The following is a 72089-nucleotide window of genomic DNA, read 5'->3' as shown; positions in this document are numbered from 1 at the left end:
TTGGCAATGTGTGTCGTGATCTTGTCACGAGTTGGTCCTTAGAGACCAGATGTTCATGGTATTTGGAGGAAGCTCAAAGGTTCGGCTTCTAGTGTTTGTTGCTCTAGTTACATTAGTACAGCTAAGGTAAGAATTAGTATGTCTGACTAAAGCTAATCCCGCAGTTTCACCACCATCCCGAGAGAGTCATTTCTGGCAAATGGGTGAAAATAAGCGTATGCTCTTTCTCAGTCTAGTAATAGATGAACATAAATCTACAATTCGATTTTTCATAATCAATTTTAGATCACAACACAACACAAAAATATCTACCGATGTTCTAAAGATGGAGACGAAAATAACAAGTCATTTATTTACTCTCTTCCGAACAACACTACAGAATCCCTCAACAATTTAACAAAACCTTCGTTCATTTATTACTCAACTATTAATTATGAAAACAATTATTACTTACAAACCACGAACTTAATTACATCATGAGTCGTCCGTTCGGAGCGAACTCCACCAGCTTTGTGAAAAGCTTCAATGAAAAGAAATTGTTTTATGAAAATATTTCGAAGCAAAACTTTGGTAATTACTGGGAACATTGCAGGAACTATTTAATGGGTCGATGTTAATTTTATATTGTCCTACTAAGCTGGTTGTTTTTCTTGAGGTTTGTAGAACAAAATGTAGCTATATTTCCTGTTAACATTTTCTTTAACACTGGTTTTTGGGTTTTCAAATTGTTATAATTGACATTATACACCGTGACTTTTTAGTCGTCTTACAACGGCAGCCCACTTCATGTATCCAATGACTAGTAAACGTTCATATAAAAAAATAAAAAATATGAGATTTGAAAAAATTAAAAATAAAAATTAATTCATTATTATGATGCATGACGTAGATTATAAGAACACCCTGTTGTGAGCGCTGCCCGAATCTTGTATCAATGGAGTGCGGCGCGTTGGGAAGGTACCTACTTTCTACCGTTTGATATTTTTTTCAGTATTTTTCTTTGCACCTATTATCTTAATTAAGTAAGGCTATAAAATTAATAATCGTATCTAGTGGTATTTTATGTCGGATAGATTGAGTGGACCACCTTTGTAAGACGACTAAAAAGTCACAGTGTATAAAAAAGTTTTGTATGTTGCTTACTTACGTACTATGCTTGTCAAGCACTCACTTATAAAAAGTATGCCAAAGGTATTACTGGTCAACATATAAATATTTGATAACATGTATACCACCAACACGGTGCATTGTTATAACCGCCAACACGCGGTCTTAATTAAAAAGTATTACCAAAATAGCTTCAAAAATATGAAGCTGTAAATCTCCTACGAAAACCATAAAAATCATATAAAATGCGTTAGGGGATGATCGACCTCATAAACTTATGACACGGGGGAAGGTATTCCGTAGTAATGAAAAATCATGTTACAATTGGGAAGGATAGTTGTAAACACATTAAATTGTTTTTCACATTTATTTTTGTGGTACAAGTTATGAAATAGTAGAGATAAAACAAAAAAAAAATCAATCATGGGAGTTGGGTAATAGCGGTACAGGTAGGTAATACACAAGTAGGATAATTATGTAGCTAGGTCATGGATATTTCTTTCCTATGTTTTTCATGTAGGTTTACCGTCACCGATACAGCGGGAGAAAATTTATATTACAGCTTACTTTCTAGGCTATCTAAAGCTAAGTAAATTCTCTAAACCTGCCTGTTTGTGGGAAATTAAAAAGTTACTGTACGAATTTTCATGCGGTTTCCCCAAAACTGATTAATGTGGTTCAAGTGCGAGGTCACGAATAAAAATAAATAATTATACTAATAAATAATTATACTAATTTGGTATATATAAATATTACCAAAATCGCCAATCGCTGATACCTTATGCTTCACCATCGTTTGATAGCGGGACACTCGCTACGAGAATATATGGCGTCGTAAACTACCGCCGCTAAGCTTCATTGTTTGTGTATTATTGCTTTCGGATAAAACAAACGGCGTCACATATTTATATGGCACAAGAAAATATTATACGGATTAAATGGTGTCAAATTGATCAACATTACAACGGTACTAAAAGTTGTGCGTACTTCCTGGTCAGTCTGTGGGTCAGAAAAAAAACAGTGCTTTAGTTAGAGATAGACATATCGCTTCAAGATATTTCGCTATAGGGTTAAGACCCTACTTATTTACGAGAATTCCTTAAATATTATTACCTAGAGCTTATATAGATTTGATTATCTCAACAACATTGTGTTACTTCTTTTAATTCTTTCGCTAACCGTGCCGTACACTAATTTAGTCAGATTTAATTTTACTTTAACCGAAACAGCTTACTCAACACATTACCTACCACACAAAAACTCATCAATTCAATACACTCAATAAAATATCGATTCCTAACTTCAGTCCATACAAACTGAAACTCTGGCGAAAGTGTGTTCGACAGGCGAATCTCACCATTAACGTCACTACAGAAGTTGTAAGTTATTTGTGTGCCCTTCCACGTTATCGCATCGGAAACTTTTGTTTTACGAACAATTAAGTGTAACGTTAACCGCCCCTAAAGTTTGTGTTTGGAGTTCTCGGCCGGTGACACAATGAGTTCGAATTAGGAATTACAATTTTTTTGTGGTATTTCCGTGTTTCGAAAAGCACGAGTAACTGTGGGTCCCGGCTGTCATTTGACACTTTCGCAGGCGAAAACGCGTATTTACAGTGTGTACATAACCAAAACGCATCCATAGGAAACTGCTCGCTGATACTTTGTAATGCTGTTTTTAAATTTGTGATTTCAAAGTATACACGAATTTTGTGTACTGCTCGCGTATAATTCGTAGCTTAGACGTGCACATGCATCTTTCCAATTTATACACGGCCAAAAACTATACAAAATTAATATTAGGCATTAAATAAAAATGGCTTTTGAATCTGAGTTTGTTTATTAAAAATCAACTTGTTTAAAAAATATACAAAAAAATTTGAATTTACGAGCATTATTCATATTTATATTAACATTAAATGCTAGGTTGTGTTTTCTTTTTTTCCCTCTCGATGTACTTGAGGGGCGACCCGCTTGTAGAGTTTGTTCCTGGTTCCCGTTTTTTTTATGGTTCGTCTGGATATACTTGTCGGTTGTACATGTATTTTACGGGTCATGCTTTTTTTGAAATTATTGAATAAAACATACCCGTAGAATACATGTAAATAATATAATAATGCTCGTTAATTCATTAGAATAGATATACAGATACGATTATCAGTATAATAGAAAGAGAGGTCAACAAATCAAAATGGCGAGCATGCAACTGCTCGCGGATAGATTGGAATCGTAGTTTTTCGCGCCTATTCCAATGTATACACGATTAGTTTGCATGCGGACTAGAACTGTATATTATGGAACAAAGCAAGTTACTTTGGCCACTACAAAATATATGTGAGTATTTGCGTACCTACTGCTGCTGTATACATCGGAAGACTTGGTATAAAAAGTGGATTCCATTCTATTCGCGACTAGTTTCACACGCTTGCGTACTAGCCATGTACATACTGTCAATACGCGGCAAAAACCAGTCTTAGCAAGGGGTGCTGGGTTGAAGAAATCAAATAGGCTCATTGTAGTTGGGAAAAAGGCTAGGCAGATGATGTATTTGTGAGTTGTAATTTGACTGAAATAAATCTGTCGATTTTTAAATAAAGGTAGCGTTATTTATTTTATTCGTGTGTGTTATATTTTTTTTACTCCTAGGAGTAATCGAATATAAATGTGATATGAGAATAACAAGCACGCAAAACATAAAAATAACCATGTACCTGAATAAAAATAAAGTTACAATAATATTGGAGCCGTGGGAAATTATAAAAAGTTGTTACGAGATATGATAACGAGCTTCTCTGAAGTTTGAAATCACAATAAAATTGCAGATTTTAATTTATGTCTATTGGAAAACATTTCTAGTGGATTAATTGTATGACAGTGTTGTTATTTTAGGTTTCATTTTAATTTGTGTCATATTTTTTTCTGTTGTTGTTACAGCCTTTTTATCGTCCCACTGCTGGGCACAGGCCTCCTCTCACAAGGAGACGGATTGAGCATTAATCACCACGCTTGCTCAATGCGGGTTGGTGATTTCAGACTATAGTCCAGGTTTCCTGAAGATGTTTTCCTTCACCTTTTTTATCAGCCGTTGGTGTCCAAGATATACTTAGAAAGTACATACAAACTTAGAAAAGTTGCAATGGTACTTGCCTGACCTGGAATCGAACCCACACCCACATACTCGAGAGGTTGGTTCTTTACCCACTAGGCCACCACGACTTTCTGTAAAATTAAAAAAAATATATGTAATCTACCTGTGTCAATTTAGTTGAGATTTTAATGTTTTAAGTCAAAATATTGGACAGGTTATTTTAAAATCTAAATTTTTGAGCGATTAAATTTTTTTAAAAATAAGTCTATCAAGTAAACCGCCCACTGTGTCACCGTCTTAATCGACAACACGAAAATTTAGGATGGCGCTGGTTACATGATACTTTACATTGATAACATTGTTCAACACTCAGAGATTTTATGAGCCCTTTATTATGTGGTGTTACCCTATAACGACCCTACGTACTCGTACGAGGGGTAAAGATAACTAAACGCTTTAATTTTATGATTTTCTTTCGATGAAGTATGATTTATGTCATAGGTGATGCTATTATAAAAAATAGACACTGATTGAATAGTAGCAAATAGCGCAGAGACTATTTACCCGAATGTAGGGGAGATAGTAAAGCTTGATGTAACTGAGAATCTATCAATATTAGTGTTGATGATTTTCCTTCCATAACAAGTAACTCACTTGCTGGGCAACTTAGAATACATGGCATTTGCGCACGTGATCACCATTTACTCATATCGCCACGGTTTATGGCATATTGCTGCCTACGTTTTTTACGTTTATCATAACATTAAATAAAATGATTATTCAGGCTACTACTCAACAAATAGTTTATGCAATACCAGACCCTCAGCATTGCATCCAGAAATACATTCAGTATTGTTATAACTCACGTTTGCTAACTTCGGTCATAAACCTTGGCGAGTGACGCTACTGTTGGCCCTACTGGGAGTTACTTGACTCATGTGCTTAAGCAACGGTCTGACATAGTTTGCACACCATAGTTTAAGAAAATACGCCGTTTACCAAGTTTGAATGGCCCTCAAACTGGGGTTTGGACCCCGGAATGGCTACATTGTGTCAAGGTTATTTTCTGTTAATTTGTGACAGGCAACTACAACAACTTGGTAACTATTCTGGTAAAAAGTACTGAGAAAATATAGACTACTTTAGTGATTTTGTTCTTTAATTAGCTTTTGCACGACCGAAGTTTGGTATACCTACGTGGTCTTTAAGTAGTATTAGATGCCATCCAAATCATTTCACCTGTGTTAACGTGATTTGATAACTTAATAAAATAAATAATGAAACTTCATTTTTCTTTATCTATTCATTTACATTTTAAATATTCATATAAAAGAGTCACTTTATAATTACTACTGTTCTAGACCGCAATACTTTGTTTTTCTCGGTCGTAGAAAAGACTAGCTTCATCAAGGCAGAAATAGTCCGCCATTATACTTTCAACTAGAACTTGTTATGCAAACTGTTATGATGGCTGTTGCCTACATTTTCTGAAAGTTAATTAAATTTTTTCGACTCCACCTAACTGTTGTACGGCCGTATCGACAAGCTGGCGTTTGTTTTTATTCTAGAACTAACGTAACACCATTGATTGTTTCGAGAAATGGATATTAGATACGAAAATTGCTTTGCATTTTCTAGTCAATTTCCTCACTTGTTTGCTAAAAAAGAAAGACAATAAAAATATTGGTATTAACAAAGACGTCACCAAAAATTGTATCTATATCCGAACCAAACTAAATCAATTTAAATTTAAAGAAAATACCAGGTATTATTTTTCTTTATACAAGCTGTTGATTTGTATCCGTGCTATATTAAGGGACGTAATTATACTAATGATTCTCGAACCAAATCAACAAAAAAAATGGTACGTAATTTTTTTTTTTCGGAATTCCTTCAATTTCATACAGCCGTATTTAAACTTGGCGCGTGTGTTACTGACCTTAAAACCGTGCTGCGCCCTCAAACAAACGCAAACACAAAGCATACGCAACGATCATTCATAATTTTCATTCATAAAATTGGATTACTTCTGAAATGCTACGACATTACCATGACAAAAAAAACCAGTGCATATTAGCTATTTCCCGTCTACTGTAATTCCAATCGATTATTTACGTATTTTATGACCTCCTACTGAACTATGGCACAAATGCAATTCAACACCTTGTAGAATATAGGTACCGCAAACTAACAAAATCATGTGAAATCGACCGAAAATTCAACAATTACCTTTGTGAAGCCAGAATTACTTTAATCAAGTTATTTTCTCTTTCAAAGTTTACGTCTACTATTTTTCTAGCTTTATTATAGTAATGGGAGTGAGGATTCCGTTTTCTGAATCATAAACAGCACATAGTCTGTGATCACCTTATTTCAATTCTGACTACGTACTAGACCAATTTGTTGTATTTCAACTCGATTTCAATTCGAAAGAATGGGTTAATCCATTTTTCGGGGCTCAAAGGAACCTTAAATTCGATTATTTGTTTCAAATTATCGAAAGCAATTTCATGTCCCTTTAAAACGTAACAATAATATCGGTTTTGTGTTCTTTGTATTCCCAAATCGTGCCCATTAGATTACAATACAAAAGTTCTAAGCGTAATATTGCCATCTAATGGACATAAATTATAACTATTTTTAGAAAACCTACCATCGCTTTATAGAATATAGTATCTTACTGTCAAGCGGATTCATAGAAGAGAGAAAAAATAATTTGCAACAATTTTCTTTGATACCCAATAGGGCGCATATTCATAGCCGATCAAAGTTATGTACTTCGCAGAAGTAAAACTTGAACCCATGATCGATATTTTCAATGCAATTAAAACCCCGATCCCATACACTTGACTTGTAGCATTCCCTGCTTGTATTTCCTCGAACATAGTGACACTAGAGCGCCTGAATAATACCCTCTCGATAAAGCCATCGATGTAGGTATCCTTAATTAATTGAACTTATCTAGACCCTTCGTTGGGAAATCAAGCTTTTTATTTTATCTTCCTCATCTCTTGCCAAGCAAAAAACAACCTTAAGTATGTTTTCTAAAGTTGTTATTCCTTTGGCAGTGACCTGCTTTTAATTTGCAATTTTCTGCCTTACTATTACGTAGGGATTCAGGTTTAGCTACGGATAGAATCTTTAATTTCCTCAGGGCGTCACGAATAGATGATATTCTGTGTGGATTCTCTAAAGGCGTAAGATTGAACATTACGTATAGTTTTTATTGCTTTGATTGCGTCGCGAAGATCTTCTCTTATATATTTGGTGCTGAAATGTCCCATTATTGTATACGTGATGCGAATCGCTTGATGGCACCGATTTAGCTAAGCGTGCGTAGATATTGTACGTGAATTATTTTGTCTGCTATATGTGGGGCTGTTGGAGAAAGTATTTCTAAATCCAATACACTTTCATTTACAGATTTGCAAAAAAACAATAAGTATTGTACTCGTACTTAAGTAAAATTAAGAAACCTCTGTTTAAACTTAAGTACAATTAAGTTATGTTCCTAGAACTCAGAGTACAAGATAATGATTTTTGGCTTTTATCTTTAACCTAAAGGCTTTTTCATTGGAGCTTTTTTCAGCTATCGCCCTAATCCCTGTTTACTTAGGGTCGGCGGAGCATATTGTCATCTTTTATATGATTCTATCAGCTGTCATCTCGTGCATAGATACATACATATTTGTCTCAATAATATAAATCAGACTAGTAACTCCACAAAGGGTGTTTACTTCGTTAATACCCCGCGGAGCTGGTCATAAAGTTCAGGTAGCGTGTGCTATAAATCGTGGCACCATAGGTGAGCCGACGCCCCCTATCGACTGCTACAATTTATTGCAGTTAGACATTGTCCTACTTAGGTATTATTCTAGTCTGTGGCTTTATGAGATCATTTGTCATAGTTTAAAATATGTCTGGGATTGTGGTTGGCCATATTATTTAGAGGAAGCCAGAGGATTTTCTTAAAGAGTCTGGCTTATATCTATTTATAGTACACCCTGAAATGTTCAGGCATAATGCACTCGTACATTACTAACAACTATCTTTAATTGGAAAAATCTAATTACCTTTTGCCCGAAGAATTTCTCGAAACCCCAGACCAATTCCCAGCCCACGTTCTATGACTTTGGAATAAATTATTAAGATACAAATAATTAGTGGCAAAAAAGAACAGTGACAGCAACGGGAACATGTAAACACACGTTCCTACCTAAAACAAAAAAAGTTTACAAACAATTCTAAACTAAAAAAATAAAAAACTGTCCCCAAATAGACACGTAACCCCTGTATCGTGTCAAAACAAATTGCACGCAAATAACTAACATTGTAATACACAAACGCTTGTTTACATAAACTTTTACACAATTTACAGGGGGAACTACTGACTATAAATTTTCATAAAAACCGTACCGTTTCCCTGGGTTTTCAAACAAATGTTTACACACCATTGATCACGCACCCCTTCAAAAGTCGATGTGGGAAAATTTTACCCTATAAAGTCATTTTTTAGGGAAACAAAACAAATTGTAAATATTTTTGTTACTTTGGTGTAGGTGAATTGTTTTTTGGATCCTTTTCTTTACATTGCGACTAATGTAATAAAGAGAAACATTTTTTTGTTTCTTTGCACTTTGTAATTCTTTCAATGTTACACTCTACCCTAGTAATATAGGCTGTATTTTACGTGGTACCGGCTGTAGTCCCATGAGACGCGGGTAAAACCATGGGAAAACAGCTAATATACACTAATTATAAAGAAAAGAACATTGTAACTTAGTTCCCCTTGCAAATAGATGCGTCATTAACATTTCTTCTCAACAGTTTACAAGAACCAATAAATAATTCCATTCGCAATTCAAACCAGGTAACCAATCCCAAAGAGCCAACATTCGAAACGAACCAATCAAAACGTTCCGCGCGCTAATCCTTCTCAATTCAAATCATAAATTTTGCCAAAGCGAAAAAATATTTTAGCGGCCATTTTCACTGTCAGCTTCACGTCTGTTCGAAGAAAGATGGTGATGTATATCTTTCCAATAATCAGAGGGTAGCGTTCTCGACGGAAATTGGATCAGAGGGGCAAATTAAGTTTAACTCTGGCGCGAGAAATGTCGATTTTTAAGAATATACGTCGACTGATATTTTACACTGGTGACGCTTTTTTTTAGTGTTCCGTAACGTATAGGTGAACGGAGATGAGATGGTTTATGCGAAGAATGAAAAATGTATAAGCCTTTTATGGCTCATCCCGTGTTTGGAGATTTTAGTAGGGGTTAGAAAATGTTCAGAAAGCAGTTTACGTATTTTTGCACAATATACAATGGCGTTAAAAATCGACATAAAATCTTTTTCTGATTCAGGAAATAGGTCGCTCAAAAAATAATGCAGGATATGCGTAGGGACATATACGTTTCCTTAAACTTTGCCCTTGAATACACACATAGACAGATTTACACGGTCATGATTGATAACGAAGAAAACTTATACGTGTACGAAATGCTACATTTCCGCTAAATTACGACTAAACTAACTACTAAACGTCAAATATAACGCACTCATAATATTACGAATGTCACCCTCTATCTGCATTGTACGTGTCCTGCCCAACAGGTGACAGCTGACACTTCAGATAGGGACATTATTACGAGTACTGGGGACGTGTCAGATCATGTTCTGATAACACTATGACGTTTGTTTGTTTACCTTTTTCACTGGAAATTGACGTAATCTCGACCTTTCCGTCTGTTTGTCCGGAGAAGTCAATTGTTAAGCCTTGTACAGTCTAGACGTTGTTTGCGTAGGCACCTACGTAGGAATACTACTACTACTACTGCTCTACGTTTAAAATCTACAGTCTCTTGATACAATTTGAAGACGTGTGCCGACTCCTACCTTTGCGGAGTATTCAATACCGGTTTCAGCTAACGATTGCACCCGCTTCTTGGAGGAACTACTTCTTACATCAGGATAATAAGTAGCTTATACATTGTTTGGATGTAAAGCTGTATTGCTACCAAGGTTCACAATAATAAAGACATTAATTTTAACGTGAAAGAGTTACAGACAACCATACATCCAGACGTTCACGTATTGGTATTTACACTGCCTAGTATAGCACTAAGTACCTACTAATGCATTCCATGAACAGTAACAAATAGATTTGTAGTTAACTTCCAGGACGTCAGATTGTAATGCACAGTTTAGGTAATTAAAACATGACTGTTTTAATAAATAATGTAATCATTGACTAAATAAACGTTAATATATGTAATTAACAGCCAAATGGATTACCAATAATGTATATGTTATGGACCAAGTGATAAATTGAGCAGTATACATAATGCCCGGTCATTATGAAAAATGCCCAATATGAGAGCGCAATTTGATAATAATTATTCAAATAATCAAATTGACCGGGCACTATACATATTGCCCGTGACCTTTTGGGCAAAGTAATACAAGCAAAGTAATAACATATTTATATTCATTTTTTTATTGTTATTGCCATTTAATTTAAAATAAACTAAATATTAAACCACTTAAATAATCAGCCTCATGATTTGGATTAATTATGAAGGACTTCTGCCTTAAAAATCCACTAGTTTTTGCATTTAAAAGTTAAGGAAAGTCATATTTAAAGGGTGCTTATTAAACAGGCTCCTTTTTAATATAATTATTCGCCCCGAATAATGTATGTTGCCTTCTAAATTACTAAGTCAGCCACAATTAACGAGCATCTAAATAATACTATCTCAGCCACTCGTTATCTTCTAAGTAAACCGCTCTAAATACAACTCCGCATGATGGTTATTTTTTAGCATCTAAATTTGTAGCATGCATTCTAACAGTAAACTTCTAAAATACTATTAAATGACATCATAAAATTTATTTATTTAGCTTCTAATTTTTTAACTCAGTACGTTTAAAATGTAAGCAAGCAACATGCAGCAAGCATGGCTTCTGTCACGGCTCCGGTGTGCGGGGCTCCGGCGGTCCCATGCGAGCTTATCGTCGCAGATGGTTTTCACGCTCACCGCCGCAGCTTCGGCTTGCTGGCCGGCTCAGCCGGCCAGCCTCAGCCGCGTCGGCGAGCGTTAAAACTACCTGCGCCTCAGCTCGCAGGCCGCCTCGCCCCTCCACACTTACGCGGTTTTGAATTGTACTCTAGGGGTAGGACAGACAAGACTACGTGGAGTCGGTTTTGCAGCGATACGTTTTCGTCACATCATCCTCCGAGCCTTTTTCCCAAACTATGTTGGGGTCGGCTTCCAGTCTAACCGGATGTAGCTGAGTACCAGTGCTTTACAAGGAGCGACTGCCCTATCTGACCTCCTCAACCCAGTTACCCGGGCAACTGTTACGTGGGATACGTTTTCGTCACTAACTTCAATTTTTTGCTTTATTATCAAATTGCCCAACTGTCATGTAGCAATATAATAATGCCCGTGCAATGTGATAAATAATGAAGTTAAGATAGTTATTAATCACTTGGCCCGATAAAGCTAGACATTATTCATAATGCTCGGGCATTATTAATAATGCCCGAATTAATCACATGGTCCATAACATATATATAGCGAAAAACATCCTATAACAGGTCATCTGGAATTTTTCCATTCGATGTAAATAATACTTACACGGCGAAGTTGATTGAAGTGGTTCGATCTTTTGATTGTAATTTAAAAGTACAGAATTTTCCATGTATCGATTGGTTTTGATCATGTTTGGCCAACAGTGTTTATGTAAACATTTGATTATATGCTAGGTATGCATAATAGGTTTAAAGAAACATCTTAATAAATGTAGGTTTCCTTGTGATTTAGCACCTTATTTTTTTGTGACGAAGACACAAAAGGATATACATTTTTTACTATTTCCTAACACAAGTGACAGCTTGGCCACTAACAAATGTGACGGTTATTTAATTAGGTATAAGACTGAAAATAACATTGGAAGAATTTTTAGAATTGGCCTTGTAGTTCCTAAGATTAGCGTGTTGAAACAAACAAACTTTTCAGCTTTACTATATTAATTACTATAGTTAGCGACGTTTCTTAATCAAATGAAGCTTTGCAAACCTTGTTTATTTCTACCACATAAAATAATATTAAAAGAAATATTATTTCACGCCGCAGAAGATACTAAGACCACAAAATACAAGACATAAAACTCAATAAATCTCTAGAAAACTTCAACACTAGTATCTAAGAAGAAACTCAGTCTTTACGACGCAGTTCATCATAAGAATTAACTTAGTTACGACTATTTTTACGACGTTACCTACAATGGAGTAGTTTATCAACGCTTAGGGAGTTACTATAATATTCCTTTCGTATTCCACATCTATTATTGTTCTCAGACAAAATATTCGAGAGAGAATTTTACGATAGTCGTAAAGAAAAGCTATTACCACGAGTAGTATGTAGTTGTGGGCAGAAGTTCCAGTGTGGCTTGTCTACGAATATTAGTTCAAAATCTATGTTGATTACTGCAAGAAAGTAGTTTGGGAATTTAACTGTATGCTCGTTATTATATTTATAACGGGTATGACTTAATGTTTGATAAATAAAAGAAAACTATGGCATCTGTTCTATATACCTACATTATTTAATTGGTTGACAATATTTTTTTTATAAACCTCCTTAGTTTTTCCTCTTTTGTGCCCTTTTTTCTTAAGTTTTGTATTTTTCTTAACTAAATAAACTCTTTTGATTATAAACAGAGCAGAATAATTAGGTATATTAATTATCAGTAAGGCACAATTATGTACTTTTTGTATTCTTTACTTAGAAATATTTTTGCTTCATAAAATTTTGAACTAATTCTAGATCTTCTGTACCAACCTGTTTGATGTCAGTAGAGTAATCGAGTTCATACTGTAACTACCATTAGGCTCTTGTTTTAGGAGTATTTCCGAACTGCCACTTCTAAATATAGAGGGCTGTTAGTCCCTCATAATAAGATTAATAGAAAATGGCCTCTGTAATGGCACATCTATACTATGTGTACTATATTATGTGTATATATTTTGTTCTGTGAGATGTTGATGAGTAGATATTGGCTGTATTACTTGTCATTCCAGTTACATTCCAGTTACAGTACTATTTCTAGACATGTCGAAGGCATTTGATTATGTTAACCATTCAGTCCTATTAAACAAATGTCAACGCTATGGTATAAGAGGACCTGCCCTGGACTGGATACAAAGTTACCTCTCAGACAGAACCCAATGTGTTGAAATAAACCACCTCAACACTAATCTAGTATCCGTACCTTGTAAATCCACTTACCGGCATAACAGATCAGGAGTTCCACAAGGTAGTGTTATGGGACCGCTTTTATTCTTATTATACATAAATGACCTTCCCAATATAACACCCCACCAATGTATCTTATTTGCAGATGACATATGTATTATTATCCCTAACACTGACCGAGCTAACAACCACCACCAAGAAGAGGTTAATAAAACCCTAGGACATGTAATACAATGGCTAACACACAACGACTTACAGGCTAACTTAACTGAAACTAAATATATACAATTTTCTAACTATCAAACCGTGACCAAAAAAATTACCGTGCAATATAATAATACAGTAATCAGTCCAACTACTGACATTAAATTCTTAGGTATAACTGTAGACAATTACTGCAATTGGAAATCACATATTAATTACGTATGTTCAAAAATAAACAAATTCGTTTACGCACTAAGACAGCTTATATAACAAAACTGCTACACAATCCACAGCTATTGCTGCTTACCATGGTTATATAGGATCAGTTCTGCGATATGGTTTATTATTATGGGGCAATTCAACTTTAATAAACGAAGTTTTCTTGGCACAGAAACGTTGCTTAAGAGCAATATGTAATGCTGGTCCCCTTGATTCGTGTAAACCCCTATTTCAGGAAACTAAAATACTTACAATTTTTTCCCTATATATTATCGAGATTGGTCTTTTCGTTAGAAAGCACCCACAATTATTTCAAAAAGTCTCAGAAAACAGTATATTTAGCAAAAGAGATCCTAGTAAGATTCTTGTACCTAAATGCAGAACTACTCTGTACCACAGAAATTGTATGTTCATGTGTGTAAAAATATATAATAAAATACCCCGAACTATTAGAGAACTTCCATTAAGATTATTTAAAGTAAAAATGAAGCAATGGTTGGCACAAAAATGTTATTATACTATTAAGGATTTTTTAGAAAATAAGTAATTAGTTTGTAATTTATATAATTTTGTAATAAATAATAATGTACCTGCCCGAATGGGCCTTAATTATTGTATGCCCAAACGGGCTGATTGTTGTACTGTATGTATATCATTATATCTAACACCTGTAACCAACACAATCAACACAATAAAGATTACTTTACTTTTTACTTTTTACTTTTTTTTACATTACGATTTATCTTATTCTTATAGATTATCGAAGTTATAAGAAGAGATTTAACTATTTTAAAAAGCAGAGCACTGATACATTAATAATTTGCAGCCAATGCGACCGACGCTGGTTAATACGGATGCAAGAGCATACTTACATATTATAGGGACGTGCCTTTTGACATGACACCATTTGGACATTACATGTGAGGTAAGTATGGTTAGGAACTGGCATAAGATAATTTGACTACGTAATTCCGGATTACAATTGCAACCTTTGGTTATGCTATGTTGAAAATGAGAAAACTGAAGAGTTCGTTTGTTTCGACACACAACTGAGGAACTTGAGAAATTCTTTCAGTGTTATATAGCTCATTTATCGGGGAAGTCAATAAGCTACTTGTTATCTGTGGGGTAAGCATTTCACCCAGAACTTTGGATGAAAAAGCGAAGAATCGCCAGAAGTTTATAAAAACACACATAAAAAATAATACATACCCCAAAAAACAGACACACAAACATTACGATAACATTTCCGATGCATCAATACATGACGAGCGAAGTGAAGGGGGAACAAAACACTTCTCTAGATTATACTGTTATTTATCACTTGTTGAGCTGTGATCGATATGCTTTGAATAAGTTCATTGGCGCTGTGTGTCTGTTTGTGTGATAATGCTATTGTGGGGATGGTTTGTATGTAGATACTTGGGGATGTTTGATGGGTGTTTTTATATGATGACGAGCAATTGAATGGTTTTATGTCCATGGATAACCATTACAGTGACATCTTCAAAGGTTGAAGTTAAGAGTAGTTCACTCCAGAAAAGTAAAGTATGCCTCGTGGTACCACCAACTTGTCCCATCAGTATAACAAGAAGACACATTTTGTATTCGTGTCTTGTGAAATATGGATACTTTACTTTCCTTTTCTTCTATTGTTGAAAAGGATTTGATTGGAATGTAATACAAAAGAGTTATCGAGGAAAACTTTCAAATAAAATCTCACTTTTCTTTCAGTTCAAAACAAACTTTATACACCATAAGGTATACGCAGGTAACACAACCAGTAACTAACAACATCAGAACAAAGAGAACAGCTGTATAAAATACAGCATGAGTTATTACAACCCATTCCCGCCATAACACTATACGGCTAGGCAAACCGAACACAAAACATTTCAGCATAGGTACGAGTATACACGGGAATAAAATGCCTTTTCCTTAAATAGTAAAGAATAACGTTCGAACATAAGGGCGGTCAACAGTCACCTTCCAAGCCTGAGGAAGTAATTTGCTGTACCTTCAACCAAGTTACATTGACCACCAATAGACCTCCTCTCTTAGAATCATCAACCTTATTTCGTAGATCATAGAGGGTAATTTTAGGAGGGTTTTCTTGATGAAGTGCTAGTGATAAGTTTGTAAGTATCCAGTCCAAACGTTATGGAGTGTTACCGAGTGGTATAAAACATAACTGAAAGTGGATTTTCGTTATTACACACACGTATTTGGTTGGAAACGTGCCAGGCGATTTTGAGTTTTATGACCGCGTAACCTTTATGTGATAGCTATAAATATCCTTTGGAGATAACTGTGGTTTATTAAAACTTATGGTCCTGAACATTTTTGTTTATAGTTCTTGAGATGGAAGTAAATAACAGCCAGTGAATAATACAGCGAGGAAATAAATTGCAAAGCAATTTTGTTGGTCTATCATACTTTTACTTATCGGAATGTTGGAGAAACTTTCAAAAAGGATAGATATGATTTAGAAATCGGTCTGTGGCGTAAAAAGCAATATAACGACAACTTGAATGGACATTAAAAAGGCAACAGTTCAACACGAACAATACAATTAGAACAATAACTGCTTCAAGAACTAATTTTCCAAACTAATAATTTAACTTTCCAACTACAACTTGCTACAAAGAGGAAATCGTTAGAAAATTGTTAAGACGTCCATAGTGGCCCACTTTCAAGAGTCTTTCTATACACCTGGGCACACCGGTGTTAACCGGTTCGAGGCGGTCCGAGGTGGTTCGAAGCGGTCTAATCCGGTAAACAAGCTAACACCTAACTGGATCGATCTCGTTTGAACTGGATTACCACGAAGGCCTCGCTGTTGCTACGACAAATTGACTTACATAGCACCTACAATCACGATAAAATGAATGGAGTTGTGAAAGTTCAGAAGTCTATGGTTGAAAAAAAAAACAACGAATGCTCAGTTGTTCCATAGGAATCCAAAATTATACTTGTCCTTTGGCCTTTAGGCACAGTGTGGTTTATAAATGTTATTGGAATTTGAGTGATACCTACATTTGAGAACCAATGCCTACTGAATATGAATAGCACTTGTATGAGAATAGACACTTCCCAGGGTCCATTAAAATAACCTCCACGTGTATTGAACTATATTTATTCAACAGGGTCAACCCTATATCCAGCCTGCCGAATGATGAATATTATTATATCGTCCGTATTTAAGAACCCGTAGGCAAGTGGTAATTGTACTGTCTGCTTAGACGACAGACCCGTGTCGACGGCGCGCGTTGTTCCACGCGCTCCTCAAAGAGATGTCAGCAACCCCAGCGGGGCCCAGCAGGGCCAAGGCCTGCCGGGGCTGCGGGTTGTTCGAAAGAGATACCGCGGCCCTGGTACATAAAAGGCCTATGACGGAACACGACGTTTTTTAGTCGGTAAGAGTCTGACACTCCCTCACCGCTGCTAACCCACAGCGGGAGGGGTCATTTGATGATTTTTGACGTCGTTAAAAAAAAGTGGTAATTGTACTAAGCCATAAATAGTAAAAAAAAAAAAATCATTTAATTAATTTCCAATTTTAGCATTATTGTTTGCCTAGAATAACATAAAGGCAAAATTAATTTTTATATTTTGCATTAACAGCAGAGCCGCATCCGATTAGACTAGAAGTCGGCCCCAACATAGTTGCGAAAAGTTTAGAGTTTAGGCAGATGATGCGGTGAGAAGAATACCTATATTTTTATCATTTCATGCCGCCTCTACCACAGTCTACAAAACATTTCAATAGTCCGCTACATGTTCGTGTATGTACCAGTGTCCATACAATTTGTAGCGTGGTACAGGTAATATTATCGCCCCTCCTATATCTACAGTCGCACGTGTTTGCAATAGCTAAGAACTTACATTATTTTAACCTATTTCAAGAAATAAGGAGCACTCTTATTGTAAGTCAGAATTCTCTGACGTACTCTAAAAAAATCAACAGCTGGTTAGACTGGTGCAAAAAAACGGAAAACGGCTTCATTCTGCAACTAAAAAAGAAATGCAATACTAGACTGTGGCAATACCAAGAAAAAGCCTCGAACAGAAAAACACTTAAATATTCAAACGCGAAGCAGATATGACTCGCGTAACATCAAACTTGTTGACTACTCAATGAGGTGGAAGAGAGATGCTTGCTGCAAAGCGTACCTACCAGCAATTTACATCACTGTGTTCTATGCTGCGAATTCGCATTCATTTTTTCGCAGTTATGAACAACTTTATAGCAAAGCAAATGGTAAAGGATGTGTGCATTGTGTGACAGTCCATATGGTTTGAAAGAATGTTAGTTTTAAGATGTGGGCAGATAGAAGAATATGACCCCAAATGAAATTGGGATAAGGACAGGAGGATGATGAAGATGAGAACAAATTATTTTGTTGTTTGTTAATACAATTATTTGTCCTATGAAAACTTTACATTGTTTCAAATGGTTTAAATGTAACAATATCTCCAAGAAGCCGTCTAAGGCTCAAGTTTTCAATATTCGAGATCTAATCAAAGTTAGCCTTAATGAAACCATCTTCAATAGCCTTAAAGTCTATCAAGTTTCTAGTAACAAAGGGTATCGTAACTTTATTTGGACAACGAAGCCTATTTGTATAATTTATTAATTTAATTGTTTAGGAATATCTTGCAGTATTTCAGATTATTTATTCATAGGTTTGATAAAAAATTTAGAACTTCTAACTTTGGAATTAATCTTTCGGTTTGCTTCCCACTTCAATGTTTGACTTATTTTAAACCTCTTTTCCAAGCTCCAAAAATACCTTCAACCTCCACGGAAACTTTGCACAATACACCTCCCATTTATAACCCACCACTGCACCCGCGGCGCCCAGACATCTAAATCACAGCCAGTCATAAAATATGCACTTTAACCAAACAGCCCTTTATGAACTTCCCACATTCACCTGAATACACTCTCTGAATAGATTCTAGAACCTTTTGTATGACCTTGGCCACATCAAACTGTGCTGCAGGCAATCTGTGTGATGGAATTTTTAATAACAACCGCCCGTTTCGCGTTATGACCGTTTTCGTGTATGGCCATTGTACACATTGCCCGGGTAATGTGGTCTTTTAATTGGCTGTGAATGTTTAATTTTATTGCAGTTTTAAATTTTTGTTTTGTTGTTGTTTGTTGTTAATTAGTTCTTTTGTGCTGGAAATTATATTTTTAATTAACTTTTTATTGCAAATAATTAAGTGTATGCATATGTAGTTTATTTTAATATAATTTGTAGTGGTTAACATGATATATTTAGCTACTGAAATATTTTGAGCATATAGCTTATCAAATCTGTCCAAAGGCTACACTTAATTGAAGAAAAGTATACGTAGAGTCGATGTTATACATACAGTGCTTACTGTTTAAATACTCTAATGGCTTAAACAAAATGTGCAATTAATACTAAAAACCAGTTTACCTATAAATTAAAATTGTAAATAATAAATGCTCCGAAAGCTTTAAAATTAACCGTTCCATTAATTGACTGATCGGGATTATTTTCCATTAAAACAAATACACTCGCAATGACTCATTTAAAAAGTCATTATCGTTTATACATTTAAAAATCGAACGTGAATCTGGCTGGCTATAATAATTAAGTAGAATAGGTTTGATTATAGGTCGGTAGGCAATTACTCGTAAATGATAAATTTATGTTTCGACGTTCCTTTTTAAATAGGAATAGTAGACAAGTTGTGGACCAGAATAATTAGTTACAGAATTGGGTATTTGTAAGTTCCTGAAATAGGTTAGGCATTCAAAATATGATACGGTGAACAGAAAAATACGGTAATAGGACACTTGATATATGTTATGTATGGCATGTAAAGTTCACGTCTAAAAAACACTATAACGATTGGCTCACCAGAGAGTGGAAAAATAGACCCCTTGGTTGAGATCGGAAAAGTATCTGATAAAATAAAATAAATAAAACAAAATCGAAAATGATGTATCAAAATACTTTTCATCATTTCCATACTAATTCAATGATACCATTACCAAAATCGTCAAACAATTCACCTCAAGGTTTTTTATGTGTACTGCATACTCAGGATAATGCTATATGGACTTCAAAAACAAAACAAAAGATAAGCACCTCTTATTCCTTTGTTGTAGTAATGGCGAATCTGTTGTTACTTTTTAACGTCGCGTATCTGACTGAGCTGCGGTGGAGTATCTACCTATTTTATTCTCCTTACAGAAAAATATTCCAGAAATTAGTAAAGACACACAGTGATTTTTGTTCCAATGTGTAATTATTTGAAATCGTTGAACTACAATAAAAATGTCTGCGTGGCTTATGCTTAAATAGTCTCTAGATAAGTACGTACACATCGACATGTACTATTATTTTCAAGTTAAACAGTTTGTCCATTTCCTTCAATGTAAGATAGCCCATTTATCGAAGGAGTCTGTAGATTTATTCCGGCCCGGTTGCGTGAAGTAGCACAGGATATGGTGAAGCCGGTAGTTTCATTTTACAATTCTAGGAAAGCCTAATTTCAATGAACTTACGTTCAACACTAAAAGTTCTTCTTAACCAAAAATGTACCCAGTACGCCCCTTACCCACCAGCGTCGTATTACCTCGTAATACCAAAACATTTTTGTTTGATGTTTGTTATACTTAATGTTGATTCCTCTTCCCCGTCTGTCCGTTTATTTGATATATAGAGGTTTTATTAATATTTTCCTTTCATTCCCTTTGTGTGCAAACACGAATGCCGTAAAGGTGTATTAGAAGATTGGCGGTAGAAATTCATGGTCAATTTATAAGGGGAAATCATGATGCCTTAAAAGGTATCGTTGTAGACAATTAAAGGAAAATTATATGTCTTCAGATAATCACGGACGTCAAGAACTGACCATTATGCTTGGTGAAGATGTCCTGAAGCAGGTCGATAAATTTCGATATTTGGGGAGCACTATAACAGCAAAGTGCGACCTTGACGCCGAAATCAATAGCAGAATTGGTGCTGCAGCCGCTGCTTTCGGCAAATTCGACAAGAAGGTCTTCAGCTCCCATGACCTAAAGATATCCACAAAGGTTTCTGTGTATATGGCAGTTGTGTTGCCTTGTATACTCTACTCAGCGGAAACATGGACACCGTACCGACGCCACATCAAGCAACTAGACCGCTTCCACCTCAAATGTCTGCGCAAAATATTAAATATCCGTTGGTTTGATCGTGTGCGTAACACAGAAGTGTTGAGGAAAGCCAATGTAGGTGGCATTGAAGCATACCTCATGAGGAGACAGCTTCGTTGGTGCGGGCATGTACTGCGCATGCCGGATACTAGAGTGGCCAAGCGCATCCTCTACTCCGAGTTGCAGGAGGGCAAGCGGAAACGTGGCGGACAGCTGCTGCGATACAAGGATGTGCTGAAGCGTCACATGAAAAGCTGTTCCATTGACCCGTCTCAGTGGGAGAATCTGGCATCCAACCGCAGAGACTGGAGAAGCCGCGTTAAAGCCAAAGTCTTTGACTTTGAAGCACGCTGACTTTCTGAGTTGGATGCCAAACGAGATGAGTTGAAAGCTCGACCACCTGTAGCTATCAACTACAACTTTGTGGCTGGTACCCTGACATGTCCGCAGTGTGCGCGGACTTTCACGCACAAAATTGGATACTCCAGCCATATGAGAGCACACGCACGCCATTAGGGTCGAAGTGGTCGCCGTTGCCGAAATCGGCGTGGAAGATTATTTATTATTATTAAAGGAAAATTACCTGTTTGTTTGTGACGAAGATGAAATTGTTTGATATTGGTTGAAGGTTGTATCATTTTAAGAAATTGTAATAGAATTTTCTGTTCTTTAGAAGATTATTGTTGAAAGGTATTTTGACCCACTACTGAGTTCGTAACTAAGTTACATAACAAGGAGCGATCAATCACAATCAAAATTAAATAAATCTTCTATATTTCTCTACATCAGTTTAAAACTAAAACGCCATAAACAAACAAAGTCACACAGCAAACATTTACTACAATCCAACATCAACACCACACATTTTAATTCATCTAAAAACTTGCGCATTTTACAACAAAAACAAAAAAAAAAATACGCATTATATCCTGCTCGGCAATATTTACAAACATTGTATCAGATACATTGACATTTGTATACATTTGTATTGATTGGCCAGATCATCTGTGCAAATACATTGGACCATGGTACGTGTTTTCAACGTAGTACATTGAAAATGGAAAACCGCAGTTGTAGAATAAAATATACCTTTTGTTCGAAGCTAGGAGTTGGAATATGTCGGAGCATTTTTTTTTTTAGTAGGTACGAGATTTTTGAAGCGATAGAGTTTTGATACGGATATCGGTTATCGGTATTTACTACCTTTATGTATTATTGCGAAAATAAAACAATACTGAATCTGTACTCTGTCCTTATGAGAATTGTGAACATAATTATTATGTATCTTTTGTTTTGATCTTCAAAAAGTTTAAAAGAATGTTGTTAAAGTTTCTCGTTTGTTAAGTAAACAAACAAGCCCTTCAGCTTTATAATATCAGTATAAGATAATAAAAAAAATACAATGACTTTTTCTGTACGTAAAACAAGTCTGGTATTCGGTATTTTCTCAGATCAATCCCTTTATAAGGAGCTCAACAACTTTAGTTTTTTGCCTCAAAACCACGACCCACGTGAAGAGTCTTGAACATGACCTGGACTGGAAGAGTTCCCCTTTGTAATCCAAGTTAAAACAACGCCTTTGATATAGGAAACTTGTGGGGTAATCTCAGTTTATATTGCCTCCCTAGTATTGTGATGTTTTGAGACTTAAAATATGTTTTGGTGTGAGGGCTGGTTCAAGATTCTTATTAGGCTTTTGATCACCTTTTCCACTTATTCGTACGATATACTGTTCAGGTTATTTGTGGTTTTGGAGAGTATTAACCTAAATAAATACCTATAAATACAAGATTCAGCCATTTTACCGTTTAATAAATTGCATAATTTCAGTTACAGTCATATTTTTGATAGACCTAATATGAGTGAAAGTTAAGAAAATGCAGTAGGTAGGTATATTATAAAGTTTTTCAAAAGTATTTTTTTATAAACACAACGCTCTTAGTATTTTTTGAGGATTACCACATTACGAGGTTAATTTTAATAAAGTTTCACCACCAGTAGTCCTAAGACCTTACCACTACTTAATACTAAGTAAGCTTATACCAACCTTCTCAACTTACACTGATTAGCAGCAAGAAGCCTTCTTAAGTTTCCTCGAAAGAAGGAAGAAAAAAAAAAAAAAAAACAAATAAATCGCAATGAAACCGAACCCAAGTGGCTCGTGCAAAAAATAAGTTCCCCCAAAGAGATCAGGTTACAAGCCGGTGTTCTTCGAATCTGAAGATTGAGGAAGTCGGCAGTCTGTCGGCTTCTATTTTTAAGGGCTATGAAATGCTTCGGAACCGGTAAATTTTTATGTGTTTAAGTATAAGTATTTTTTTGCTGTGGTGAGGTTTGGCACTACTGCTCGAATCGTTAGGTAGAATACCTAGAGATAATTTTAATGCTTAGACGTTTTTAATTACGAATACTTATTAACTTAGCAAAAATATAGTAAATATTCTAAATATTTACAGGTTTATTAGGATACTAGCTGTTGCCCGCAACTTCGTCTGCGTGGGCAATATAGAATCGTCAAAATACTACTTATCCCGTAGGTGCATTCTTTCACGTGACAGTATAATTAGGATTACCACTTAGCAGTCGCATAAATTCAATTCAAAATTGATCAAGGTTGTGTTGTGGATGTGACCATTTATCTAAACAAAAGAAGTAAAGTTTGTGACGTTGTGGATATCTCTGGATCTAACAGCCAATTTGGAAAATTATTACGTATGGTGCGTAAGTAATTCTCACAGGAAACAGCTAAAATCAAGGTATATATGCTTTGAGTCTGACAAAGCTGTCATTTGTACATTTTCTGCAGCTGCTGTGACTAATCAGAAGCCAGAAAGTCTGTCAGTCTTACCATGGATAATGTCTTGTAATGTGACTGGATTGAAGAGATCAGATAGGTAGTCGCTCCAAGCAAAATATTGGTACTCGAACAGATTCGGTGACTGGAAGCCAACACCAACATAGTTGGGGAATAGCTGGATGGATGATGAAATGAGTCATCATCATCAGCAGGCGCATAGGGTAGGATAGTTTCACTACAGGGGAGAAACGCTTGTATTTTCTGTGCACTCACTCACATGTTAAGGCTCCCGCCTTAAGTGAGTGAGTGCACAGAAAATCCCCACTCCACCGAAATGTTTGCATTAGTTCACGAATAGGCAAAATGTACGTATCTGTGAGAGTCCAGTTCATGTGTACGTACTTGAAACCTGCAGTTTTGCCAAGATTTTCAAAATGTACGCTAGCAATTTGTCATTTCTTGGTGGAGCCAGCAAATCAAAAGAAACATAAGTGTTGTATACTGTGCGTCACTACCGCACACCGGGAAAATTTCGCCTTTATGCATAGCACAAACGTTCGTTCTCTTGCGGAGAACCTTTTACCATATTTTGTGTCACAGGTACATAGGACGACAGTAAGTATCCACCGAAACACTTTCAAAGATTTGATGAACGAACAAATCAGACCTGACTTGGTCACCCGGGGCCAATCAGAGCTCTATGAAGCGATCATACGCTTTGGCTCCTACTGTTATTGTGGTTTCTGAAAATTTATTCACCTCATTCAACGATGAATGTAATTCTAATGGTACTATTAAGAACACTTGCTTAGCGCAAAAGCTGACGTTGGCAGGCCGACTCTTTTGACTTCTCCAATAGGATACCATTGGTTTTTGTGCAGTGCACACCTGCAATGCATGCTGGATTAGGATAGGATATAGGTGGATAGGATTTGCAACAGAGAACAATTATGTAATTGAATGATATCAAACGTAGTTTTATATAAAAGGTGTTTTTTTAGACTTGGCTTGGGTCTTACTGAGACTGTTCGTAATCGTGAACAGTGTATTAATTGCGATCGGAAGTTGAAAGTAAGCATGTCTCTGGTATGCGACGCGTACTTTGTACGTCTTCAGACGCGATAAGGCAGCTCCCATTTCTTATCTGCACCTTGTATCTGGGCTGGTTTTTAAAACTACAGAAGCCTACATTACCTCACGCTTAGCAGCGCTTGCGAGAGATAGATCCTGCTTTCTTCTAGAATTAAGTTTACATATTTTGCATCAGAAAAAATAATACTTCTCACTCAAAGTAATTTGTTTAAGGCCACCACATTAGTGGAAGATAAGCTAAACTATGTTTATGAAAAAATCCTGATATGAACTCCATCTGTAACTTTAAATTATAATTAATTGTTCCACTAAAGTCATCATTTTTGACATAATGTTCAAAAAATAATTTAGATGGCACCGTTTTAAATTTGGCTGAAAACTATTAATTTTCCTTTCATCAAGGTAATAATTATAGTTGGATTTTGATGTGGCACGGCAAACTGACAAACACTATTGAAATGTCTATCGATAAATTACACCACGTGTTAAAATATGGTGAATTACGGAAAATACACAACTCCATCTATTGAAATAATAATCTATAAATAATGTAATGGTAATTCATTGTTATTTACCACCTCGCTCCTTGATGTATTTTATTTACCACAGATGGAGCTACTTTAACCTGTACTGTTTTGTCAAACAGATTGCGTGTCGTAATATTTTACATCTTGAATTCACTAAATTAATCATATCTTTTGATAGAGTGAACCGATTTTGATGAAACAGAGCCTAAGTAATACCCCAAGTTACGTAGAATTTTTGTATATAAGCATTGTCTGCATTAAATTCGTAGATTTCACGTGATGCGCGAACAAACAATCACTTTCTACAGATTTATTATATGTATAGAGGTGGTCTCAAGCTGAATCAAGGCTGAATGGCAAAGTGATGTAACCTCTTATGCTTAATTCAACATATTTTTATACATTTCTTACAGTATCCAAAATGCAATAGGTTCATCGCACTACCCAGTTACACTTACATATTTCTAGAATGAGACATTAAAAAATGATTGTCCGTCCCTTCGTCACATGGTTCTAATTGGCTTCAACTAGCAAAAAGTTGCAATAATTCGCCTCGCATATCTGGCCTAATGGTTGCAATGAACCATTTAGTTAACCGGCCAGTTAACTTATGTGTTGATGCTTAATCGCGGATGTAATTTCAAATGACGCCGACATAAGTGAAGCATTCCGGAATATTCTTGAGGAGTGTTATTCTGGTGGTAGTAGATAATATGGAACTCGAGATATATCGATTGCTTCTAAAAGAGTGGTCGATATTACCTTTGCTTTTATATCTGCTTTAATTAATTTGGACATTTTATTTACATATCGGGCGTGTCGTTCATAATCACATTAAATTAAATGCGTTAATATACTGGTTAATATATGTCGATTAACACAAAGATAAAAGAAAAATACGTAAAAATAAAAAAAATGTTTTTTTCAAACAAAGTAAATGGAATAAAAATGTGCAAAAATTAGAACACCATATAAAAGTCAGTCATTACAAACGACTGAAATTCTCCCTTGAAAACTGACAGCTGTCAACTGATCAAAACATAAGATACTCCTAACTTTATCTCTGCTTGTGTAAATTATAAAAACGAAAAATGACTCCTTTGGTTAAACCACTGAATGGATTAGGTATTTTTTTTTACAATTCGCCATAGAATATCATGAAGTATATGCGATATGATTTAATGTGATTGTGAACGACACACCCGATATGTTTACAGGAAAATAACTTATTTACAATAAAAATTAAAACTATACTCGAAATAAAACTAAAACGAAAAAATAATAATCTACGATTACAATTATTAATGTGTTATGAACTATTCTAATAATATAATAATAATTCACAATAAATAATGCTATAAAATAAATATTGATTGTGCAATGCATTTGGCGGTTTAAATCACGTTAACTAATTAATGAATATACATTATAAACCGCATTAGTGTTAAAAATTTAGTTAACGTATGAATTATGATTGAAAGGTTTTATGTTATATTCTATTTTAATTATTATTTACTAGTTTTGATTACATTTAAAACCTAATTTATAAATTATTTGCGAATATGTTTAATTTTGGTTATTTACTGAACGTACGGAATAGAAAATAGAAATATTGAATAATTGACTGCATTATAAATAAAGAAACATATCACGGCTCCACGTAAAACACGAATATTCTACCAGTGTACCTGTAATATGATCCAAACGCATTCTGACTACCTATCGTATGCACAAAAACAATAGAACCCTCACAAAATTATCGCACGCCACAACAATACACCCCCAGTTCATTGCCCTCCGCATTTGTCGGGCATATTTTCTTCATCAAAGTACTTTATACATCGAGCTTGCGGTGACCGCGGCCCTTCACACGGCATGCTTCCCATGTTTCTCTAATCTTCAAATATTTATCATGTAAGTAAGGGAAATAAGTTATTTAGTTGGTTACGGTGCAAATTCCTGACAAAGGGTATTATTAAATTATAGCGTTTTTAGTTTACCTTAGAGATGTCGTGTGAGTAAGTAGATAGGATAGGTACATAAATATTGAGCTGCATATTATATGACGGATCATTCTTTGTCATAAATTGGTGAAGAATTTGGCAAACCTCGCATGGTTCTCTTCTCATACAAAACGTGTATTGACCACGTATTTCGCTTGCTTACTTGGGTACAGCAGGTTGGTTATTTTCCTTCAAAATATATTTCTGCGATTCGGAGAATATATCTACATATTTGAAAATCTTATTAATTTCGAACAGGAAAGGAGAATCGTTTAATACAGCTGCAGTTCTTATTTTCTTGTATTTCATTCGACATCGATTCGTTCATATAATAAAAGTACGAAAAAAGTTCCGAGAATTTCTGCTTCTATTAAACTATAAATTCCTAGTACTTTCAGGTACAGTTACGTCTCTACAATAATTATTAAACTGTTACCAGCTGTACTAGGAATTACGGAGAAGTAGGGATTTTCAAACAATTTTCTATTGAAGATTTACGTCTGATATTAAACTATATTTGCTGCGACGAGAATATCACAGTTGATAGTTTCTCATGCAAAATACTGTACATAAGTCATTTGAGTTTATTTTTACCTAGTGTGACTTACTTATTTTAATTAACTTTTCTAATAATATTCTCGTATACGTCGCCACAATGCACACTAGACTATATCAAAACAAACTTACACCAAAGAATTCTGCCAAAACAAATGACGAACGAACCCGCAGTTCCGTCAAAACTACGACCCACCGAGATCACAAAGCAACCCCGATGCAAGGATTTTTTTACCTGCATCCTCTTTTCCTGGAACTCCGCAAACGAAAATCCCCGAATACCTGGCATTCAAATAAAATGGACCAGTATTCCTCATACGGCAGTCAATAAATCTCTGAGATCCGAAATGTTTGGTGTACCCATAAAATAGTGTTATGGTCCTTTCAAATGCCTTTGGTCCTTCGAGTCATCCTCAGTCTAATATAAATTCCGAACGTTTGAAGTATGCGTTATTGAAAAATAATTCGGGGTAGTTTGGAAGATTTATCGATTATAATAAATATGTGGTTTTGGGGAATGTTATGTGTCTAATTTGTGATTTTGAATTGATAAATGTTGCAATTCAGAGGTATATTAGGATAGGTAATATTTTCTAAAAAGTTCGGAAGTTTTGGTCACCGAAAGCTTGGCAGCTTTAGAAATCTTGAGTAAGCCTTAATGTCAATTCTTTTTTGAGTTACTACTAACGTATTTGCTTTGATATAGTACTTTTTAGTGATGATGTATTAAAACGCACAAAATTAAAGCGAGCCGGCAACCTTCAAGGCAATTGACGTGTATTATTTTCCAAAGAGTATGAAATCAAAGAAGCATTATAGTGTTGTGCTTATTAGCACAAAATAAGCACAACACAACACCTCCAATTACCTCAAAACTTACGACACCCACCCTCTAAAATCCAAAATTTACAGCCATGATTCCACATCCACATGAATATCTAACGAGGGATAAATAAACAAATTCACGAATCGCCCTTTTGAAACTCTAAACGTTGTTCAGCGTGCAATCTCAGTAAATAATTGCACTTCCCCTCCATAAAGTGACTGGAGGGGAGTTTGTTCACGTAAAATGATAGGGACACGTCTTAACTAGTGAAGTGGCCAGAACTAGATACCTGAATTTGATACCCCGTTTTTTAGTACAGAGTATCTTGGGAGTTAGGAGTTGCAGGGGTCTTGTTGTAGGCGATAATTGGGTCGTAAATATTGCAGAATACTGTTTAGTGTTTCTATAATCAATGAAGTGGACATGAATAAAGTCCATTGACGTAATATTGTCGTGACAATAAAAATCCAAGTGTGAAAAAACAAAGATAGTAATACAAATAAGAAGCATTGATTTAAATTATTTTACTGTTAATATTGAAATTGATGTTAAATAAAAAAAAAATACATTGATTAGATCAATTAAATCCATAAAAGGCGTGAAAAATGTTTTGTTACTACAATTCTATACACATGGACAACAATGATTTTTTATTAACATTCCAATTCCAAATAATCATTTATTAATTGGAATAAAATTTAAAAAATTGTTGCTATTTAATTTCCCATCTGTTAATACAGTAAATAAGCATCTATGGAAATACTTTTTCATATAAAAGCCTGCGATTTTTTTGAAATTCGTTAGTGTGTCTTTGTAGTTGGTTTCATTTGCAAGATGAGGGCTAATATCGTGGCTTTCTTGATTTTGGCGGTAAGTAACATCCTTGCGATCCTTGGAGTAACAACTTCTAGGTTTCGCGAAACACTTGAGTCTGTGTTTCCCGAAAGCTAGAATTTAGGACTCCTCAAGTCAAGACTGAATAGGTTACACCTTAGCAAGTGTGCTTCGACTACGTCGTCGATTACCTAACATCGGGAAAAACACAAAAATATCTGGTAAAAAAACAGTGGTTAATAAAGTGACAATAAAAAAGTCATGATTAAATTATTCGTGAATATTTTATTAAGTTTAGTGTTATTCTTAAAAGTACTGATTACGTTAAAGAAATTGAATAGAACATTAAAAGAGCTTTTGCAGTAAGCTCACCACTGGCTTTCAGAAACCGATGTTAGAGTGGCTCGTCCCATTTAATTACAAGTTTAAGGGAAGTAAACAAACTTGCTTAGATATAAAAAATCATGTATTATTTTTCTTTCAGATATGTTGCGTTACCCAAGCAGCTCCAGGTTTGTAAGACTTAGGCCCTCCGCACATGGAGCTACTGAAAAGGAACTAATCACAAACTCACATTACTAACGAGTTTTTTGAGCGTCACCGCCCATACATTGTCATACAGGTTCGCACACGACGCGACTAGTCACTAACCAGTTAGTAACGCGTTGGCAACTGATCGCACGCGACGCGTCGTGCCGGTCGCCGAGCTACTAGGTTACCCGAGTTTACTGTGTTTTGATGTGAAAAATGAATGATCAAGCCTTAAAGCTCTTGTGCTGCAACTGACAATCTGCAGTTCACATTATTTTGGATATATGGGTTAATCCAAATTTGCGTCGATTCCTTTGGCGTCTGTTATGATGATAATATAATATAATGACATCGTCATCTTCGCTCGATCCACTCGACATTTTTATTGCTTCCAATATTTCCCCTTGCTAGGTTTTTCGCACGTGTTTATTTGGTAGTAGAAATAACAGGAGTGACTGAAACCTTGCAATGTGAGTAGCGTAGTCGTGTGCGAAATACAGTTTATAACTAGTTTGTAATTCTAATTACCGATTAATTCCGTCATATTTGAGTAGCTCCATGTGCGGAGGGCCTTATTGTAATGTTTCGATTGTTGAACTTTTTAACTAACCTTAAAAAAAACAGAAAGTTTTTCAGTTTATGGGCCAAAATACATATAATAAAGAGTAAACCAAAACACTGTTATCGCATTGTTGCTACAGATATTTTGGTTTTAAAGTTCCACATAATAATTTATCGAAACTGAGTCCCTTTTCAAATAGGTATTTGTTTACAGCGGAGATTTGTTGTAAGAGTAAGATATAATTTTTGTGTAGCCCGACCTTTAAAAAATCCTTTTTAAAGTGGTTTCAACAGAACTATATGCAGTTTGAGATGGCTATGTTTTACTTAATATAGTTAGTAAACAAGATCTCCACTGTTTGATAAAATAGGATCATTTAATCAGATTTCATAACTAACCTATGATTTTTATTACCATATATTTCTTGACTTAAAGGAATACTGCTTTTTTAGGATGTGTAAAACCACCACCCACAACGTCATCAACTACTACAACCACTACGAGTACTACAAGCACTACAAGTACAACTACACCTAGACCTTGTTCAAACACAACATCAAGCTCCTCTACGACACCTAGCACAACTTCAACTACTACAACTAGTACCAGTACTACAACTACTCCAAAAACTACAACTTCAACTACACCTAAACCTTGTGACAACACCACTTCAAGTAGTTCTACGACTAGCACAACTTCAACTAGTTCTAGCACCAGTAGTACTAGTACTACAACTACTCCAAAAACGACCACTTCAACTACAACTACTCCAACACCTGATACTAACACAACTTCAACTACAACAACCAGTTCGAGTACCAGTACTACAACTACTCCAAAAACGACGACTTCAACAACAACTACTACTCCTTGTGCAAATACAACTTCAAGTTCAAGCACAACTTCAACTACGTCAACTAGTTCAAGCACCAGTAGTACTAGTACTACAACTACTCCAAAACCTGATACTAACACAACTTCCACTACGACAACTAGTACCAGTACTACAACAACCCCAAAAACTACTACTTCAACGACAACTACTCCAATACCTGATACTAACACAACTTCCACTACGACAACTAGTTCAACCACCAGTACCAGTACCACAACTACTCCAAAAACTACTACTACTCCTGCTCCTTGTGCAAATACAACTTCAAGTTCAAGCACAACTTCAACTACGTCAACTAGTTCAAGCACCAGTAGTACTAGTACTACAACTACTCCAAAACCTGATACTAACACAACTTCCACAACGACAACTAGTACCAGTACTACAACAACTCCAAAAACTACTACTTCAACAACGACACCTAAACCTTGTGCCAACACAACATCAAGCTCCTCTACGACTTCTAGCACAACTAGTTCAAGCACCAGTACTAGTACTACAACAACTCCAAAAACTACTACTACACCTAAGCCTTGTGCTAACACAACATCTAGCTCCTCTACGACATCTAGCACAACTAGTTCAAGTACCAGCACTAGTACTACAACTACTCCAAAAACGACTACTACAACAACTACACCCAAGCCTTGTGCTAACACAACATCTAGCTCCTCTTCGACATCTAGCACAACTAGTTCAAGCACCAGCACTAGTACTACAACTACTCCAAAAACGACTACTACAACAACTACACCCAAGCCTTGTGCTAACACAACATCTAGCTCCTCTACGACATCTAGCACAACTAGTTCAAGCACCAGTACTAGTACTACAACTACTCCAAAAACGACTACTACAACAACTACACCCAAGCCTTGTGCTAACACAACATCTAGCACCTCTTCGACATCTAGCACAACTAGTTCAAGCACCAGCACTAGTACTACAACTACTCCAAAAACGACTACTACAACAACTACACCTAAGCCTTGTGCTAACACAACATCTAGCTCCTCTTCGACATCTAGCACAACTTCCACTACGACATCTACTTCAAGCACCAGTACTACAACTACTCCAAAAACTACAACTACTACTCCTTGTGCTAACACAACTAGTACGACTACAACTACGACTCCACAACATTGTACAACTCCCACTACAACGACAACTACAACTACTACGACTACTGCCCCACCAACTACAAAACGTTGTCTTCGTGTGTGGAACTATGATCTTAGTTTCTAGTAAAGATCGGTGGTTTAAGAACTTTTATAGTAATTTAGATGGTATAGTTTTGTTAAACTTATGTATCTTTTTCCTTTGGTTTTGGGGGTATATTAATAAATGCTTTTTCTTCTGAAGTAGTAAGATTTGTTATTTTTTCTATTTTTTGGCGACTAGTCTTTGGTTTCATATTATCATCATCATAGTGTATTAATATTTATGAAATATGTTTTAGTAAAGGGTACAAGGAAATAAAATGTATATTTTATTATTGAAATAAATTATTATTTTATTATTTTTTAATACTTCTGCTGATATTTAAAATATGATCTAGTTTCATTTATTTATTTTACCTTGCCGCTTATAACACATAAGAAAAATCCAATAAATAAAAAAACCTATCAGTATCAACCTCTATAGCTTTTAAAAAAAATAAATTACTGCTTCTAGAGTTTCCTGCTTTTCTTTCTAAGAAGATCAGCCAAATATGTATAGCTAAGTATAGTGCACAAGCATATGCGCAGACACAGGCGCACTCCCTATTCCTTCGTTCTCATATCCCGATAAGACAGCAATCCGACACGACCGGATAGAGACCAGGGGCAGGACCAACAGTTACGTGCTCTCCGATGCAAGGGTACATCAATCATCAACTTCAAGAATTGGACAGAATATGGTAAAGATAAGTATGGTAAATTAATATTAGTAGGAGTGTAAATGGAGGATAATTAGCAAACAGTAATTATAAATGCATGGTATACTTCATACTCCTTACATGGTTAGAGATATTCTTGTTAGACCCATGTTTACCAACCATATTAACGTCCGTTTTTCTTAAAACAACTCTATATTTTGATAACTGAACGTTTTCATAGAATACAAAAATAGTCGTTTTAAGAATGCCGAGTTCAATTACCGTTTGCAGGTTCTTTATTATATAGTAGATCAGTATTTTGAACTTGGAGATTAAGTAGTCTAATCATTGAAAGGTGAAGAATCATACAAAAACAGAAAGTACTACTCCTAACACCTACTCGTCCTAACTCTCAACCAACCTGTAAGTTTATGGAGGAATAAGCGTCCATCTATAAGGTTCTCTTGGATGTTAAATTAACAATTATAGAAGACAGAGAGTCAATGTCATGTAAGTATTGTATTACGGAGCATAAAATAGGATTCATACAAGAAAAGTCCTACCACCAACTTTTGCAAAACACACTGTCAATTTTAGTTGAGTCGCACATTTGCCATTACATCACTAGATGGTAAGCGACGTTGCAGTTGAAGATGGAGCAATCTTAAGAGAACTTAAGGACTCTCAGGTTGCCCACGTGATTCACCCAGAACACAGTATCAGAGAAATTTACTCAAGCTTGTTGGAAAATGGCTAATAGATGATTTATTTCCATTATCGATGCACAGCAGTCATGGTTGCGATAATGAATGTAATGAAGAGGTAAACAGTCTGAACAGCTTAATGAATTTCTATATTATATACCAACATAATATAAAATAGAGACAGAAAAATATTCCAAAGGTGCAGTTTATCACAATTGTTTACAACTAGGTAATGTTGATTACAATGTTACAGTAAATTATGCACCTGTGTCAACAGAAGCGTTGCAGAGCCTTGAAAAGACACGTAGTTGCATAGATATTATAAGTATGAGAAAGTAATCCAAACTCGTTGAATTATCATCCTATTTTACGATTGACAAATATGATTCTAATGAATAAACTTATAAACTATCAAAATAATAAAGTAATCTCTAAAGTAAGCTATATTAAAATAAATAATGTAACAACGACTCTCTTACTTTAATGGTCGGTTTCAGATCATCTTATGCCGTGGTTATTTACTGATTTTGAATGAAAGATATTTCAATAAACCATTGATAAAGGGACACCTTTATCAGTGGTTTATTTGTCATGGTGGCCTAGTGGGCAAATAACCAACCTCTCGAGTATGAGGGCGCGGGTTCGAATCCAGGTCAGGCAAGTACCAATGCAACTTTTCTAAGTTTGTATATACTTTCTAAGTATATCTTAGACACCAATGGCTGATAAAAAGGCGAAGGAAAACATCTTGAGGAAACCTGGACTACATAGTCTGAAATCACCAACCCTGGAGGCCTGTGCCCAGCAGTGGGACGATAAAAAGGCTGTAACTGTAAAGGTGTCCTAAGACCAGCCATGATTGACATGGTATATATCGCCAATCGTATAACATTAATTCATTTTCCTTTTCATTCCAAGGTCGGGTAAAGCCATTAAAATAGTTCCGGAGTCCTTGAAGAGATCTGTTTCTATTCTATTACATTTGGGGTCAAATTGATGTCCAATAAACGGTGCTTACTAATCTTAGTAAGATTTTGAAAAATACCTGCAATGGCAAATAAACATACTTTGAAAAAGCATGATGACATAGACTATATTTTTTGTACGAGAAAAGTGCCTAGCAATGACAAAATAAAAAGTTCGCCGGTATTTTAAAAGGTGAGATCAACATTTATGAAGAAAAACCAGCATTTTTTTCCTATAAAACAATACTATGATGCATTGCCTAGGCCATTGGCTGCACGTTCTACACTAAGTAAATATTTTGCCATCTGCTCTGTCTACGTTTCATATTATACATTTCAAAGAAAGTCTTATTTTCACGATGGTACCTTTTCAATAACTGTTTTTATTTATTTTGTTATATAGAATATATTATATTGTTGTGACGTTCAAAGATTTACGATATAAAAGCATGGTTTTCTATATGCTAATAGTAATGTTTCGTGGCTGGCCGAAGTGGCATAATGAGGGCTAATATTTTAGCACTCACTCTTATAGCGGTAAGGAAACAATGATTTTTATTAGTATGCAAAGATATATAAATAAGTGTTTCAGTATCAATAATAGGCTTGCCTCAATGTGACTTAAATACAATAAGAGGTGACCTTACCACATAATTTTTTTTTTTAAGTCAAATACACCCAAAATATTATTTTATTTCGGTTTATTGTTTTTTTTATATTTTCATATGTTATTGGTTATTTCCAGATATGTTACGTTTCGCAAGCGAGTCCAATTATAGGTACGTATTTTGGAAACAAATAATACAATAAATCTTACCAATGAGATTTGGTCTCATGCAGTCTCAAGGTCTCAGAAATCTATGTAATTTCATTTCTCTATTTTTGTGTCCACGAAAATAACGATATCAACAAGTTTTAGCAAGAAATTGAAGGTCAACAGGAATTTTTTAATCCTAACTAATATTATAAATGAGAAAGTAACTCTGTCTGTCTGTCTTTCTGTCTGTCTGTCTTTTCTTCACGCCTAAACTACTGAATCGATTTGTATGAAATTTGGTACAGATATAGTTTGAAACTTGAGAAAGGACATAGGATAGTTTTTATTACAAAAAAATATAAAAATAAAATTTATTCCGGACATATAGCGCCACCTATTGGTCAAACCAAAAATCTACCGGAAGTTACTATTCCACGCGAAAGAAGTCGCGGGCAAAAGCTAGTAGAAAATATAATAATAAACAATTTGTAAAGGGTCATCTCAATAATAATAACTAACAACAGCATTTTTGTCTCCACAGGATACTTGGATGCTTTGGCGCAAAAATTAAGTAAATATATACCTTTTTACTAAAAAATGTATCTGACATCAAAAAGTGGTGAAAGCAAAAACTAAATACCTGTAGGTGCATCGCTCTCCTTTAAGTGAAGTCGATATCTACTGGTTGCACCCATGTTTCTGAAGAATTTAAGTTCGAGTTGATAAATCTTTCAATATAAGATAGCTTACTTTTCGTATAAATAACCTTTTTATCTATAGGTGTAACCGCTAGAGGAACTTAGTACCATTAAATACCACACCAAAAAGGATTGAAAATACCTACAAAGATCAAAATATCTTTAATATTTTATATTTTAAATTTATATTAACATTTAACATTTTTTTTTTTGTTTTAGCCGTTTCAGTTCTAAGCCCGTTAGCATCTTTGGTACCCACACCTTCTACAACGACAACGAAAAAACCTGCGACTACACCCTGTGCTCACGCTACTACAAAATCAACCGCAAAAACTACTACACAGAAACTTACAACAACTACAAATGCTACTACCACTACTACAAAAACGACACCACGAGTTACAAATGCTACTACAACGATTAAACCGAATACCACTACAGCGAAACCTTGTGAAACGACACCAGTTAAAAATGTCACTACACCGGGGCCAAACACTACGACTATTGGACCAGTTACGACACCCAGCGGGCCTGATGTAACCACGTCAGATGAAATAGATACCACTTCAGAAGGACCTGATACTACCACACCAAGTTTACCAGATGTGACGACAACAAGTTTACCAGATGTAACGACGACAATTGAAACTGATACCACAACACCAAATGGAATAGATACCACAACACCAAGTGATACAGATACAACAACACCAAATGGAATAGATACTACAACACCGAGTGATACAGATACCACAACACCAAGTGACACAGATACAACAACACCGAGTGACACAGATACCACAACACCGAGTGATACAGATACCACAACACCAAGTGGCACAGATACTACAACACCGAGGGATACAGATACCACAACACCAAATGAAATAGATACTACAACACCAAGTGGAATAGATACTACAACACCAAGTGGAATAGATACTACAACACCGAGTGATACAGATACAACAACACCAAGCGGCACAGAAACCACAACTTATGCACCTTGTGATACCGATACTACAACACTGAGTGATACAGATACCACAACACCGAGTGATACAGATACCACAACACCAAGCGGCACAGAAACCACAACTTATGCACCTTGTGATACCGATACTACAACACCGAGTGATACAGATACTACAACACCGAGTGACACAGGTACCACAACACCAAGCGACACAGATACAACAACACCGAGTGATACAGATACCACAACACCAAGCGACACAGATACTACAACACCGAGTGATACAGATACCACAACACCAAGCGACACAGATACAACAACACCGAGTGACACAGATACCACAACACCGAGTGATACAGATACCACAACACCAAGCGACACAGATACAACAACACCAAATGGAATAGATACCACAACACCAAGTGACACAGATACAACAACACCGAGTGATACAGATACCACAACACCAAGTGGCACAGATACTACAACACCGAGTGATACAGATACTACAACACCGAGGGATACAGATACCACAACACCAAATGAAATAGATACTACAACACCAAGTGGAATAGATACTACAACACCGAGTGATACAGATACAACAACACCAAGCGGCACAGAAACCACAACTTATGCACCTTGTGATACCGATACTACAACACCGAGTGATACAGATACCACTTATCCACTTTGTGATACCGATACTACAACACCAAGTGACACAGATACAACAACACCGAGTGATACAGATACCACAACACCAAGTGGCACAGATACTACAACACCGAGTGATACAGATACCACAACACCAAGCGACACAGATACTACAACACCGAGTGATACAGATACCACAACACCAAGCGACACAGATACAACAACACCGAGTGACACAGATACCACAACACCGAGTGATACAGATACCACAACACCAAGCGACTCAGATACAACAACACCGAGTGACACAGATACCACAACACCGAGTGATACAGATACCACAACACCAAATGGAATAGATACCACAACACCAAGTGACACAGATACAACAACACCAAGTGATACAGATACCACAACACCAAGTGACACAGATACCACAACACCAAGTGACACAGATACAACAACACCGAGTGATACAGATACCACAACACCAAGTGGCACAGATACTACAACACCGAGTGATACAGATACTACAACACCGAGGGATACAGATACCACAACACCAAATGAAATAGATACTACAACACCAAGTGGAATAGATACTACAACACCGAGTGATACAGATACAACAACACCAAGCGGCACAGAAACCACAACTTATGCACCTTGTGATACCGATACTACAACACCGAGTGATACAGATACCACAACACCGAGTGATACAGATACCACAACACCAAGTGACACAGATACAACAACACCGAGTGATACAGATACCACAACACCAAGTGGCACAGATACTACAACACCGAGTGATACAGATACCACAACACCAAGCGACACAGATACTACAACACCGGGTGACACAGATACCACAACACCGAGTGATACAGATACCACAACACCAAGCGACACAGATACAACAACACCGAGTGACACAGATACCACAACACCGAGTGATACAGATACCACAACACCAAATGGAATAGATACCACAACACCAAGTGACACAGATACAACAACACCAAATGGAATAGATACCACAACACCAAGTGACACAGATACAACAACACCGAGTGATACAGATACCACAACACCAAGTGGCACAGATACTACAACACCGAGTGATACAGATACTACAACACCGAGGGATGCAGATACCACAACACCAAATGAAATAGATACTACAACACCAAGTGGAATAGATACTACAACACCGAGTGATACAAATACAACAACACCAAGCGGCACAGAAACCACAACTTATGCACCTTGTGATACCGATACTACAACACCGAGTGATACAGATACCACTTATCCACCTTGTGATACCGATACTACAACACCGAGTGATACAGATACCACAACACCGAGTGATACAGATACCACAACACCAAATGTAATAGATACCACAACACCAAGTGACACAGATACAACAACACCGAGTGATACAGATACCACAACACCAAGTGGCACAGATACTACAACACCGAGTGATACAGATACCACAACACCAAGCGGCACAGAAACCACAACTTATACACCTTGTGATACCGATACTACAACACCGAGTGATACAGATACCACAACACCAAGTGACACAGATACAACAACACCGAGTGACACAGATACCACAACACCAAATGGAATAGATACCACAACACCAAGTGACACAGATATAACAACACCAAATGGAATAGATACCACAACACCAAGTGACACAGATACAACAACACCGAGTGATACAGATACCACAACACCAAGTGGCACAGATACTACAACACCGAGTGATACAGATTCTACAACATCGAGGGATACAGATACCACAACACCAAATGGAATAGATACTACAACACCGAGTGATACAGATACCACAACACCAAATGGAATAGATACCACATCACCAAGTGACACAGATACAACAACACCAAATGGAATAGATACCACAACACCAAGTGACACAGATACAACAACACCGAGTGATACAGATACCACAACACCAAGTGGCACAGATACTACAACACCGAGTGATACAGATACTACAACATCGAGGGATACAGATACCACAACACCAAATGAAATAGATACTACAACACCAAGTGGAATAGATACTACAACACCGAGTGATACAGATACAACAACACCAAGCGGCACAGAAACCACAACTTATGCACCTTGTGATACCGATACTACAACACCGAGTGATACAGATACCACTTATCCACCTTGTGATACCGATACCACAACACCGAGTGATACAGATACCACAACACCGAGTGATACAGATACCACAACACCAAATGTAATAGATACCACAACACCAAGTGACACAGATACAACAACACCGAGTGATATAGATACCACAACACCAAGTGGCACAGATACTACAACACCGAGTGATACAGATACCACAACACCAAGCGGCACAGAAACCACAACTTATGCACCTTGTGATACCGATACTACAACACCGAGTGATACAGATACCACAACACCAAATGGAATAGATACTACAACACCGAGTGATACAGATACCACAACACCAAGCGACACAGATACAACAACACCGAGTGATACAGATACCACAACACCAAGCGACACAGATACAACAACACCGAGTGACACAGATACCACAACACCAAGCGACACAGATTCAACAACACCGAGTGACACAGATACCACAACACCGAGTGATACAGATACCACAACACCAAATGGAATAGATACCACAACACCAAGTGACACAGATACAACAACACCAAGTGATACAGATACCACAACACCAAGTGACACAGATACAACAACACCGAGTGACACAGATACCACAACACCGAGTGATACAGATACCACAACACCAAGCGACACAGATACAACAACACCGAGTGACACAGATACCACAACACCGAGTGATACAGATACCACAACACCGAGTGATACAGATACCACAACACCAAGCGACACAGATACAACAACACCGAATGACACAGATACCACAACACCGAGTGATACAGATACCACAACACCAAATGGAATAGATACCACAACACCAAGTGACACAGATACAACAACACCAAGTGATACAGATACCACAACACCAAGTGACACAGATACAACAACACCGAGTGACACAGATACCACAACACCGAGTGATACAGATACCACAACACCAAATGGAATAGATACCACAACACCAAGTGACACAGATACAACAACACCAAGTGACACAGATACAACAACACCGAGTGACACAGATACCACAACACCGAGTGATACAGATACCACAACACCAAATGGAATAGATACCACAACACCGAGTGACACAGATACCACAACACCAAGCGGCACAGAAACCACAACTTATGCACCTTGTGATACCGATACTACAACACCGAGTGATACAGATACCACAACACCAAATGAAATAGATACCACAACACCAAGTGACACAGATACAACAACACCAAGTGATACAGATACCACAACACCAAGTGACACAGATACAACAACATCGAGTGACACAGATACCACAACACCAAGCGGCACAGAAACCACAACTTATGCACCTTGTGATACCGATACCACAACACCGAGTGATACAGATACCACAACACCAAGCGACACAGATACAACAACACCGAGTGACATAGATACCACAACACCGAGTGATACAGATACCACAACACCGAGTGATACAGATACCACAACACCAAGCGACACAGATACAACAACACCGAGTGACACAGATACCACAACACCGAGTGATACAGATACCACAACACCAAGCGACTCAGATACAACAACACCGAGTGACACAGATACCACAACACCGAGTGATACAGATACCACAACACCAAATGGAATAGATACCACAACACCAAGTGACACAGATACAACAACACCAAGTGATACAGATACCACAACACCAAGTGACATAGATACAACAACACCGAGTGACACAGATACCACAACACCGAGTGATACAGATACCACAACACCAAATGGAATAGATACCACAACACCAAGTGACACAGATACAACAACACCAAGTGATACAGATACAACAACACCGAGTGACACAGATACCACAACACCAAGCGGCACAGAAACCACAACTTATGCACCTTGTGATACCGATACTACAACACCGAGTGATACAGATACCACAACACCAAGTGACACAGATACAACAACACCGAGTGACACAGATACCACAACACCAAGCGGCACAGAAACCACAACTTATGCACCTTGTGATACCGATACTACAACACCGAGTGATACAGATACCACAACACCAAATGAAATAGATACTACAACACCGAGTGATACAGGTACCACAACACCAAGTAATACAGATACCACAACACCAAGTGACACAGATACCACAACACCGAGTTATACAGATACCACAACACTGAGTGATACAGATACCACAACACCAAGCGGCACAGAAACCACAACTTATGCACCTTGTGATACCGATACTACAACACCGAATGATACAGATACCACAACACCGAGTGATACAGATACCATAACACCAAATGTAATAGATACTACAACACCGAGTGACACAGATACCACAACACCAAGCGGCACAGAAACCACAACTTATGCACCTTGTGATACCGATACTACAACACCGAGTGATACAGATACCACTTATCCACCTTGTGATACCGATACTACAACACCGAGTGATACAGATACCACAACACCGAGTGATACAGATACCACAACACCAAATGTAATAGATACCACAACACCAAGTGACACAGATACAACTACACCGAGTGATACAGATACCACAACACCAAGCGGCACAGAAACCACAACTTGTGCACCTTGTGATACCGATACTACAACACCGAGTGATACAGATACCACAACACCAAATGAAATAGATACTACAACACCGAGTGATACAGGTACCACAACACCAAGTAATACAGATACCACAACACCGAGTGATACAGATACCACAACACCGAGTGATACAGATACCACAACACCAAATGAAATAGATACTACAACACCGAGTGATACAGATACCACAACACCAAATGGAATAGATACCACAACACCGAGTGACACAGATACCACAACACCAAGCGGCACAGAAACCACAACTTATGCACCTTGTGATACCGATACTACAACACCGAGTGATACAGATACCACAACACCAAATGAAATAGATACCACAACACCAAGTGACACAGATACAACAACACCGAATGACACAGATACCACAACACCGAGTGATACAGATACCACAACACCAAATGGAATAGATACCACAACACCAAGTGACACAGATACAACAACACCAAGTGATACAGATACCACAACACCAAGCGGCACAGAAACCACAACTTATGCACCTTGTGATACCGATACTACAACACCGAGTGATACAGATACCACAACACCAAATGAAATAGATACTACAACACCGAGTGATACAGGTACCACAACACCAAGTAATACAGATACCACAACACCAAGTGACACAGATACCACAACACCGAGTGATACAGATACCATAACACTGAGTGATACAGATACCACAACACCAAGCGGCACAGAAACCACAACTTATGCACCTTGTGATACCGATACTACAACACCGAATGATACAGATACCACAACACCGAGTGATACAGATACCATAACACCAAATGTAATAGATACTACAACACCGAGTGACACAGATACCACAACACCAAGCGGCACAGAAACCACAACTTATGCACCTTGTGATACCGATACTACAACACCGAGTGATACAGATACCACTTATCCACCTTGTGATACCGATACTACAACACCGAGTGATACAGATACCACAACACCGAGTGATACAGATACCACAACACCAAATGTAATAGATACCACAACACCAAGTGACACAGATACAACTACACCGAGTGATACAGATACCACAACACCAAGCGGCACAGAAACCACAACTTGTGCACCTTGTGATACCGATACTACAACACCGAGTGATACAGATACCACAACACCAAATGAAATAGATACTACAACACCGAGTGATACAGGTACCACAACACCAAGTAATACAGATACCACAACACCGAGTGATACAGATACCACAACACCGAGTGATACAGATACCACAACACCAAATGAAATAGATACTACAACACCGAGTGATACAGGTACCACAACACCAAGTAATACAGATACCACAACACCGAGTGATACAGATACCACAACACCAAGCGGCACAGAAGCCACAACTTATGCACCTTGTGATACCGATACTACAACACCGAGTGATACAGATACTACAACACCGAGTGATACAGGTACCACAACACCAAATGAAATAGATACCACAACACCAAGTGGAATAGATACTACAACACCAAGTGGAATAGATACTACAACACCGAGTGATACAGATACCACAACACCAAGCGGCACAGAAGCCACAACTTATGCACCTTGTGATACCGATACTACAACACCGAGTGATACAGATACTACAACACCGAGTGATACAGGTACCACAACACCAAATGAAATAGATACTACAACACCGAGTGATACAGGTACCACAACACCAAATGAAATAGATACCACAACACCAAGTGGAATAGATACTACAACACCAAGTGATACAGATACTACAACACCGAGTGATACAGATACTACAACACCGAGTGATACAGATACCACAACACCGAGTGATACAGATACCACAACACCGATTGATACAGATACTACAACACCGAGTGATACAGATACCACAACACCAAATGGAATAGATACTACAACACCGAGTGATACAGATACCACAACTCCGAGTTATACAGATACCACAACTTATGCACCTTGTGGGCATGAAGAGACGACTCCAAGTGGTACAGACACTACAACACCGAGTTATACAGATACCACATCTTATGCACCTTGTGGGCATGAAGAGACGACTCCAAGTGGTACAGATATTACAACTACAGGTGGGACAGATGTGACAACGCCGAGTGGTACCGATACAACTTCTGCACCTTGTGGGCATGACGAGACGACTTTAAAGGATGGGGATAGTACGACACCAAGCGGGCCGGATCTTACAACAAAGAATGAACCTGATACAACACCAGAGCCATCAACTGGTATTCCTGTTCCCGCAACGTCATCATCTTGCCACCACAATACAACGTCGAATCCCGTCACTACAACTACCATGCCTTCATCTGATCCTTGCGGACCCAGGTCTACTACGAAAGCTCCTGTAACGCATAGATCTGGAAACCCATGCAAGTAATATCAATAATACTACTTTATTATGTTAAGCTGACAGTGTAGGCACTAATTCTAAGCATTATATTGACATGCCGCATAACTAGGGCTACCATCTCGAATTTCGCCAAACCCGGACAAACATTTTAAAAACCCGGACATTTGGCGTAAATCGCATTGTTTCCCTGAACAAGTACGATTTTTATAATACCTAATTTGTAATCCATTTACTATTAACATATACTTAAATTCAATGAGGTGTTTCCTTACATGAAAAGTGTCCGGGTTTTCCCCGGGCGGCCCCCGGACGGCCTCCAAACGAGGACAAATCCGGGGAAAGCCCGGTGCATAACACAACTTTATATTCTTGTAATTATTTTGTTTGGTAGTTTGTAACTAAACAGTTCAGACTGTGCATTTCTCTGCTTTTGGAAACAATATAAACATGTTATGGCATAGTTTCAAACCTCTTAAATTCCCTTAATTACAAAAAAAAAACATTTATAAAAATGTAATCCACATAAAACTCAATTGCGCATTGAAAATATATTTTTTCTGTGAATTAATATAAAGGTTTACGATACTTTTGAATTTAATAATAAGCCTTATTTCAGATGTAGCGATGGACCTACAACTGAGGTTCCAACTGATGTGACGGATAATTGGGTGGATGAAACAGTCCATCTCTTGAATACAGGAGTAGTGGCCGTCGAAGATTTACTAGAAGAAATTCTAGCGTCAGGATCGAAAGATCTTCTGCATAAAATCAGAAAGAGAAGAAAGAGAAAGACTAGGTTACACAAAACAACAACTGTTATACCTATAATATTGTAGATAAAGTATTATTAGAACTTGAAAATGCAGACTTATGTATTGCTTTACTAAACGCTTGTGTCAATAAAATGACATGTACATTAATTTTCTATAACAATGCATGTGTACCTTTACTATACCATCTTACATATTTTTAGGTATTGCATTGTACATAATATACTTTGTTATGAATGATAAATAAATATGCGTTCTAAATAAGTCGTTTCTTTATGTTTCCTTTTTTATAGATACAAGAGGCCATTGTAATTAAGATTTCCATTTAACTGCGTTTAGCAAGGGAAATATCAGTCGCAGTCACTCTATCTAAAATACTGCTAGATATTGAAACTCGAAATCGACTCTAAGGTAATAGAAAAGAGTCCACTGAATATATTAAAAAATGATAAATAATTATGTTAATAAGTCATCATATTGCACAGACAGACCAAAAAAGGACCTTCGAAGCGTAACCAAGATATGGACCTATCGAAGTCTAAATCTGGGCTATATAGCATCCCAAACAAGCGTCCGTACAGCTGCTTACTATACCATACGTAGTTAGTATCACAGATTTAGGCTTTTTCCAGTAGCCAGTGGGATGGGTCCTTTGTCCACTACTGATGCGTACCCACGCTGCTTTTAACGAAATATTATCTGAGATTATGCAACTCACGGTTGTAGAACGTCTTAGAATTTAAAAAGCGTCGTCCTAAACATATCCATGAGATGTACATTATCATGACATATGCATCAGTTCTGCAGTCAGCAGTACCTATCCGAACTAGAGAGTTAAATCCAGTGTTTTCAATTTTGTATGAGTTCGCTTGAGTATGCAAAAAATAAAACGGGAATTTAAAACCCTTAAGCCACATTGCTGCCTTACCCCTCCGCTATATCCATATATTTGTAAGTATCATAGGAGAGTGCCCTTCGGTTTATAGAATCTGAAAGTTATACTCTCTCACTCTTGCACATTTGTCCACATCCAATAACATGAGAATGGAGCTACTTAGATAGTTAGTTCTCTTCTGTAGCTTCATTAGTTGCAATTTAGTAATGACTAACAGTATCATATTGTCCATGTAATCAAATGGATTCTGAGTTTGACACCCTGTCTGCAAGGTATAGCCCTGCCTCGAGTAACAAGCTCACAGGGTTTAAGGCTAAACAAAAGTTTAAAATAAAAAGTCAAAATCAAATCGTTTTTTTTGCAGGGAATATGGGCACAAAACAGGATGTTAAAATTTTTAATAGATTACAATTAGTGATTAAAAAATAAATCCACTGAAAAGATCTTGATAATATTGGATAGTTCACCGTTCAAAAACATGATATTTTTACAACACTACCACTTCCTGAGATTAAATTTTTAACTGAGTTCGATCAAAAAGCCTTACTCTTCAGTTTTATATAAGTATAGAGGGACTTAAAGCCATCAAACATAGTGCTACAATATTAGTGGTTTCTTAACGAATGTTAATACCACGACTGAAAATAATTTCTTAGTACAAAAACCTTACAATTTAAATATACTGTATACCTATTTTTCAGTCTCAAATGACGTAAATCCAATATAAATAGACTGCAACAACAAGCAAGTAAATAACATAAATGACAAACTTAAATATAATTTCTTTGTCTTGTGACAAATAGTCTTTAATTGTTCTGAAGTTCATTTTAATGTCACATAAGGAATTGTAGTTATTTACAAAAGAGGTATTAACAATAGCTTAGGTAGTGTTAAGAAGGGGCAAAAGCAATGAATTGGATATAAAAGGGCAGCCCGTAAAAGTAGCAGTAGTAGAAAAAGTTCGTTCCCTCTCGAAGATCTACCGAAGTAAGACAGCAAAAATGTCGGGCAAGCTATTTATTCTGGGTATCCTAGTACTTGCGGTAAGTGATATAATTTGAGATACAAATACTTTTATTTTTAATCTAACTTCCATAATATCTTCTTTTCTCTTTATCCATATCTTAATCTGCTTTTCGCAAACTACTTGGTGCATCCAGATAAAAGTACCTTACACCTAACAGCCTTTAATAATCCTCTAATAATATCAGTATCAAACAGCCCATTTACTGCAAGAGGCTGTTTGAATTCGGCTTAAAAAATAACGTGTGAAAGACATAACAGATTTGACAAAAAGCTAGGCATATTATGATGAAATAACAAAAACTTGATCACATTATTTGTTTATTTCAGGCATGTTGCTTTTTACAAGCATCTGCTCATCCAGCCTTACCAGATGTGACGACAGTAACTGGTGCGGTTCAAACAGCGACTGCACAAGTAGCAAACGCAGCTTCCAATGCGCCGAAGCCTGCTGATGTAGCAGGCGCAGTACAATCAGCCGTACCAGATACGACGACAGCAACTGGTGCGGTTCAAACAGCGACTGCACAAGTAGCAAACGTAGCTTCCAATGCGCCGAAGCCTGCTGATGTAGCAGGCGCAGTACAATCAGCCGTACCAGATGCGACGACAGCAACTGGTGCGGTTCAAACAGTGACTGCACAAGTAGCAAACGTAGCTTCCAATGCGCCGAAGCCTGCTGATGTAGCAGGCGCAGTATAATCAGCCGTACCAAAAGTCGATGCAAAATAGACCGTTAAAGACATCACATCAGCCGTATCAAGAAGATAAATTGAATAGTACTTATATTCTTACTTCTATTGGATCAAACCTTTCCTTTTTAAATTCGATTGATTAACTCCTAATTATGAAATTCTGAATATATTATTTGGAAATTAAATGATTTACTAATAAAACATTTGTAATGCTCTATATTGTTATAATCAATTTGTGTCAATAATAATTAATTAAATGTTATGTAATTATAAACATTTTTTATTTATTTCCCAGTGTTGAATGATGATGCGGTTCCATCAGGATTGTTTTGGAGTTTAAACTAATTAATAAATTGTATTTTTTTAAACAATTGAGCTGATGCGTGGGAGTTGTTTAGTTTTAGCCCGGTCAAAATAGACATTTGAAATAACAAAAATTCTCACAAAGCTGATTTTTGGTGGAGAGCTAGATTTGATCATTATAAATAAAATACTAAAAGTCCCCATCGATCCCATGTGTGCGTAAAAAGTTATTCGAGGTCAAATGTCAAAATTTTTGGTTTTTTGTGTTTTTTTCGAAAACGGTAAGTTTTATCAAAAAAAGACACCAGACCAAAGTTGTAGATCTTTAAATTTTCTACAAGAATGGCATTAACAGTTTTCTCATAAATCTTACCATTCCTGAGATATCGCGATTCAAAGAGTCACACTACACATGATATGCACATACAAGCCACGTATGTACGACGGCTGCCTTTAAGTTTTGTCGTTTGAAATAAGTATAGACAATCTAATAGGTTAACACCATTTATTGTTTTTCAGAGAATTCTCCGCAATATTTAATGCACTTTTGCATGCATTAAACCCAGTTCTTGAAATATTTATTCCATTCTGAAGTGAGGGTAGTCAAATTGGCCGATTTGTATGAGTCAACAGCTTTTTCAGGTGTGCTGAAACGTTTACCACGAAGACTTTACTTAATTTTGGGGAATGTAAAACAATCGTAATGCCCACGGATCCATGTCACGGTATGTTACATGTTGGTCTGCGACAATTAACTGCCGCATAGCCTCGATATTATCTTGGGTCATATGGGGTTTTGAATTACCTTCACGTGGCTTGTCGCTAAGGCTAGATTGCCCACTTTTAAATCCTAAATATCAGCGTACTGCAGTCCTAAGGCATGGTTCTGCATTACTAAACACAGAACAAAATTTTTTCAACCGCTGAAGTCGCGCACAATCCGCTTTTAAAGTGTAGAAAATTATCGCATGCTAATTTTCCTTCGACATTTCCATTTTTATCCAGAAGACTGGGGTTGGAAATTGATACATAATATCTGGACCCTATTAAAACTTTACTCCCACCTGCTCCAGAAAAACTACTGACATTATTTTTTGCAATTGCAAAAATGATTGTAGTATCAAATCATCCTCTGAGCCCTTTTCCCAACTATTTTGAGGTCGGCTTCCAGTTTAACCGGATGTAGCTAAGTACCAGTCCTTTACAAGAAGCGACTGCCCTATCTGACCCCCTTAACCCAGTTACCCGGGCAACCCAATACCACTTGGTTAGACTGGTGTCAGACTTACTGGCTTCTGACTACCCATAACGACTGCCAAGAATGTTCAATGACAGCCAGAACCTACAGTTTAACGTGCCATCAGAAACACAGTCATTGGTGTCCAAGATATGCTTAGAAAGTACATACAAACTTAGAAAAGTTGCATTGGTACTTGTCTGACCTGGAATCGAACCCACTCATACTTAAGAGGTTGGTTCTTTACCCACTAGGCCACCACGAGTTTTTGTATGAATCTGATAAATCTAAAACAATCACAATAATAGTTAACCCAATATAGTTAATATTAATAATGACATCATATTAGAACTTGACGGCAATTATTCCCTTAAACTATCCTAAAATTGTCATGACAGTTAGTGGAGTAGGTCTACAGGGGAAACCACGATAAAAAAAACGCGCCGAGTATACTACCTCACAGGTGGCGTGGAAATGTGTGCATGTCATGTATGGAATATACTTTGAAGCGCGATATCTCAGGAATGGTAACATTTAGGAGAAAACTGTTAATGCCATTTTTGTATAAAATTTTATAATCTACAATTTTGGTCTGATGTATTTTTTTGATAAAACTTACCGTTTTCGAAAAAACATAAAAAACCAAAAATTTTGACATTTGACCTCGAATAACTTTTGACGCACACATGGGATCGATGGGGACTTTTAGTATTTTATTTATAATGATCAAATCTAGCTCTCCACCAAAAATCAGCTCTGTGGGAATTTTTGATATTTGACTATTACTTTTATGTCTATTTTGACCGGGCTATTTAATGTATTCTAGAGACAAAGTTAGGCTAAAATAAAAATGTAAGTTGATTCATTCTTTCGTTTAAGTAAACCGTTAAAGTTAAGTATTCGAAAAATATAAATAGTAGGTAATAAAAAATGAGTTTAGTAACACATAAAACAAGAACTTGATCTTACCACACTACAACCTTCTCTGTAGATGTCTTCAGACAAACATGAGGAGAAAGCTTCAATTCCATCAGGTAAATAAATTAATTTAAGATCGTCGCCTAAACAGACACCGTCTAGTTTATTTAGCTTTGTCGACCCCTCCCAATTACAAAGGATCAACGACAAAGGAATAATACTATTAATTAAACGGGTATGAGTTGTACCTATTTAACAGTTGATTTCGTTTGAAATTCTAATTTTATTTGGTGTTTCATTCGCAATGCACTTAATCTCGATATACGATACGAGATCGTTTTAAATATAATTGAAAAGGATTAATTAAATATACATCCAGTGACTTTTTAAACGACCAGCATTGTTAGCGATTGGTCATAATCTTTTATTTCCTCTATACGTCCTAATCATTCTTTAAACAATTTCAGTTCTTACCAAACAACACTAAACAAAAATTAAAGAAAAAAAATAACCAAGATCTTTAAAAATTTTCTTTCCCCTTTCGCCCAGAACCGTGCTTGAGAGCGGACGTGTGTCAATATTAACCTAAAATTATTTTTTAAGTAGCTATCTCCGTGCAAAGTAATATCGCACTTAGGCTATTGATGAAAGTGTTGAACATCGTAACTACGAAACGACGCTAATTGATCGTGCAGTGTGAGCATCCCGCGCTCCCCCCGTACCGCCTTCGCCCCCGCGAGAACAGTACGTACTTCATAATTGCCATCTCGCTTACTCGTGGAGTGTGCGTCTTTGTGCTGTTCATTCAATACTACATCGACATTTGTTACCTGCGCGTGCGGCGACCGCTTATTGGAATCAGCTGTTTACTACATTACGGGCAATACATCACACAAACCTTGCCATGTCTCTACAGCATACACCTCCCAACACGACTTCTAAGAAAGAAACTGTCGTAAGAAACGTCCTTTCTTCGGCGATAATCCAATCAGGGTCAACGCCAAACCTTAGTGCAATTGAGCATGAGAACGTTACCACTAGGTTCAAACGCAAATGGGAAGATGAGCCTACCTGTATGGAGGAGATCCGTCAATTGATTGCTAAGGCTACTGCACAGTCTGAGTCGAAGTATGCGGTGTTGCAGGCATCGTTATCCGCAATTAGTACCCAAAATGACGACATAAAAACCAGCATTGCCTTTATATCTAAGCAGTACGATGATTTGATCTTAAAAATAGGTCAATTAGAATCGGAACGTCGGTCTGACCGTTGCCTTATTCAACGTCTGGAAGAATCTGTAGAAAATCTAGAAAGACAGCTACACTCCACCAGAATTGAAATAAAAAATGTGCCCAAAAGATCTGGCGAAAGCAAAACCGATCTCTGTGAGCTTGTGAAGTCAACAGCTACTGCCATTAACACGCCGATCCAAACCCATGATATTAAAGATGTGTTCCGCATCTACAAAAAAGATGACCCGTCATCGTCACAAATAATCGTGGAGTTCTCAAGCGCTGTCACCAAGGAAACTATAATAAAAGGAGCACGGCAATTCAATAGCAGAAATAAAACGTGTAAACTGAACACAACTCATCTAAAGCTTGAAGGCCCTGTAAAACCTATCTATGTCTCTGAAAAGTTAACCCCAAAGGCTCAACGTTTATTTTATCTCGCACGTACATTTGCCAAAGACAATGCCTATAAGTACTGCTGGACGTCATACGGAAGGATTTTTCTCCGACAAGATGAGGGTAAGAAGCAAATTCTAATACGAAAAGATGAGGACATAGACATTCTCCGGCCAAATAAGTGACTAGGAATCAGTTATTGTACTTCTTTTGTTATTATTACTTTGTCATATAATTATTGTAATTTGTTGCTACCCCATGTTATACTTTTACACTATACACTAAATCTCAAACACTTCAATTACTCTCACACCCACAACAAACACAAAACTAATATGTTACATCTATATTCACATCGTAATGCACAGGGATGCTTGTTGTTATATACTGTTTATATAACTAGAAATATAACTATTTCACTATGTATTCACTCCATATTATTAACCTTTTACACAAATCACTATAACTCAGTTATTCATATCACTCGTGTAGTCACAACAAATACAAAGTTGATATTTTTACATCTATACAGCGTATATACAATGTTAAATAAAAGGGAGTTTAATATTCGTGGTTATCGCATAGCAGGTACCAACATATGGTTAGTTCACAATTTGATATTTAGAACTACGTTTTATTTCTTTCTACAATGACTCATTCGATCATAAACACGTCTACAGAAGTGGACAAAATAACTATTGCTTCGGCTTATAATTGCGATACTTTGACGTGTAATACTCTCATTGGTAATAACAACAAGTCATTAAATATTTTTTCCCTTAACATTCGTAGTATATACAAAAACTTAGACAATCTATTAGTTTTATTACACAGTCTAGCATTTGAAAATGACGTCATTATTTTAACGGAGTGTTGGCTTCACGCTAATAAAAATGTCCCATCTATTGATAACTATTATAACACATATATTTCTAAAAAATATTTGAATAAAAGCGATGGTATCGTTATATACGTTAGGAAATCGATTAAGTGTTCTGTGGTGGAGCCGGATTACTCTGGAGCCAATTTTTTATTGTTGCACATTGAACCCGATATACTTATATTGGCTGTATACAGGTCGCCGTCCATACAATGCCTGGATAGTTTTCTTGACTCGCTGGATAATATTCTACGCCCAATGAATTCTAATAAAAACGTATTTCTAATCGGAGATATTAATATTGATATTAAAATTAATAACACAGACAGATGCAGCTCGTCGTATTTGAACCTATTGGCAGAATTTGGGATATTACCTGCTCATACTTATCCCACCAGAATGCTTAACTGCCTCGACCACTGCATGATGAAAACTATGTATCCTGCAACTGTATGTGTTATTGACTCCTGCATAACAGACCATTTACCTGTTATTATCTCATTGGGCATGTCCCAGCGTAGAATTGTAAACAAGAACTGTAGTGTAATTAAATTAGACATAAAAGCGTGCGTTAGTCAAATAGAAGCACTTGATTTCTCCTTCATTAACACTATTTCTGATGCAAACAATGCCGCTACTGTTTTTGTTGATAAACTCTCTAACATTGTGAATATGAATACTAAAGTCTATCGAACAACTTGCAAAAAAAGAATCCTTAAACCATGGATTACTGGTGGCCTTCTGCGCTGTATTAGGCATAGGGACCGACTGCATAAACGACATAAGACGTGCCCTTCTAACCACATCTTAGAAATAACGTTTAAACGTTACCGGAATTATTGCAATTCTCTGTTGAGGAAATTAAAATCTAACTACGAAAAGTCTTTACTACAAAACGCCAAAACTCCTAAAGATTCGTGGAAAGCAATAAAGGCTATAATTAACTACACTGGTGATAAATCGACCTCGGATGGCTTATTAAATTCTAATTTAAACAATATTGACACCATTAATAAATATTTTTCGCAAATTGGCAAGCAACTTGCCGATGCCATTACTGTTACGCGTAAACCTAATTACAATTTTAAAGTCCCTCGCAACCATAATTCTATAGTTCTTTTACCGCCGGATGAATCTGAAATTGAAGCTTTAATATCAAACCTTAAAAACAATTGTGCTACTGGCTGGGACTCTATTCCAGTTCAGTTACTCAAACTGTGCAAAAATACTATAGTCCCTCCTCTGACTTGTCTGTTTGAACTGTGTTATGCTCAAGGTATCTTTCCAGATGTGTTTAAGAGGGCACTCATTACTCCTGTGCACAAGGGCGGGAATCGAGACGATGTGTCGAATTATAGGCCTATCTCTGTATTGTCCTCACTCTCAAAACTATTAGAAAAAACTCTTAACAGCAGACTCATTAATTTTCTTGAAAGTAAAAGTATTTTGGCAAACAATCAATTTGGTTTTAGGACATCAAAAAGCACCGATGATGCAGTTAGTCTACTTACCGATTTCGTAACTACTAAAGTTGACGAAAATCAAAAGTGTATAGGTATTTTCCTGGATTTAGCCAAAGCTTTTGACACTGTCTCGATTCCAGCACTTGTGAACAAGCTGGATGTCATTGGCGTGAGGGGAACGGCCCTAAAAATTTTTGGAGACTTTTTATATAACCGTAGACAACAGGTAAAGATTGGAAGTTATGTTAGCTCTGAAGAAAATGTTGTTTTTGGCGTTCCTCAGGGCAGTATTCTAGGACCGAGTCTCTTCCTGGTGTACATCAATGACTTATGTCTCCAACCACTCTGTAACGGGAAAATATTTACGTATGCTGATGATACTGCCATAGTATTCCATGGTGGGACTTGGGAAGAGGTAACTCGTATTGCCGAGAATGGCCTCCATCGTCTTGGCCAGTGGCTGGAAACCAATCTCCTTACCCTCAATGTATCTAAAACCTCATTCATTCAATTTTCATTTTCCAAAAACAACCTTAATAACATTACTATCAGAGCTCATTCCTGCAATTATCCTAATGGCACAGGCTGTTCTTGTCTTTCTATTAATAAAGTTACACATGTCAAATATTTAGGTGTTATATTAGATGAGAGGCTAAGTTGGGAACCTCATATAAATGTTGTGACGTGTCGTACTAGGAAGTTAATTTGGGTTTTCAAAAAACTCAGACACGCCGCGGACTTCTCGCTTCTCCGTAATATATATTATGCCTTAGCTCAATCCATTCTTGGATACTGCATAGGAGTTTGGGGTGGTGCCTGCAAAACCCGCATGATGCAATTAGAGAGGGCTCAAAGGTCATTACTAAAAGTGATGACCTTTAAGCCCTTCAGATATCCGTCTAAACAGTTGTACGAAAATTGCGAGCTGCTTACAATTAGACAATTATACATTTTCCAAATTATAACTAAAAAACACAAGCAAACTCCCTGTCCTGTAAATGAGTATAAGAGGAAACGAGTTATTAAAAACGTTTGCTTACCGGACAGATGTCGGACGGCTACGGCTAGACGACAACAATCTTATAGGTCATCCTACTTATACAATAAAATAAATAAATTAATAAACATTCATCCACTTACCGTTCGAGAAACAAAAATCAAAGTTAAAAACTGGCTACTTCAATTGAACTACGACCAAACTGAAAGGCTATTGCTCGCAAATTAACATTCCCTATTATCATATTCAGACATAACACACGCACTTACACACACACACACACACACGCACACACACACACACACACACACTCACTCACTCACTCACAAAGACTTCTATAAACACTCATAAGTAACCTTCCATTATTAGATTTATGTTAAGCTACTTTAATTTTCTAATTTCCTTTTTTATTCACAATTTGTATAACAGAAACTGGAAGAGGGCACTGACTTCTGTAACACAAGTTTTTACTTAGCTCAGAAGTCAGGGTTTTCAATAGGATTTTTGTAAAAAGTTTGTGTGAATAAATTATTTATTATTTATTATTTATTATTTAAATATTCTTTTAACACCCAGCACAGAAAAGAACATAAACAAAACAAAATATACAACCCAGCCTAAGATTTTAATGAAGAAATCTCGCCAAAGTTTCAATACACAATTCTGGCAGCCGAACAAAATATCGGAAACCAGTAAGGGTACATCGTAAAGAGCATCCGATGTTCCTGACTCCAAAACGGTTCACTTTGCCAAGTAAACAAGTGAACTTGACTGAAAAACTTTCCTTGAGGTGACGACTTTGTAACTTTGGACCTGCGTTTGTTGGTTTATGAGCCCATCTTGATTTTCTGGTAGACATCTGACTTTATGACTTTTTGGAAAATTAACCGTTTTGGGAGTTTAGTGAAATTCAGGTGGTAAATAAAATCCGATTTCCTGAGCCTCTTTCCGAACTATGTTGGGGTCATCTGGTAGATAAAATATACTGAAAAATTTCGGAGCACAATATCTCAGTTGGGTCAGATTTTGTGACTACTGTATTGACAACATCTAAATCCAATCTTCCTTTTTCGATTGAATAATTCTCAAATCAGGTAAACAAAAACAGATGACGCTATTCAATATAGGTAAATATTTTCAATGCAACGTCCCATACAATGCAAGATAACATAATACTCGTTTAAAGACACCTCCACACCTTCACACTCACACGCACACAGCTACATACACGCACACACACAGACATAGATCCAGAACGATTTCTCCTCATACCTTGACAACTGTAGGTGGCGCGTAAACTACAGATATTTCGCGTCATTACCCACGGTGATGCGAGTTTTTTTTTTCTACCCATTTCCTCATCCCTCCTTTCTGAGGAAATGCTATTTGTGTTTGGAAAAAAGTGAACGTTTATAGATATCTTCTCCCCAATGAGATAAGTCTGTGAGCTGAAAGTCGTAAGCACGGTTTATTGATATTTGTGATTACATAATTTTATGTACAAAACTAACCAAGCGAGTGAGGTAAACTATTTGTTTATCAGGTACCAGTTTCTATTAGCTCGGTATTGGTGCAAATATAGGCAGAGCTGGGTACTGTAGATTTATTTTATATCTGTTCATGTAGACTATTGTTGTAGTGTATTTTGTTTCGTGATAGGCAGAGCAAATTACTCAACTTATTCTCATTAAATTCACTTGCAAAGCGATGATTTTCATCAAGAAAGCCAGCACCGATACGTGTCAATGATGATCCATCTTCACAAAAGAAATCCAAAGCAAAATGAACCCTATTACCAGGCCATAAGAAACGATACTCCCCACCTTCCCTTCCATTTGAGAGCACATACGTTGACACGCAGGCGTATCGAATAAGCTGACGTCACATCCGCATCGCATATAATCCGACGCAGGATTGACTGTTGGCCTCCCGGGTTTGTTTCCAATCCAAAACTTGGAGATGATAATACCATACTTTTGTTTGAATGTATTTATATAGAGTTGTTTATCGCCCATGATATGCTTAGGGTAAAGTCAATGGCATGTGAATATTGTTAAAATTATAAAGGTGATCTGAGACTGTCATTGTGTGTAAGCTGGTGTGGACCTAATTGATTCGATCCGTGTCTACTCAAAATTATTATTTCAGCAAAAAATGTAATACCTATTATTTTAGATCGATTTTATCTTTGATAATGGATATAGCATCCTTGATTATGCAGATGTCAGCTATCCGGATCTCACAGAGCCACAATTAGATAAACTTGAGCGACTTCAAAATATTTGTATTAGATTCATATTTGGCCTGCGCAAATATGATCATATTTCTGAATTTCGTTCAAAGCTCAAGTGGCTTCCTATACGTCTTCGCCGGAATACTCATATCCTGTCTTTACTATACAACATTTTGTTTAATCCCACTAATCCCCCTTATCTTAAAGAACGTTTCAAGTTCCTTCATGACACACATACAAAATATCTAAGGTCATCAGAAAATTTGAGGCTCGAGATGGCGATGCATTCCACTAACTTCTTCGACAAATCTTTTACTGTTCTGGCTGTTCGGCTATGGAATGCATTGCCCGTTACGATAAGACGGGCTCAATCATTAGCCGTTTTCAAGAGTATGTTAAAAGAACACTACCTTTCCTCCTAACGATAAGATACTATATATAGATATATATATCCTTATTTCCAAAAATCTATATTTAGCATTGACATTATATATAAGTATATATGTATTTATTGTTATTATTATATATATTTAGTTTATAGTTTATGTATGTATGACAACAATATTATTATAGGTACATAAGTTGCAGGAGCAAGTACATACTTTGCCTTGCTGCCTACCATATATAATCTTTTCCTTCTCGTCTCAATCCATCCTAAGGTTGTCTGGAAGAGATCGCTCTTAGCGATAAGACCGCCCATTATGTCACCTACTTTAACTACCTAGTTTAAGATCAAAAATGTATCATTGGTGTACCTAATAAAGAATATCTATCTATCTATCTATCTATCTATAGAATAAGATTTTTTTTAGATGTTTATGATCATTCTTAGTAAACCTTATAACCTTTATTAAGTAGGAACATTGTTGACGTTGTTATTTATTGAACATTGTTTTTCTGAGTCACTTTTTACAAGTTGTTATTTAACTTGCATCTTTACAATTAAAATTGAATTGATTATTGATATCTTATCTAGGTCTCACACTTAATTACTTAGGAGGAAAATAATTTAACATAAATGTATAATGTGTGTGTGTGTATGTGTAATTAAAATAATAAAACGTTAATCTCCTATAAAAATATTACTTGATACGGCTTTTCGAGCCAAGTAAACTGGGTAAAATATAAACTTAACATCTGAATGTAAAATATAGACTTGCTCTTTACAGTCAATTTTAATGGCAGTTGTAAATATTAATTTGTTGGCAAAACTTCAATAATTCTGTTAACGTTCGCTTTTGACGCGAAAGTACTTGCTTTTCCAACGAGAAAACAATTTTAACTTCATTTAATTTTACTTGATTGGATTAACTTTAGAATTTATAAAATGGACTTTTACTTGTGAACTAGGTTTTGTAAGTCAGCTAATGGCTGAAAAAAACTTTTGAAGTCTTGTTCTAAGGCCTGATCTAGATCATACTTAAGCTGACTCGAGACTTGATCCAGATTAGCAAAGGAATTAGATACCCTAATTTTTATCATTATAAATTAGTAACTTCTTTTTCCAAAATTTTCTTTTCGGTCAGTAGGTAACTAAAGTATGTATGTACGACAAAGCTAAATTTATACCATTTCAAAAACCACACGTTGCCCACGTGTGACCTGATAAAAAAATACACCTTACTGGATTGATGATTAGTAGTCCCTTATACTAAATGAAACATACAGCAATCCATTAAACCAAAATACCGTAAAGACACCCAAAGAAGTTTTTAAAAAAGATATTTTACCAAAAATCTCCAAGTAATACTCAACAGGTCACATCTTTGTCTCAGTTTGTCGAGCATTCAAATAAATTACTTCACGCAATGGCAATTTCAGAATTTGCTAGCGCCCCGTGAACATCCCAGATTCGTCTATTGATTTAAGTACTAAAGAGTTTTACGTGAATAGACCTGTATGTACTGCGAAGGTATACTGGCTTTGAAGCTGCAAAAAAATGGGAAAATGAGGCGTTTGTTAACGTTTTTCTTATCTTATCATGAGCTCGTATATTTATGTAGTTAGTTTAACAATAGTGTTCCGTCTGCACCTGTGCAAGCAAAATTGCTTGCGCTGCGGTGTGTACCGCTCTTTATATCCTAAAGAAGAGAAGTTTTGAAGTCACTTTCTAGTTCCTCCGTGTTCCATAAGGCACCATATTAGTGGGCTTTCATTTCAAATTCTTTGATTGGAAGTCGATACCAATGTACGTACATAGTAAGGAAAAGACTAGGCAAATGGATGATCCTGTAAAAATCGCCATTCAATTTATATTTTGACTGTGCGCAAATGGTTACTTCGCTGTGTATTTAGACAAAATGACAATTTTCACTAACTTATGTAAAGACAGGACATGGCTCCATGAACGTGGTTTACGAGTGGTTGATTCAACCGACACTGCACCGCAACACAAACAAACTGGTCCTTTTGGGAGGAAAGTTAAAAGCGACACAAATATTGATTCAGACTAACTTTGGGAGTTATTCCAGCGTTATAAACTTGTAAATAGTCTTTACTCTTTGTGAAGAAAGCATTTTTAGTGACAGATATTCATTTGGATATTTTTGTTTATATATGTACTTTACATAAAGCTCTGACTTCCTTATGATATAAAATTCTCTAGAAACGAAACAAAACGTCAGTGCCGCAAGGAAAGTTCTAAACAAACACATTTTCTTGATGGCTCCGTAGAAAATACAGAACAATACCTACCTACCTCTGTACACATCTAATCAGATTCAACTGGATTGCCAACTTTATTTTTCCAGACTTGTAGTACAAATTCAACTGAGAAAATTTTCTTTTCACGTAATTTGCACGGGCTTCGGGGATAACTAGAAAAGTTCTCTACAAGAAAAAAATATATAAAAAGACGTTTCAAGTGAGACGGATAAGGGCAAGTTATTAACACCGGAATAATGGCGAAGGTCAGTGTAACCAGCCCTTACAGTAATTGTAGAGGTTGTTCAAAAGATTGAGAATTTAAAAAAAGGACCAAAGTGTGTTTTTGGGCTTTAGGGACGGACGGGGATTATAAAAAGGTCGGTGACAAGAGTGTTTGGTCGGATGATTTTATTAAAGACTCTGTTCTAGAAAATGTTGTCATGAAAACGAATAACATGATCAAAAATATGTATATAGCTTCCTCCAGCGTTGTCACCCGTTGGTACTACCACGTACCACAATAGAGGTAAAAAGGAGCCCACTGACCTTCTCGACAAATGGGCCATCCAACACTGAAATGTACGAAGTGGTGTTAAGTGAAGGTAGTTTTATCATTTTTCAATCCAAATAATAACAATATTCCGTCATATTTTTACCTACACACAACATAACTTCTGCCTTTCTCAAAGTGCGACAAAGCATAACAACCAACCAATAGTCTTGATACAAAGTCGATATCGTTAGCAACACAATCACGGATCACCAGACAGGCCGTAGCCCTGAATCTTGTAACCAGTCAATATTTTACGTGGGTGCAACGGAGCGTTGTGGTTTGTTCCGCTTCGAACTTTGAACAAACTCCAAGTTCGTAACTTTAGTTATAGGTCGCAGGTAATTGATTGTCTTTGCCTTTTTGTTGGGCCTTTTTTGGTCTTTGAAGTGTTGCTTCGAAAAGTTGTTTTTTTGTGGTTAAGCAAATGGATTAAGAGTTTAGGAAACTTTTTAGAGTATGCATTAAAGAATATAAAAACTACAACTGTATTTTTGCAAGTCTTGCACTATGGGGTAAATAAAGTTTAATAAATAAATCCACAACAGATTTTTGAAACCATTAAAAACTTAAATATCAAAGACCAAAGAAATTAAATAGTGGCAGAAATAAACTTTTTCTCTTACATCTTTGCTTGAAGATCACTTATCTTGAAGCTCAAAGCATAAAATGTCATGAAAAAGAAAATATAGAAACTGTAAGCGAGTACAAAGATGAACGCAACATCCCAACGGATGAATAGACTCGACAAGTTTCATATTATTTTCTGTCGCAATATATAAGGGCCGTATATCTTCTCCTCGGGTCAAGCACCTGAACGGTATTAAGAAATATTATTATGATACTATAATATTATGTAATACTTACCTATTTAATACTGGTCTCGTAATCATCTTTTGCCGAGCCTTTTTTTCCGGTCTAACCGGATGGAACTGAGTACCAGTGTTTTACAGTTAGCGCCTGCCTATCTGACCTCCACAACCCAGTAATCCGGACATCCCAATACACCTTGGTAAGGCTGGTTGTCAGACTTACTGGCTTCTGACTACCCGTAAAGACTGCCAAAGATATTAAAATTACAGCCTCCCAAAACAGGAAAGAACACGTCATGATAAGATGGTCACCCATCCACAGACAGACCGCACGAAGTTAACGTACGTTGCTTAACTTTTTAAAATCGATCGCTTTGAATAAGCCACGAATTCTTCTTATAATTAGTATGGGAATATTTTTTTAAAAGACCATTTTACTTAACAGTCGTGTCAAATGGAAATGAGTTTGATGTCGCATTGGAAAAACCCAGTGTTATTGATTTTGTAGGGAATTTCTGAAAACTGAACAGTCACGCGAGGTATCACTTTGACTATAAATTACACAAAAATTGTACAGTACAAGTTCCGTGATAGAGCTGATAAATTCCTTTGTATGAAACAAAGAGCTGTTTTTCATAGAATTAGTTATTTATATTAAAAATTGTATTTTATATCTATAGAAAGATAATTTTAAAAACTTGTGCATATTTTCAGGGAAATGTTTCTTATAGAATTTGAGATTTTTATGGAGTTTACCTTATATAATAATATTCATCTTCAATGGTAATGAAAGCTAGGTGCCATAAATATTACAATTAAATTACAATATTTAGATCCTTCATTTAGCCACTTCCCAAAATATAACAGGAGCGACACTCGTATTAAAAGATAAACATTTCGTATTTTCAATCCCGACCCTGGAAGGGTTGCGATTGATAGATACGTGCGTGGGCTCGGCCGACAGTATGATGTGTTTATCTGATACATTGCTATGAGGGCCTCTCTGTTTCAAGACTTTACTTCATTTTACGTAAGGAGGCCTAAAATGGCGCTTTGTATTAGCGTTGATGTTATCTGTATGGGTAAACATAGATATCTGTTTTAAATGTTATAAAACTGTAATTAATGTCGATAGTGGTTTAATTATTTTTATATAAGAGTAAAATTGCGACCTGAGAGGCGATTTAACAATGCAATACAAAGCTACAATAATATGGCAACAGGACAGGAGGAAAGAAACGGACAGAACTTGTTTATTCAATACACTTTGGAGGATTTACGGCTATATAAAAAGTTAACAATAAAAAGAAGTCATGAAAAATAGCGAGCCAATTAGAAGTCCTCGCTTATAACAACAGCCTCAAAATAGTGTAAAATCGACGTAGATGTACTTATAGAATTTTAAAAACATGTCGGAATATTGAAAATTATTTACTTTGCACCTCCATAATAAATCACTCACACACATCCAAGTTACCACGTCTATCAACTCTACAAGCAGCATATTAGCGCTCCGCAATAAATTCCAGCGTAATTCGAAAATGGTTCAATTGAAGCAATTGATCAGTCTCTCGATACAATCGCGGATTCTCATGACACAATCGAGAAGTTTTAGTGAGTCAGATCTTAAGGATTGAGGACTATGAAACTGACGTAAGCAATTGATGGCTGGATATTACTCTTAGAAGGGTAATTTAATAGGGATTTTTGTTTTCAAAGGATTTTACAACGACTTGATGTATTGTGAGTGGCTTTGCATTGATTTTGAAATATTGGGGTTTATTAATCACGTTAGTAAAATGTGGGTTTGGCTTTAAATATTTAGATACCTCATTTTAAGCAGAATTAATTTAAAATCGGTGTAGGTAATTCTATAGGTACTTTATTAGAAGTAAAGTTAGTGTTGTAGGGGTTATCTTAGGATTTTCTTAACTATTTTGAAAATTATTTTATGAATATAAATCCACTTTATTTGTCACTGAGATAACCTATATTCTATCCTGATACAGAATGAAATTAAACGAAAATTTATGTGATTTCAAGTCAAGCACACTCTAAACTCTTTGAAAACAAAAAACTTCTCAATACTATACTTTATTAATAAACATACCCAGCTTAGGTATTTTCATACAGTTCTCACGCTAGTACCGACATTGTCTTGTTTCTAAGTAGCTGGCATTGTGCGCTGTGTATCATAGTTAGCCGAAATCTGGCACGGTTCCACATGCCTCTGCCTGCGTCGCGTTTATTTCGCCTACTTCTTGCAATTTACAGGTACCACAGTTTTGGGTTAGAAAGTGGAGTACTAAAATATACATTATTTTTTGAGCTTAGCGTTAGTAAATCAATATTAACTTAGTATTTACGTGAATAAAAATCGTATATGTACTTTTAAACGGTTTTTAAGTTATCTGTTAAACGTTTTTTTTTATATATTTAAACCTCGATAGCTGTACTACATTATTGAAAAACTTTCGCGTTTGCAGTTTTCGCAGGAATAATTGGTTAATTTTAAATAGTTATGCTTACAGAATAGAGAAAATTCAAAATATATATCAGACAAATAAAGCAATTAAACTTCAAAAACAAAACAGCAAAACTATCGACTTTCGAATCGCTCAAAACTGCAACAGCAACGAACCAAAAAGAGCAATATCTGTGCTACAAAATAACTTGATCAGGGAGTTTCCCGTTGTGTAGCAACAATAGTGGGTAATTGTAAAATAGCTGGTAGCCGTGTATCGGTTTAATTCGCCAAGTCGGCCAATTTCCGCGGCTCGTCGGCTCTCTTCCGTTGCGCTCAGATATGCAGCAGACAAGTTAGGAGAGAATAGCGGGAGTTATAAGCGGAGCGGATTTGAAAATAAGAACGAAAGAAAGTATGTCCTAGAGCATATTGGCGGCTCGCAATCTTTAGTTTTGAATAACGACAAATGAGTACCTTGATAGGACGGAAATAAAGTTGATGGGTATTTTAATATTAGTTAATTATATTCTTGTTTTTTTCTCCCTGTTGTTCTTTTTGAGATTTTTCGCGGGACTTAAGAGAAAGTAGCAGGACTGTCATTTGATTTGACACTGCTTTTAATCATAGGTTTTATCACAGTTACGCTCTATTATATAGAATCGCAAACCTAGACAAAATAAGATCTCACAGAACATGTTAAGTCCAAATTGGTACCTACACCATTATATTTACTACTAAATACAAAAGCGGAATGCAAAAAATTAAAGGTATGTAGGAACTTAAAATTTTCAATAAAACATGAAAACACAAACCCAAATCGCTATCAGTTGATCCCTTACAACGACAAGCGGCTGACGGGCTTGCAAGAAATTGAAGTTCCCGCCCAACCGTTTCGGAGTCCGACGGACACGCTGCTAACTACGTGTAACTTTCTACCAATTCCTTATGTCGGCTCGGACCGCGAGCGTAACGAAAATGTTGCTACCGAGTTGCTACAGAGGTTTTAATTTTCTGTTGTTGAGTAAATAGAGATAGTAAATATCATGAATTATAGCATCATAAATGGTTTTCTTTTATGCAAAACAAGGTTTACGTAATGAAATTGACCTCAAATGGATACTATGAGAACTATCTATACATATAATAAAATGATAGGAAAGTCAAAACTGTACATTGAATATTTTTTAAAAAGAATACTTGGGGGGTGATCTATTATCGATTCTGAACCCAAACATATAGTTTTTAGAATTTTTGTCTGTTTGTCTGTTTGTCTGTTTGTCTGTATGTTTGGTCTCACTGAACTCGAAAAGTACTGCATAGATTTAAATCAAATTTTGCATGAATATTACCTGGGAGCCTGTTCAACATATAGGATATATATTATCACGCTATCACCTACGGGGGATGAGCAATGAACGATAATTTCTGTTAACGTTTCTGCAACAGCGGGTGCAATAATGACACATATTTGAATGTTGAACTTTGTAAGTTTATCGGCCTATTATCTATCTTTACATAGAAAATAACGCTTTTATAAGTAACTTGAGCAAAAAACTGAATTTAAAGAAATGATATCCTAAAATTATAGATGAAGAAAATCATGCAGAAACAGATGTGCCATAAAACTGGTAGTAGGTAAAATATCAATGAAAACAGACTTCACTTTGTCATGGTATGTTCTTACTTTCAAGAAAAAAATATATGACAACTTGTGTATTTTGCTACTATAAAAACACTACAAGAAATATCAGCGCATCATCAGGGACATTTTTATAATTCTTTCACCATTCGAAAGCTACATTATCTGCGAGTAACATAGGGTATATTTTATCCCGGTGCGGGCAGTAGTTCCCATGGGAAGCGGTACCCACGTCCCGAAGAAATTATGAACTTCCCCACATTCTTAAAAAGTCTACATATGTTGTTCTGACATAATATAAGCTATACCTCTCATAAACATGAATATCCATTCATTTCATCCAATAACAAACATGCATCACACTGAAAGTGCATTGCGAGTCTAAGATTTTATTATTATAAAAAAAACATTGTAATTAATATTCAAACATCCTTAAAAATAAGTTCCTGGTTTTAATATATTACATTATTTTGAATTCACTTACATATAAATAGAAGGTCCTTATTAATATACTTTTTGAGTAATAAAGAATGTAGGCAAAATACGACCGAAAACATTGTGTCACTTCTAAAATTAACATCAATGGGAATAACTACCTGTCACAATACGTCAACAAGATGTCAACAGAAGACAAGAGTTCGTTCGTTCTGAAAACGTACAAATTACGCGTCGCAGGCCACAGACATACTTGCTTTCAACTCCTGATCACAAATCATCGAGCTAAGAATTATATCACAAATACACCGTTTACAATTACGAACAGTCACAGTCAGACCCACGGACTGAGTCTAAAAAAACATCTTTTATATAGCTACGTTTATATCATTTATATTATTCAGTTACTAAGACAGAATTACTATCAAACGTGTTTTTGCTAAATGTTCTATTAGTTTTTGCAAACATACATTCCCAACTCTGATCTCATGGAGGTGGCGCCCGGATCTCACCACTGTGCGGACTGTGCGACCTATCGCACCCGGCCCCGGTTAAAACCATGATCTGGAGCGAGAAGAAATGGGATGACAAAGAATAAGGCGGCGGAGCGACTAAAAATTCCCAACTCTCATTCCAGCCACTGCGGTAAGACACCACGAAAGCCGGATGTCGAGAGACGACTCCCGGCCACCGTAGGCGTGAGCGATTAGTTTTGAGTGGGTCATCGACCTTCCGGCTTCTGGGAGACCCGTTATTTCACGCGCCCCTCGAGGAGATTCAGCAAACCCCTGTGAGGCCCACTAGGGCCAAAGCCTGACACTCCCTCACACTGCTCAAACTGATGGCTGAGAATTACGTAACTTTCCAGGATGCCATGCAACGTGTTTCAAATGCAAAATGCCTTTGGGAGCTTGGTAATCCTTTTCTCCACCTTAACTTGAGTTTTGTGGTACATGAACAAATTAGAATAGTAATGAATTAGGTCATCATCATCACGTATTTACCAACTCTTAATGTTCATCATGCACACCCGCTTCTCTAACTTTATTGAAGGATCACTAAAATTGTTTCAGTTAGTTTAACTACGCTACTATAGCCCGTTGTCAAACCTTTTAATATCAATTCTGTAGAAGTGTGAATATCGAATGTGTAGTATATCGAATTTCCGTTTGTGCATTGCACAAAAACCATCGTTATGATTTTCGAGAAGTCAAAAGAGTCGGCTGGCTAAGAATTATATTCATCGTTGGTTAATTGAATACATTTTCAGAAACCACAATAGCAGTAGGAATCAAAGCGAATGATCGCTTCATAGAGCTCTGATTTTCTCGAGGCGATCAAGTCAGTTCATATTCATATTCATATTTATTTGCATACCATAAAGTTATAAAGATGTTACAAGGGGCTTAAAGCTAGGTACATATTATGGACCCTGTTAGGGTACAGCAAAAGAAGGCTAGAAAGTCTAATTACAGTAGTAGATGCAATAGTAGATTAGGAAAACACAAGTTATTCATTCGACTATCTTTTTATCGTCAAGGTATTCTTTGACGCTATAGTAGCATTTGCTTAGGAGAAGTTTTTTCAATTTGTTTGCAAATATATGTGTCTTTTTTTTTCTTCTGGTTCTGGTCTGTTCGCTCATCAGATCTTTGAAAGCAGTTCGATGATAATATACTGTTGTCCTGTTTACCTACGTGTGACACATAATATGGTATTTAAACGTCCTCCGCAAGAGAGCGAACGTTTGTGCTATTTATAAAGACGAAATTTTACCGTTGTGCAGTAGTGACGCACAGTATACACAGCACTTATGTTTCTTCTGATCTGCTGGCTCCACCAAGAAATGACAAATTGCGAGCGTACATTTTGAAAATCTTGGAAGAACTGCAGGCTTCAAGTGCCAACACACGAATTGGACTTACTCTCTCGGACGTATACTTTACCTGATCGTGAACTAATGCAAACATTTCGGTGGAATTCCAACATAACATAGTGAGTGAGTGCACAGAAAATCCCCAAAATACAAGTAGTGAAACTATGCGCTTGCCTGATGACTCAGTCATCAACCACCCAGCTATTCCTCAATTGTGTGGGTGTTGGCTTCCAGTCAAACCGAATCTTTTTGAGTACCAATGTTTACTTGGAGTGCCTATCTGATCTCTTCAACCCAGTGAACTAGACACCGCGTTATCCGTGGTAAGTAAAACTGTTTGACAGACTTTCTGGCTCCTGATTTGTCGCAGCTGCTGCAGAAAATGTACAAATGACAACTTTGTCAGACCTTTGTTTTATGTGAGAATTACGTAATAATTTTCCAAATCGGTTGACTAGATCCAGAGATTTCCTCAACGTCACAAACTTTACTTCTTTTGTTTAGATAAATAGTCACACACCGTCGACACCACCTTGATTGATCAACCCGTGCTGCTGCTAAGTGGTAATCCTAATTATATTGTTATGTAAAAGAATACACCTACGCTACGGCATAAGTAGTATTTTGACAATTCCAAATTGCCCACGCAGACGAAGTCGCGGGCAACAGCTAGTAGGGAAATAAAAAATATAGGAGGCTTTATAAATCACGTCTGTTTCACGCTAATCTGAGAAGGTAAGTACTGGACTGAAATATCGTGAGCAAGCTCATTTATCGATGAATGCTGTAGGCTTTTTAACCAGAGTTATTCTTACGAAATGCAGGTAAATCTGGCAGAAGCCAGTTTGAAAAAAAAAATAGAAAAAAAGTCGTTAGTACATCAAAATCATCACTCACTACTTCAGATACTTGACATTCACAATTAAAAAGGCTCATTCTATCCAAAATAAAAATCTTCACAAAGGTACACTCACGGTACAAATTTTCCAAGATGCAGTCGAAGTATGAAGGGCGAAAGAAATGAGGGTCATTCCCAAAGGCCCCTGTTTATTCATGCTACGACAAGTCTTTCAACATGCGGTGACTGATGGAATATACAACCTTTACACTGCAAGGTGCTTGAGAATTATATGTGTACTTTCTTTTTTCTTTATTTAAAAATGTGGTCCTTTTTGAGAGAGTTGTGCTTGACGGGTGCGTGTGTTATAAATTATGTGACATGAGTAAATAGATGGTTGGATTGCATTTTTTCTGTTCTTAAGTGCGTATTTATTTTTGGGCTTTGTTTGTGACATCTTTATGTTCATCCAACTTACTTTTGGTATCTAATGAGTTGATATGTATTTTATCCATATTAATTTATGTTGAGTGACTTTTTATTAAACGGTTTTATTTAGCTCACCCTGTTTGTTTTTTGTTTTTTTTATTTATTATTCTTGGGTCAAATTTAGTAATTCAAATTTAAGTACCTTCCTGTTGTCAGATTGATCTGAAATTTGGTACACACCTTCAATTCCGATGACAATACAATATAGTAATATCAATAACATTGTAAATCCAAGATGGCCGCCGATATAAAATGGCGGATTACATATTTTTTCCACAACCCCCTCAATATGGGTATCAAAATGAAAGGGCTACACAAGTAGAATACTGTCAGCAACCCCAGCGGGGCCCAGGCCTGCGGGATTGTTCGAAAGAGTTACCGTGGTCCTGGTACATAAAAGGCCTACGACGAAACACAACGGTTTTTAGTCAGTAAGAGACTGGCACTCCCTCACCGCTGCTGACCCATATATAGAATGAGGAATATTCGGTAGGCATTTTCGTTAAATACTAAAAACTAGAAAATAAAAAATCGGTAAAAAAAACTTTTAAGTTAAACGGTTTTACTTTATGTGCACTGAAAACTAGAAAATAAAAAAAACTGTTAAGTCCTTACCTATAAACCTACGTAGGTGGTCCCGGTCATATTAGACTAAAATAAAAACGTGGGGCCCTCTGAAATCCTACCTATGGCAAAGCATATCTTTATACTTTGGTAGATCATGAGCTTGGCGTGCGCTGGTGAAGCCGCTACTGCTGATTATTGATTGTCAAAATCTCCAGTTACGATTATAGTAAGTCGATGCAATCCACACCTATTATACCTCTAGAAGAAAGTACTACAGCAATAGTTAGGTAATGGGCCCCACGTTTTTATTTTAGTCTAATATGACCGAGACCACCTACGTAGGTTTATAGGTAAGGACTTATCAGTTTTTTTTATTTTCTAGTTTTCAGTGCACGTAAAGTAAAACCGTTTAACTTAAAAGTTTTTTTTACCGATTTTTTAGCTCCAAAAGCTACAAGCTAATTGAGAAGAATCCAATACTAAGGCTCAATTCAAGATTTGGTGTTTATGTAAGTATTTGAATTCCCTGATTAGATTTATCAATTATACAATCTTGGATTAAATAAACATACAAGAGGCAAAGGTACCTTAGCTGTTACTTGCTTATCTTGTTTGTTATTTAACAAACCTAACCTAATTACGTTAAATATCAAGACCTGAATTGTGGTAACCTATCTTATTACATTATGTACTAACCACGAGCAGAGGTGTAACAGAAACCTTGTGAAAATTGTTGTTACCATCAATTAACCAACTGTTACGAGATTTACCTAATCTAGATAAGTAAAAATTGAATACAAGCTAAGATTATGTTTACTGTAAATAATATTGTTTAATTACTTATCTTTTTTGTTATGTGCAGACAATAATATCAATGGGTAAAGAAATACATTATGTAAAAAATAATAATTGTCTAACAAATATTGGAAATTTTCCACAGAAAACTGAAACCAAGTTTGTAAAATTCATCAAGGAAAATCTTTATCATTTTCATATTTACATACATACATCCCAACAAAAAACTGTTGGTACATTTTAATACTTTTTTTTAAGGCTCGCCATTTCAACTTCTCAACCGCAATTTCTAACATTAAATACATCTGATTTTACAGAAACACATAGCTCGATGATAAATGCTTAGCAACACGAAAC

General features: G+C 36.4%; 2 protein-coding genes across 2 annotated transcripts; both read left to right on the top strand.

Annotated features, from left to right (window-relative positions):
- The first annotated feature begins 22921 nt into the window (after positions 1-22921).
- Positions 22922-46412, top strand: LOC124634118 (mucin-2-like). Its single transcript, XM_047169539.1, is given in 14 exon segments — positions 22922-22925; positions 23168-23348; positions 31226-32904; positions 36890-37408; positions 37538-37702; positions 38174-38365; positions 39461-39652; positions 40340-40555; positions 42311-42451; positions 42731-43000; positions 43868-44137; positions 44663-44803; positions 45149-45599; positions 46193-46412. Coding segments are annotated over 14 exon segments (4641 nt in total).
- A 1830-nt stretch (positions 46413-48242) lies between these two features.
- On the top strand, positions 48243-48966 carry LOC124633607. Its single transcript, XM_047168878.1, has 2 exons — positions 48243-48284; positions 48595-48966. The coding sequence occupies exons 1-2, from the start codon at positions 48243-48245 to the stop codon at positions 48964-48966; spliced, it is 414 nt and encodes a 137-aa protein (XP_047024834.1).
- The last annotated feature ends 23123 nt before the right edge of the window (positions 48967-72089 follow it).

This window comes from Helicoverpa zea, chromosome 10, assembly GCF_022581195.2.
Source record: "Helicoverpa zea isolate HzStark_Cry1AcR chromosome 10, ilHelZeax1.1, whole genome shotgun sequence".
NCBI classification, from domain to species: Eukaryota; Metazoa; Arthropoda; class Insecta; order Lepidoptera; family Noctuidae; genus Helicoverpa; species Helicoverpa zea.
The sequence above is the reverse complement of the archived record's forward strand: the minus strand, read 5'-3'. Positions and strand labels throughout refer to the sequence as shown.

What these genes read in the sequence shown, in the direction of transcription:
- LOC124633607 (XM_047168878.1), top strand. Translation starts at nt 48,243, where the DNA reads ATGTCGGGCAAGCTATTTATTCTGGGTATCCTAGTACTTGCG. An exon ending in TGGGTATCCTAGTACTTGCG is followed by an intron (nt 48,285 to 48,594) that starts GTAAGTGATATA and finishes TGTTTATTTCAG; the next exon opens with GCATGTTGCTTTTTACAAGC.